The sequence below is a fragment of the Miscanthus floridulus genome, chromosome 6 (assembly GCF_019320115.1).
Source record: "Miscanthus floridulus cultivar M001 chromosome 6, ASM1932011v1, whole genome shotgun sequence".
NCBI lineage: Eukaryota > Viridiplantae > Streptophyta > Magnoliopsida > Poales > Poaceae > Miscanthus > Miscanthus floridulus.
In genome coordinates, this window is record NC_089585.1 from 5,841,336 (window position 1) to 5,913,424 (window position 72,089).

The 72,089-nt window shown below is 42.9% G+C and overlaps 2 protein-coding genes across 2 annotated transcripts; one reads left to right on the forward strand and one right to left on the reverse strand.

Moving 5' to 3' along the window:
• Window positions 1-33,395: 33,395 nt before the first annotated feature.
• Window positions 33,396-35,710, forward strand: LOC136457503 (uncharacterized). The gene is made up of 2 exons (XM_066457536.1): window positions 33,396-33,815; window positions 35,180-35,710. Exons 1-2 carry the CDS (start codon window positions 33,633-33,635, stop codon window positions 35,462-35,464), a joined length of 468 nt encoding a protein of 155 aa, XP_066313633.1. The 5' UTR covers window positions 33,396-33,632; the 3' UTR covers window positions 35,465-35,710.
• An 8,926-nt stretch (window positions 35,711-44,636) lies between these two features.
• Window positions 44,637-45,586, reverse strand: LOC136457504 (subtilisin-like protease SBT2.5). Its single transcript, XM_066457537.1, has 3 exons — window positions 45,364-45,586; window positions 45,105-45,252; window positions 44,637-44,952 (listed from the first exon to the last, which is right to left on the reverse strand). Exons 1-3 carry the CDS (start codon window positions 45,438-45,440, stop codon window positions 44,890-44,892), a joined length of 288 nt encoding a protein of 95 aa, XP_066313634.1. The 5' UTR covers window positions 45,441-45,586; the 3' UTR covers window positions 44,637-44,889.
• Window positions 45,587-72,089: the final 26,503 nt, after the last annotated feature.

The window sequence follows — 72,089 nt, forward strand, 5'->3', positions numbered from 1 at the left end:
CTGTTATATAAACTCGATATAATGATTTTGAATTAATAATCCTTTTTTCAAAAAAATGGCCAACCGCAAAACTTATGGTTGACCTGTATCACACTTGGTTTTTTAAGCGCTATTTTTTTTTCTCGAATACGCAAGAGCATTACGTATCATTGTATTAAGAAGATAGAAGTTTGAAATACAAGAGAGGCCATTCCCAGCGCGACGGTTACCTCAAAGAGACTACATTTTTAATTATGACAACCTTGGGATCCATTGGGATCAACCTAGACTACGATCTAGCTGAGGTACCAGACCGTGCTGCTCCACCAGTCATCGCCCTAGATGCTAGGAATAGCTCATCAAGCGCCTCGATGCTTGCTTCGGATAGGGTGACCTAGAAGTACGAATCGTACGAACGCTTGTCTGTAGAGGAAATCGGCGCTGAAGGTGCCAGGATCCCAATCCTCTTTATGAGCAGTACTTCGTCGTGTTTGGAAGCCGGGATGTGGTCCATCTGCTGAGCAGCAATCCGTCTGCTCCTAATGGGCAGAGTGGTCTGCTTTGGTGCCGACTTCTGCTTGGGCGGGGAGTTGATGAGAGGTGGCTGCCTCATTACCTGGACCTCCTCGATTAACCTAGCTAGTCACTTGGCGGCCTCCCTTGGTGTTGGCGTGCCCTCAATGGTCAGCTCATCGGTTGCCTAAATGACGCTCGTTGCCGTGACGTCGGCCGCCTCATCTTGCGGTCCAACATCCATGCACTGGGCCGAAGGCACAACTGTGGTGTGTGCCTTCGATGGTGAGGACGGTGGGACCTCTGTCCCCTCCTAGTCGCCAGTTGCGCCATCATGATTGGCTTGTCCTGCCATGGTTGACGCTGCATCACTGGCCGCCTCATGCCCCAGGGACGGACGACCATCCTTGCCGTTGCCTGGGACGCCGGAGGGTGGGGTTGTTGCGCCGCAGGGACCGCTGTGGGCAACAAGCTCGTCCAGCATCGGATCGACCGAGACGATCCAAGCGGGAGGCCCTGCGCCCTCGCGCATTGCCTCCGCCAGCGGATTTAGCTCGAGGAAGCAGCGTGTGGTAGTCGAAGCAGTGGCATCATCGGTGTAGTCGGCAGGCGTGCCCACGCTGATGTCTGGCGTTGGCTCACCCCGGCGCTGTCGGTGTCATCGGCGTCGTCTCCAACTCTGACGGATGCCGCCGGCGCTCCCCACGACACCCAACACGGTCCCATACGAGGTCGGTGGACTGTCGGGAGATGCGTGCGTGGGGGCCGACAGCGGGTTGTAGGCACGAGCTGAGCGGCGAGGCAGGCCACCGCCCTTCAGCGTTGACTTGGGCTGCTTGCAGTCCCTGGTGAGGTGGCAGAATCCGTGGCAACACAGACAACGTTGTGGCAACTGGCAGGTTGCTACTCGGTGCGAGTAGGAGAGGCAGTTGAAGCATCTGCCATGAAGCTGCGTGGGTATCTTCCGAGCCTGTGCGCGCAGACATGGGTCGCGGTGAGGCTCAACTGAGGCAGCTGCAGGTCCCACTTCCTACCGGGGTAGGATCTCCTATCACCCATCACCATTGGGGGTGGAGACCCACCTGCGTCCGCCGAGGCGTTGGCAAGTATGGACCTGACCATCCACTGGCCGAGTAGGCAAGCCGTGCACCAGCTGGGGGCGCCGCCACATGCGCTTCCTCTGCCTTTGCATGGGTAGGCATCTAGCGTCCGTTCCGCCGCGCCCCAGATACATAACCGAATGAGTATGGGCACGCACGGGGGACGCAGTAGCCAGCTTCACCGAACGACGAGCGGCCTATTGGGTGCATGGCGGGGAAGCAATTGGACGACTGACATCATCGAAGTAGGTTGTGGGATGATCGTCGTTAAACTCCTCGCCGTCATCGTCCGCCCTCTGATGGTGCTTCGTATGCCTCCCGAAGGTGGGTAGAACGGAGCCGTGGTCAGTGAGAGCGTGGATCCCGACATCGGCGGCGTTGGGGATGGGGAGGGGGTCTGCGGAGACGCTCCCACATGGGCGGGGTCGACACTGGTGTTGGCCGTGGCAGTGAGGGCCGGCGACGTTGCCGACGGGGACGGGGCGGTGGTAGAGCCCGACCTCAGCATTGGCTGTGGCGTTGATGGCCGCAGAGGGGCTGTAGCTCTGGATCCCACGGGGACGATCACAGGACTGTTGCTGCAGACGGTGGCAGTCACGGCGGCGGCTTTCGGCGTGGGCGTCTGAGGGTCCTGCGGAAGCGCTGGAGCACCGGATGCCACGGACCCCGCATGGGCGAGCCCGACACTGGTGGCGGCCGCAGGACCCAACGTGGGCGCTGTTGCTTTTTCATTTATTGAGACGAACTTTGACAACTAAAAAGAGTCATTTATTAGACCACAAATAAGTAGTACTGTTTAGTGTTTGGCCCAGAAATAATCATTTTTCTTCTTTTATTTTTGGTGAACTCCATTTTCTATTTATTTTGTCGCATTGATGTTACGTTAACCATTCAAAATAAAGGTATTGTTGGGGACCGTGTAGATAGTGTGACCACAAGATGATTCTTTTATTCCAATAGGAGGATCATTGATAGCTTTGCATATTTGGCTTTATTTGCTCCTTGACAAACAAGTGTGTGTTTTTATATGGATTGTATATATGGTCGCACTGATTGGAGTGGCTCAGATGACATTGTATATGTTGGATATATTATGGGCTTGGCCCATATAATATTTAATAAATCAAATAAAACTCTATGGTACGTAACATTAAGCGTTGTATGGTTTAATACCATACGAGATTTTGACTGAACGCTGACTCAGCTTATATGGTTGAAAATTATTCAACTTAATTGAGAAGCTGAGAAAATGACATTGGCGTGCCACACACGGGCGCGCGCGCCGCCACCGCCGCCGGCCGGACCGAGGGCGTGGGCGTGGCGAGGCGAGGCAGACAGGCAGGCGGCGAGCGGGCGGGCATGGCCAGTCTTTGGCCACTAAATCCACATAATTACAGGAGTTTTTCTCTCCTTTATGGTGGAGACGAGATGATTGCGCCGTTTCCGTCTCTTCTTGTCTCCGTCTCCTGGATTCCTCCACTGCCTCTCTTCCTCCCTGTCGTAGGCATAAAAGAGAACATCCTCCGTCAGTCCTCCCCCTCTTCCGCTACTGCTCCCGAGAGAAACCACATCTCAGCAGCCCTCTGGCTTCCTCGTCCTGTACTTCTGTGCGCACGGAGTAGCGGGAGAGCAGGTGCCTCCGGAACCCTCGTCCGCTTGAGAACCTTGCACGGGGTGAGCGGCGATTATGTTTTTGGGGAGCGATCCATGACTGCTCGTCCACGTACGTCTTCTTCCTGGTGACCGTTCGTGGGACTGCACTATGTATATCTTCCTGCATCGACTGCGGTCCACGACTTCAAGCAACGCACTATGTCGACTAGTGCGAATGGAGCCTCCGATGGTCTCGGCATGGGACCCTCCGCTTGGTACATTCTTATCTTTGTGATTACCGCATTTTGCATTCTTACTGTATCGATCTGCATGTCATGTCTGCATGTTGTAGTGTTCGTTAGTGATATACACATGCATATATATGTCGTCACAAACCTGTTGATGTTATATTTCTAGATTAAATTGACCATGAAAATGTCTAATTAACTAACAATCCAAAAACCTAATCTTAGGCAATTTTCTGTCAGTGGTTTTGCTGCTGCTTTGAAGCCAAATAATTTTGATGGCAAGAATTTCATGATATGGCGTGCCAAGATGGTATTATGGTTGACTGCGATGAACTGCTATCACGCCGCACAGGGGAAACCTGAACAGTTTACTCCTGAGGAGGAGCAAAAGTTCTTGGCTGCCGATAACCTGTTTTGAGGCGTCGTGATTAGTGTACTTCATCCTAAGTATGAGAAAAACTACATATCTTGCACATCAGGCAAAGAGTTATGGGATGCTCTTGAGGCAAAGTTTGGAATTTCTGATGCAGGTAGTGAGCTGTACCTTATGGAGCAGCTGTATGACTACAAAATGGTTGAAAACCGTTATGTAGTCGAACAGGCTCATGAGATACAGGTGCTAGCAAAGGAACTAGAATATTTCCCATATTTGTTGCCCGACAAGTTTGTGATCGGCGGTATAATCGCCAAGCTGCCACCTTCTTGGAGGGATTTTGCTACTTCTCTAAAACACAAGAGACAAGAGTTTAGTGTGGCTGAACTTATTGGATCTCTTGATGTTGAAGAGAGGGCGAGAGCAAAAGACAACTATAGAAAAGGAGTTGAGTCTTCCGCCGCCAATATGGTGCAGAAGAAAAACTCATTTGCATCCCGTAATAAAAAAAAAGAACATACAAGAGAACAACAATACAAAGCCTAAGCAAACTATACAGTTTAAGAAGAAAAATAACAAGAAAGGTGGAGGTTGCTTTGTTTACGGGAGTGATGAGCATTGGGCAAGTGCGTGCCCAGACCGCAAATATAAGCAAGGAAAGAAATCAGCAAACATGGTGATTAGCGAGACTGGAGTAGGAGCATCTGGGTATGATAATTCTTTACCTTTTGTTCTTTTAGTTTGTCTTTCACCTGAGTGGTGGATAGACAGCGGTGCTAATATTCATGTGTGTGCTGATGTTTCTTTGTTTACTTCCTATCAGACTGGCAGGACTAGAGCCTTGCTGATGGGAAACGGTTCACATGCGCGTGTTCTTGGTGCTGGTACGGTCGTTCTGAAGTTTACTTTGGGAAAGACGATGCTATTAAAGAACATGCAACATATCTCCTCCATCAAGAAAAATCTTGTTAGCAGTTCTCAGATGTGTTACGATGGCTTTAAAATTGTGTTTGAATCCAATAAGTATGTTGTGTCGAGACATGGAACATTTGTTGAAAAAGGTTATGATTGTGGAGGCTTGTTCCGCTTATCTTTGCTTGATGATGTGTGTAATAAAGTAGTGAACAATGTTAATGTTTCGGATAAGTCGAATATATGGCATTCACGACTTTGTCACATTAATTTTGGTTGTCTCACGTGGCTTGCAAATATGAATTTAATCCTGAAATTTAACTTAGTCAAAGATTCTAAGTGCTAGGTGTGTGTGTGTGCAATTGAAACAACTGCGCAAGCCTCACAAGGCTGCTGAGGCGAGGAACTTGGCACCATTAGAACTCGTTCATTCTGATTTATGCGAAATGAATGGTGAATTGACTAAAGGTGGTAGACGATATTTCATGACATTTATAGATGATTGTACTAAATTTTGCTACGTGTATTTATTAAAAACTAAAGATGAAGTGTTGCATTATTTTAAAGTCTATAAAGCTGAGGTAGAAAATCAACTTGAGAAGAAAATCAAGCATTTGTGGTCCGATCGCGGGGGAGAATATTTCTCAAATGAATTTTCTGAGTTTTGTGCGGTGCATGGAATTATTCATGAGAGGACACCACCATACTCACCATAGTCCAATGGGATTGCAGAGAGAAAGAACAACACTCTAACTGATTTGGTTAATGCCATGTTAGAGACCGCGGGACTATCTAAGGAATGGTGGGGTGAGGCTATATTGATAGCATGTCATGTCCTGATTAGAGTGCCCATAAAGAACAAAGAAATTACACCATTTGAGGAATGAGAGAAGAAGATATTAAATCTCTCTTACCTACGAACTTGGGGTTGTTTGGCAAAGGTGAATGTGCAAATAAACAAAAAGCGAAAGCTTGGACCAAAGACTGTTGATTGTGTTTTTCTTGGTTATGCTATTCACAGTGTGGGTTATAGATTTTTAATTATAAATTCTAGTGTTCTTGAGATGGTTGTTGATACAATCATGAAATCTAGAGACGCTATATTTTTTGAGAATGAGTTTCCCATAAAAAAATGCACCTATCACAACTGGTCATGAATTTATAATTCCCCATGAGCATGAAAATTTTACTCCGATAGAATAAATTGAGGAACCCTATATGCAAAATCCTGAGGAGGATGACACTATAGTCACTAGAAAAAGTAAGATATAGAGGACTGCAAAGTCTTTTGGTGATGACTATATTATGTACCTTGTGGATGGCACACCAACGACCATTGAAGAGGCATATTCCTCTCCTGATGCTGACTTATGGAAGGAAACAATACGGAGCGAGATGGATTCTGTTATGTCTAATGAAACTTGGAAAATTGTTGATTGTCCTTATGGGTGCAAGCCTATAGGGTGCAAATGGGTGTTCAAGAAAAAGCTTGGGCTTGATGGTACTATCGAGAGGTACAAGGCAAGACTTGTGACCAAGGGTTATACTCAAAAGGAATGTGAGGATTTCTTTGATACTTATTCACCAGTGGCCCGATTGACCACAATTCGAGTTTTGCTTTCCCTGGCTGCCTCTTATGGTCTTATCGTTCATCAAATGGACGTTAAAATAGCTTTCCTAAACGGAGAGTTGGAGGAGGAGATCTATATGGATCAGTCGGATGGATTTGTAGCAAATGGTCAAGAAGGCAATGTGTGTAAATTATTAAAGTCATTATATGGCCTAAAACAAGCTCCTAAGTAGTGGCATGAGAAGTTCGACAGAACTTTAACATCTGCTGGCTTTGTTGTGAATGAAGCTGACAAATGTATGTACTATCGGTATGGTGAGGGTGAAGGAGTCATTTTGTGCTTATATGTTGATGACATACTGATCTTTGGATCCAGCCTCAAAGTGATCGAGGATGTGAAGGAATTTTTATCTAAAAATTTTGAGATGAAAGATTTGGGAGAGGCTGATGTTATTCTTAATATCAAGCTTCTGAGAGAAGGTGATAGTGGAGTAACTCTGTTACAATCCCACTATGTGGAAAAGGTGCTGAGTCGCTTTGGGTTTAGTGATTGTGCATCTGCTCCTACACCTTATGACCCTAGTGTGCTATTGAGGAAAAATCGGAGAATAGCAAGGGATCAGTTGAGATATTCCCAGATCATTGGTTCGCTCATGTATCTTGCTAGCGCAATAGGGCCTGACATCTCATTTGCTGTGTGCAAGCTGAGCCGGTTTGTGTCAAACCTGGGAGATGATCACTAGCGTGCTCTTGAGAGAGTGATGTGCTATCTAAAAGGCATCATGAGCTATGGTATTCGTTATACCGGACATCCAAAAATGCTGGAAGGATATTGTGATGCCAACTAGATCTCTGATGCTGATGAACTTTATGCTACAAGTGGATATATGTTTTCGCTTGGAGGTGGTGGTGTTTCCTGGAAGTCTTGCAAGCAGACTATCTTAACGAAGTCTACAATGAAAACAGAACTCATAGCATTAGACACCGCTGGCTCTAAGGCCGAGTGGCTTCGTGATCTCGTTATGGATTTATCGGTTGTTGAAAAACACATACCAGCTATTTCTATGAACTACGATAACCAGACTGTGATTACTAAGGTTAACAGTTCTAAGGACAACATGAAGTCCACAAGGCATGTTAAGAGACGACTAAAATCTATTAGAAAATTGAGAAACTCTGGAGTAATAGCGTTGGACTATGTTCACACGTCTAACAATCTGGTAGATCAGTTCACTAAGGGTCTGTCACGTAATGTGATAGAAAGTGCATCGAGAGAGATGTGTTTGAGACCCACATGAAATTTACTATAGTGGTAACCTGTTCTATGTGATCGAAGATCCCGTGAAGTAGGACGGTGAAACAAGCTAGTAGTAAATTATGAGGAAAAATCCTTAGTAAGACTCATTTCTGATGCATATCTTTCCTTTGTATAAGATAGTTTGGTTTTTACCTTAATATGTTCCAGGTGGCTTGCTAAAACAAAGATGTCCTACAGAATATCTTTTGAGGAACACACCTATCTGAGTCAGACTGCTGGTCACAGTCTATGAGATTTGGGTGATCTCTAAATACTCATGAAAGGCACTGGAGTATGACTTATATGCTTCAAATAAAGGGGATGCCTTTTGCAACTAAGTATCAGCTAAGGACTTTAGTAACATTCACCTTACACAAAATTATCAATTCAAGGCTTAGTCCATTATTCAGTTATGACTGAGTGAAACTATTGCTCTAGATGGATGTTCAACTTAATAGTCTCCATCGAAACACTGGTATATAAAAGAAATATGGTTCTGAGACTACTTTGTTATAAACCCTAGAGTTTGGTGGGGATTGTTGGATATATTATGGGCTTGACCCGTATAATATTTAATAAATCAAATAAAACTCTATGGTACGTAACATTAAGCGTTATATGGTTTAATACCATACGGAATTTTGACTGAAGGTTGACTCAGCCTATATGGTTGAAAATTATTCATCTTAATTGAGAAGCTGAGAAAATAACATAGGTGTGCCACACGCGCGCGCCGCCGCCGCCGTCGGCCGGGCCGAGGCCGTGGCGAGGCAGGCAGGCGAGCGAGTGGGTGGGCGTGGCCAGTCTTTTACCACTTAATCCACATAATTACAGGAGTTTTTCTCTCCTTTATGGTGGAGGCGAGATGATTATGTCATTTCCATTTCCCATCTCTTCGTGTCTCCGTCTCCTGGATTCCTTCGCTGGCTCTCTTCCTCCCCGTCATAGGCATAAAACAGAACGTCCTCAGTCAGTCCTCCCCCCTCCCGCTATCACTCCCGAGAGAAACTACATCTCAGCAGCCCTCTGGCTTCTCCGCCCCGTACTTCTGCGCGCACGGAGTAGCAGGAGAGCAGGTGCCTCTGGAACTCTCGTCCGCCTGAGAACCTTACACGGGGTGAGCGGCGATTAGGTTTTTGGGTAGCGATCCGCGACTGCTCGTCCACGTACGTCTTCTTCTTGGTGATCGCTCTCGGAACCCGTCTTCTTTCCGGTGATTGCTTGCGGAACAGCAAGACGTCTTCTTCCTGGTGACCGTTCGTGAGACTGCACTGCGTACATCTTCCTGCATCGACTGCGGTCCACGACTTCGAGCAACGCACTATGTCGACTAGTGCGAATAGAGCATCTGATGCCCTCGGCATGGGACCCTCCGCTGAGTACATTCTTATCTTTGTAATTACCGCATTTTGCGTTCTTACTGTATCAATCTGTATGTCATGTCTGCATGCTGTAGCGTTCGTTAGTGATATACATATGCACATATATGTCGTCACAAACCTGCTGATGTTATATTTCTGGATTAAATTGACCATGAAAATGCCAAATTATCTAACAGTATATGTGATAGTGCTCTTGTGATTGTTCGTTTGCATGGAGCTAGTGTTTGCAAGTCTGAAATCATATGATCGCACTGATTGGAGTGGCTCGGATGACATTATGCGACTCTACAGTTTTTTTTCCTCTAGTACACATTGTATGGAACTATGACTACCTGAATGAAACATAAAATTGTGTCCTTGAAGCCATATTACATGTGGAGGAAGATCTTTGTTTTTACCTTTGGTCATGCTTGGTAGTCTTGTTTCTAGAATAAATTGTTCACATCTTTGTATCACAAGAAAGTTATTATGCAACGGCATTCCAATCTTTTACTTGCCTGGATAGAAGTTTTCTCGTTAGCGCAAAGTGCAATATTGAACATGACAAACAATTCATCAGTTCCAAGCGTGTTTATGTTTTTACTTTGCATTAAGAGCTACACTTCTCAGCCAGTAGGTCTTTTTTCAGACTAAAGGCCTAAACTTGGACCTGCTTGAAGCCTTGAACTGGAAGCTAACAAAATTAGTACGTGTTGCAGGCACCAGATTAGGTCTTATGAAGCTCATAACAGTACCCAAAAGCATTGTCCCACAGGACAATATATCATTTCAACTATGGTTCAACTAAACAGCAGAGGAGTTTAATTTCAATCCTCTAGTGCTACCCTTCAGTGCCATATACCAAAATTGTATATTGCTTTGAGTTAGGTACAGTTTAGTTATCTATTTCTTTAACAAATGTTTATGATATTGCACTTTCCTTGTAATTTTCTCTTTCTGCTAGGTTGCCAAAACCGACCAAAGTACTAGTTGTACTTTTGGGATTTTTGTCTGTAGGACACTGATTTTTTTTTTGGGGTTTGGATTTTTAATGTAGGAAACTAGTTAGTTCCCTGCTGACAAAGTTTTTTTTTAACAGCATTCTGCATACTAGTCACATTTAACTAGTGTCCTGCTGACTAATTTTCTTTACACTTTTCACTTTCAGTTGTGGTATCCTTTTCCACTTTGTGCTATGAGCTTTTTGTGGTGACTATTGCTTTGCTACAACATTTTCTAATTTAGATCGACATTTTTGTCAAATTTTAAGTATTGCTCCACAATTTGTGACGAGATTTTTGTTTATCGGTTATAGCATATACTGTATGTAGGTTTCTATCAACATTCCAAGATCAGCTGATTGTTTGTATGCACTATTATTTTAGTTTTGACAACATTGTTTGTTTTAGCTTGTGTATTGCACCTTGCAGATTTTAACAATCTGCATACTTGGGGGAGCACATTGTTCGATTGTAACAATCTAGCATGCGGATTGTTACAATCTGGAACCTGTTTGTTTCAGCTTGCAGGTTTTTGTTTTAGCAACCTGCACGCTGCGGTCCAGTCTGCAAGCTAATACAAACAGTGCCATAGCGCTATTACGGTGTGCTTGGATGCAGCCCTGGCCTAGGAACGCGTGCCTGGCAGGCGCATCCAATCCCAGGCGCTTGAAATTGAACACCTAGGAGTGATGCCTGGCGCAGGCAGCTTTTCTACGCTGCCATGCAAACAGACCATAGAGTTTCATGTTTCAAAACATGGAGTTTAGGCATTTATTGTGAGATCCGTAGTTGAGATTACCTTACAGCGTCTTGTGAAAATTAGAGAAAAAAGTGCTGTGCTGCATCAACCTCTAGACACCAGATTCTGTGGCTGTAACTCCAGTTTGTAGCTTGTATGCATCTGTGATGAGTTTCAGTATAAGAAGCCATTGTTGGGTCTTGGGTGTCAGTATTCTGAATTTGTTCTTGGTCCCTGTCAGATTTGTATAATGCAATCCTCGGTTGTCCTCTTGGTAACCTTAACTGCAATGATTGAGCCATTCTCGTTAAACACAATTTATATGATAGTAAGGCTGGAACTGGTTATTAGAAATGAAAATTACACTGTTATAACTTTAGAGAATGCAAGGCCCGAGTGCGTTTGGATTTGGCAAAGGATGCTCAATTTGTAACTGGGTTGCCTAGGAGCATAACTGTCCCCAAAAAAACAAAAAACAAATAGGTAACCAAAAGGCTTCTAAGAATCATCGGTGCTAATTTAAATAGAGTTTATTAGTGCTTATACTTCATCATGATTAATGAAAGTACTTTGTGATGATATGATTTACGAGCCAAAAAATGATTTAGCTGCTTCAAGGTGGACTTTGGACATTGCTATGGCTTTACCTGCATGGCGTGATTTATCAATTCCTCTTCTAAGGATTTGCCAAGCAGCAGAGCAGATGAAGTAGAATGGCTAAAGCTGCTTATAGGGTTAGGGGCATAATGGATGTTTTCGGTTACCATTGCCAAGCTAACTGTGAAAGCTTAAACCATTGCCAAGTTTTATTTGAACCTATTGCCTGGAGGACAAAAAAGTGATATATCTATACATAATTTTTTTTTGACCTGCTCTTGTGTATAGCTTGAGAACCTGCTCTTGTGTAGTTGTCTTAAAGATCGCTTCCCCACTTACAGGGCCAGCTTATGCAAATGACAATGATGGTTCCACCTTCGTTCCCGCAAGAACTCCACTATCTGAACAAGGAGGACAGGCTGCTTCGCTGGCTGGTTGTGAAGCACAGAGACGCTGTATACGGACCGGAGTTCATCAATGAGGATGACGGGAGGAACGAGCTGAGCGGTTTCAGCCAGGCTCATACGAAGGATGACCGCTGGGACGACGATCACTCGGACGATGACGAGTATGCAATCGAGGAGGAGGAGGAGAAGTAGAACTGCTTGGCCAGGTTTGTTCAGTCTCATCTGTATTGGCAGATGCGTTTTCTTTGAAATCAAATGTTGTCTTTGTAATATCTTTTACTTTTTATAACGTTGTAGGATAGGATGAGAGGCAGAACCTATCAACTTGATTGTAACACACTTTTGCATTGTCGAGCATGCTTGTCATTAGATGTTTCAGGCGTGCTCTGCTTCTTGGAAGCATGCTGTATAACGTTCTACTGCTGCTGACAGTTACTACCAGGTTCTATAGCAATTTGAATGTTTGATCCATTCATACAACAACACAGGTGTATCATTTATTTCACCATCAATATAATTTTGTACAAAGAGGTGTTGCTGCTACATATATATGATCTGCGCCAGACAAGGATCGAAGCATCGGAATATGTCTACCGGCGGCAGGTGTGGTGAGGATCGATCATAATTCGGAGTTCAGAAGAGGTGATCCGCCAGCCTCCAGAGCCACCGGAAGATGCCGCCTTCGTCCTCGTCGTCGGAGTCCGAGTCGGAATCGGAGTCGTACAGCCGCCTCTCGTCGTCCTCCGCCTTCCCCGACACGGCCGGCCAGCCCCAGCCCCACGCCTCCACGGTCGTCGTCACCTCGGAGCTGGGCCGGACCTCTAACGCTGACGCGCCACCACTGGTCGCCTCCACGCGGGCGGCGTCGCCATCCTCCTCGGGCACAGCAAGCGCGGTGGTGCCCTGCTCATCGGCTTCTGCCTCGGCACAGTCGGCGGCAGCCCTCACCGGCCTGGGCAGGGGCTCGGCGGCCGCCTCGCGGTCGACGAGGACGACGGCGTCGGCCGCCCGTGCTGCCGGAAGGTCCACGGGGCGGCGCGCCGGCGCGGTGGCCACGAGGAGGCAGCAGACTGCGATGGCGAGCACGACGGCGGCGCGGGCGCGGGCCATGTGGCTAAGCTAGCAGCTAGGAGTGACGACTAGAGCCAACGACGACGAGAGGGGGAGGGAGCAATGGACGGAGCCGGCGAGCATGAGAATGAGATTAGTATCAAATTTAATTTAATGGAGGATTTGACGCTGGATTAGTCGCTAAGGAAGCTTCCCTCGTCGTTTTCGTGTTACGAGAGGGGAGACGACTAAGAGCAAGGGAAGCTGGCTGTTGCTGACAGCACCATTGCTTGATGCACCAAATGGTTGCTATACGATCTATATTACTGGTTGGTTTTACGGTTGAGTTGGTTGCCCTTAGAGCAGATCCAGTGTTAGACGAAATTGAGCCGAGGAAAAGCAAAATTGAACCGAGAACACTGGAGGCATCGACGGTTTGTTAATTCCAAACTCGGTTCGACTTGAACGCTGCAGCTGATATATTTCTTTCCTAGCTGACAAATTTGTTTCCCACGTTTCTGACCACACGGTCTTGCAAGGAGAAAAAAAACCAAAAAGAAGTGATATGTAGCTGTTCGCTTGAACTTATTAGCCATGATACAACGTTTTTCTCTTACAACAAAACAGTATCAGCCGGCTTATCAGCTGCAGAAACCATCAGCCGAACAGCTATACTTCTTTAATAGTCTATGAACATACACATACTGCAAGCCACCGAACAATCAAAACACAAATTGAACCCTGTTCCCTTGGTTCGAATGCTACATTGGAAATTGCTCTTACACCTTCATCTAGTGAAGTGATTGTATATACGAGACATGACGAAGTGTGAACTCAAATAAATTAACATGACAATAGATTAGTGTCATCAAGTTGTATGTACAAACAGGGAGGAGTGTTGGAGTCAGCATGCTTCCTAGCCATACAGGATGAAGGCGAAGTAGTGGCATTTTATTATTCATCAACCACTTGATATATACATGATGGATATGAAGTAGTGGCATTTTATTATTTATCAACTACTTGATATATAGGTACCACTGCTTCCTAGCCATATAGTAAGATGGATGTGAAGTAGTTACATTTTATTATTTATGAACTACTTGATATGTAGGTACCATTTGTGGTCGTCTCTCTGGTAATTATTCATTTTAACTATACAAGGCACACACACATTTCAAGAATCAGACTTTGTAATCTTTAGCTAACAATTAGGCTTGCAATATGTAGGTTATTCAAAACAGGGTATGTGAAAAATGATTTGTTATCATTATGATCGACTCAGTGCTAACCAACATTTTTTTAAAAAAAATTCTAACCAACAATTTAGTCACTCTGTTCACAAGTCTGTGATATTTTGGACATGAACATGGTATTTAAATATCACTTTGATTAGTATTTTTGTATGAAATGTCTATATAATAATAAAACATAGCAAAAGTATACTTTTTATAAAACTAAATTTTGAGACAGATCGGTCTGCATTATTATTCAAACACCCACAAATCCACAATCAACACACCAAAAATAACACACTGCAAAAGTCTGACATGGTTGACTTAAGGTAACTCTAAAACACGCCACTTATTTGTGACCGTGGGAGTAATATGATAAAAATAATAATGGTTGAAGCTTGACTTTGGAGATCAAATAGACTGTCCGTGCGACCGTGCCTTTGTCCTTGCAGTTGCAGACGTAGGAGATGGGCCGGGCTTGGCATATTCTTACAGACTTTCAGAGCTTGGGGACATGGCAATGTCAATGACGTTGTTTTAATAGTATCTCCAGAACAGCTAGTTCCACGTATCTAATTGTCATTGGTTTCGGATTAGTTTGTCTTGTGTCATCGACTCCTCTACACAGCACTTGTTCGTTGTGGTTAACGTGTCGTCTGTACATAGGATAATTCAAAACATAGTAGGAAGTAGCATCTTAAAAGGTCGCATACAGGCAAAGCGGACACTTTGCAATGAGGGAAAATTCAATACCAACAAGAGGGGCTACAAATTTCTTAGGGCCGTTCCTTTGGGCAAGGATTGGTCCAGGAATCGTTCCAATTGCTGATAGCTTATGTAAATATGGCAAACAATCCGACCAGGAACGGTTCCATGGAGCGGTTCCGTGACAACCGAACGGACCCTTAGGGCACGTTCGTTTGTCGTGGATTGAGTGCCCTGAACGATTTCATATAAAATTGGTTTAGTAATTTGTATACTTTTGACGGGCTAGAATAGTTCTCGGACCAAATCCGGAATAACCGAACGCAACCTTAGGGAGAATCTTAATAAAGATGTACTGTACAGCAGGGATGATAGAACAGGGAATTGAATTTCTTCACGAAGTGACGTGAAAGGCCCAACGGATGCTAGACGTTAGCACTTAGCAGCCGGAAACGTAGAATAATAACAATGTTCCTCGCTAGAATGTCGTTTTGGTAAATTTACGTTCCCATAGTATATATATTTTTAAAGTATTGCTCAACGTTCATGTTTCATTTCTCATTCCTTTTCGAAAACATGGCTGCTAACACTAGTAAAAAAAGGGCTTCTATTTCCGACTGTCAACCCCCTTTATTCCCGGTTATACAGCCGGGAATAGGAGTTCGGGAATAAAGGGTTAGTAGCCGGGAATAGAAGTGGACCTTTAGTCCCGGTTGGTGATATCAACCGAGACTAAAAAGGTAGCCACGCTAGCGCCTGGGCTAGCCCCTTTATTCCCGGTTGGTATTACCAACCGAGACTAAAGGGTCTTTTTTTTTTCTTTTCCTGCTTATTTCAATTGATGATTCTTTTTTGTTTTAATTTGGTTTTAGAATACGCATTATTCGCTGCAAAGTAATATACGTATACACGCGCGTACTGTAAAATTTTCGCTCGATCAATGCACGCAAGCAACACAAGTAAAAGTAAACTAAAACATAATATTACATTTCATCGTCACATGTAAAGTTTGCATTAATTGTATATTTCATCATCACATGTTCTTTAGATCAATATGAAATTTGGCTTTCATCATCACATATTTGGGTCATAGTAAAACTCGCCGCCGGGAGTTAAGACCTGATCATTCAGAAATCCACCTATTGTCTTTTGGATTGCTTTGACATAGTGTGTGTCCAGGATTTTTTCCTTCAACCAACGAGTCTTCAATTTAAGATATGAGATAAAGAAAAAGTATATTAGTATGTATATATATATATGTGTATCAAGAATAATGATAAATAAATTGTATCTATCACGAATATATATATATATATATATATATATATATATATATATATATATATATATATATATATATATATATATATATATATATATATGTGTGTGTGTGTGTGTGTGTGTGTGTGTGTGTGTGTGTGTGTGTGTGTGTGTGTGTCTGTGTACACTTACCCTTTTTTCCTCTAGACTAGTTCTTTTTTAGCACACTCTCATGAACTCGCAAACATAGTATCCACAGAGATTGGTCCCCTGGGGCTGCAGCAGAACCCACTTTACGAGAAAAAGATTCGTCATCATCCGAGCATTGGGAAATTGAACTAAGGTAGGTATATAGTACTTACTTTGTATAGCACTACTTTTAGTGGCACTTTGCATTTCATATGGTGTTCCTGACAGACCTTTTCCCAACAGCTACCAAATAACATAAAAAATATTTGGACCATTAATTTGCATGCAGAGAGACTGGAATAGTTTTGCTAGTGAGACTTCAATTACCTCTGAATAATATCTATCATCTCTTGGAACTCTTTTTGCTCTTTTCTCATCGAGTCCCAGATGCCTAGATGACCTTTCTCCAGATCGAGTTCCATCAATATCCAGTGTTCACTGCCATGTCCATTAACACTCATTAATTTGCTAACAGGTACAGTGAACATATATATATATGGATACACGATCGTCGACATTATGAACACTTATCTGAAGTTGTAGGGGAAGAGTATACATTTCTTGTCACGTTGCTTCTCTAAGAACATCTTGATATTGGCCTCTGTTTCTGCTTTCCATGTTGGATGGTGTTTAGGGTTTTTGAATACGATATGTGGATCAATGAAACCAATATCAATACACCCTCTCTTTTTGCACTCTCCCATCTCAAACCTGCATCATATATATAGAGTGAGGATAATAAACACAGACATGTACGTACATAGCGACTTATTATTAATTAGTAGAAAGAATCACTTACAGACAATAGCAGCTGATGAGAGTCTTGTCGAGAGAGTTCAGGTGGACTAGTTGGTGTAATTCAGCAAACTTAATGTACATAACATCATCGCCACGGAACCAATGGTCGTCTGACAGAAATATAGAACTCTTTCTGGTGACACGCATCGAGGTACAAGGTGTTTAGCTTGAACAATTGTGTACCCAGTTCATTGATGGTCTTAGGATTCTATAGACTCCTGCCATGCTCATATTTCTGCCATTCATCTGCTACCGGTGCACTTTCGAAGAGGAAATTGCCAAGGTCGATACCTCTCATAGCATAAAAGTTAGCAAGTTCCGTCATATCCACTTCTTTATTAATAGGTATTTCCATCATATCTAGCATATCTATGTTTGAACCATATTCATTAGCAATAACTAGAGGAGGGACTGATTGCAATTCTTTTTCTTCGAATTGTGCAACAGTTTTCCCTACTTTAGCAGCTTTCTTGATTATCTTGCTAAGAGTGCGGTCAAAGTCTGATGGTGGCGAGGGCTTACGAGCTTGCCACCTCTTTTTCTGCTTAGCTTCCACCATCCGCCTTAGTTTAGCTAGAGGTAGGTGGAAGTGCTTCTGCTCCTGCTGCTTCCTCTTCCCTGTGCCTGAGAAGAATGCTTCGATGGTTTTTTAACCTCATCATCTAACTCCTCTTTACTCATTTCACCAGGCAATTTCTGTGGAATTGGCCTTGGTTTCACAGGGGCCTTCTTGGTCGTCTTCGCCGACGGGGCAGATGGCTTATTTGTTTGCAGCCGTCTTCCCTGGTTCATGGGAGGAGGTGGGGGAACAGGCGTTGGAGACCTTTGAGGCGGCGTTGGGGAACGCCTTGGAGCTAGGGAACAGGTGTTGGAGACCTTTGAGGCGGCGTTGGGGAATGCTTTGGAGGTGGGGGAACAGGCGTTGGAGACCTTCGAGATGGCATTGGGGAACACCTTGGAGGTGGGGGAACAGGCGTTGGAGACCTTTGAGGCGGCGTTGGGGAATGCCTTGGAGGCGGTGGCGGCGGTGGTGGAGACCGTCTTGGAGATGATGGGGATGCAGCTGTGTCTTCTACCCCATCGTAACCGCCGCCCGGAGCACTATGCTTGTCTGGTGATTGTACTATTGGACTTAGGTTGGGGGAGGCCCTGCTGTGTGCATACAGAAGACAATGAGTCAATTGTTATTTAAGAGGCAATATAAAATTAATAAAAAAATTATTTCGTTCACTTTCATCCGTACCTATTGTGTAGCAACGGCTTCCCGGGAATATTGATGTAGCGCTTGCGCCATTTAATGAATGACTTCTCTGCTTCTCCCACGATCTTCTCCCCGTCACCTCGCTAAAACTTTCAATAGCTTTATCCACCGAGACGGTAGCATATCCAGCTGGTACTACTGCCCCATGGATTCTTGGTGTCTTGGTACGGTCGATAGGGTTTACAACACCAATAGCCACCTTCACTGTGCCATTATCTTTTGGAATGTGCAGCTCACATGATGTAAAAGGTTCAGTGACATCATCCATGGGGAAGCGCAGCTCTACATCTTTTATGGCATCAGGCAGCTTCGTAGAAGCACAACTGCTTCTCAACTAATCGGGGGGGGGGGGGGGGGGGCTAATGTTGATTCCTAGAGCTATTGTAATCACGTGGGCACTCAATTGTATTTGCACTTTCCTTGCGACTTCCTCTTGCATTTTTGCTTGCATTTCTTTTTCTCGCCTTTGTGATTCAAGCACCGCTTCCCATGACTCAATAACATATTGCTGCAAGATGTGGATCCTCTCTTCCTCCTCATCCTTCCGTCTCTGGCGGCTTCTGTACAAATCGATCCATTCAGGGAAACCTTGCACCCACGAAACGGCCCCTTTGCCTCTAGTTCGTCCAAAATGCTCAGCGGTCCCGATGGAATATGTTAGTTCATCGTTCTCTCTGTTGGGCCGGAATAGTCTACTATCTCTAGCTTTTAGAATTTGAATCAACCTTTCTGTTGCTCTTTTGAGTTTTGTGCCATGGACGTGCTTCTCGGTGACTGGGTCCAATCCTCCCCCATGACCTAAAAACTAATGCTTTGTGCGTTCAGGCCACGGTGCTGATTCAGGTATGACCCCCTTGGCAATAAGGTTTGCTTCTATTTTTTGCCACTTGGGAATAGAAGTCGCGTAGCCACCTGATCCCATGTTATGGTGGTATTGCTTTTGCCTGGAATTCTCTTGGTTCCTTCTCGTCTGTTTCGCACTCTCTTCTGATGTCTTGTACTGTACAAATTCCTCCTAGTAGGTCCTTGCCTTTGCGATTGGGCCCTTATCGTTCCAATTTGGAGTCTTGTTCTTCTTGACATATGATTTGTATAGCTGCTTCTTCCAAGATTGGAATTGGGTGGCCATCTTCTTCATTGTCCAGTGCCTAACTCGCTCTATCAACCTTTCGTGGGTGATGTCTTCATGATAATCATCTGTTTGGAGTGTGAAATGTGCAAGAACATCTTGCCAAATCAGCTCCTTGTCCTTATCAGAGACATAACTAATATGAGGAGCATTGTTATTTTTTTCCATTCACGGGCATTGATTGGGAGCTTGTCCCTTACAAGGTACCCACAGTGGTACACGAATTTATGTGCATATTGTCCTAGTGGTTCGCTTGTAGCCACGTTGAATTCTGAGATGATGTAGCGGCCTTCCAACGGCTTTTTAGCCCCTCGAACATTCTTTGTGTTCCCCATCGTCGTCGTCGATCCAGACGGCTATGTACACATAGAAACACAAAAAGTATTATAAAACGAAGGTCGATCCAGTGGGCTACATGTATGCATAATAAATAAATGAGAGCTAGATATTGAGAAATATATACCTCGCCGGAATTATCTTCATGATCGAGATTCAAGTATTGACTCCCGTCGTCTTCATGCTGGTCATTATCAACATTGGCACAATGTTCAGTGCCGACGTTGATAATATCCATCATTTCCGCCTCTAGGTCATCGTCTCTTGGGTCAGCCATAGAGAGCCTAAACAATTATAAAACAATAATTATGCAATTAGGGTTTCATAGACATTTCATACACATTTCAGGGCGGTGGTGCCTGCGCGGGGCGGCCGGCTAGCATCGGTGGCCGGGGAGGGTTTAGGGTGGTTTAGGGTTTAAGGTATAGGCCACATGGTATCAGAATATAACACAATTGATTTTATCTTCTTTCTTTCTTTGGCCAGTATGCCATCTTTGATTGTATCAAAACTTTTACTTTGAAAGCCTACCATAAAGCATACTAAGCAATTCTATGTCTTTGTAAATGAAATCATCTTCAAGGATGGTAAACAATTAACAAGGTAGGCAATGCATCAAGTAGGTAATATTTGAATTAATCAACTTAATGCAATAGGTAACATAGGTGATAAACTTTTTAAAGTAAACAAGGAAATGGTTTAATGTATAAACCAGGGCTTGCCTTCGTTGACGATCTCGGGTTCTAGATCAGTACCACAATTATCAAATCCTAAGACAACCGGGGATTCTTCCACAACTTGCTCAACTAGAATCGGTTCACTCTCAGATTCTACATGAAATAATAACATATGCTTCAACATGATGATAATGTAAACATGATGCTTTCATGGTGCATGAAATATGACCAAAACAAGATCAAACCCTAAACCTAACACTTAGGGTTTGCTTTTATCCATTTTTGAATTAATTTGGAAATATGCTCAAAACAAACTTGTTCCAAATGACCTCAAAATCTTATGTAAGCTTTCTCATGACAAATTAGTGTACCAAAACAAATTTCATAATTTTTGGAGTTATACAGTGGCCTACAAAAATCATGGAAATTACATTTATCAATTAATTGACTGAATTTTTGAACATTAAAAATTTATTCAAATTTCAAGTTTCATATTTTTAAACCATAATAGAACATGTATAGAAGCTACACACAAATTTTCAGAATTTTTGGAGCTATAATTATTTTCCTATGAATTTCCAAAGTTGTTGCATTATTCAAAATCCAGAAAATAAGAAATCTCCCTGTTCTCTCTCCCTCTCTCTCACTGACGACCTGGCCCCGCATGTCAGCGACCCAAATAGAGCGCACAGCGGTGCTGCCGACTCTGGCCAACCAAACTCGCCGGCGATGAGGCTCCGGTGAGGCGGACCGCACCAGCATGACCAACACCACCTCGCGAACTTACCCCGACACCCAGTACAGCAGCAGATGCACCGGAGGAAGCTCTACGTCAACCATGGCGGCCACGGTGGTGAGACACACTTCGACATGACTGGGCTATGACTGGGAAACGATCGAGCTTACGAGCAACAGGATGTCATGGGAAGGCACGGCATCGAGGGCATCGGGACGATGTCCTCCGGCGAGGAAGAGGGCGCGGCGTCGGGGGTGGCGTGGCACGCGCGCGGCGTTGGGGGCGGCTGGGGGCTCCTCGGTGATGGGTGCGGCGTCGGGGCTACTCCGGCGAGGTGGGCGAGCCTCAGGGTGCCCTCCGGTGAGGAAGGCGGCGTCAGGGGTGGCCGGGGAGGCGAATCGGCGGCGGCGAAGCTCTGGGGACGCGCTGAAGACGAAGATGATCGATGAGGAGGAAGAAAGAAGGGAGACAGCGGTTTATACGAGAGGGACCTTTAGTCCCGGCTCCATCCATCGCCCGGGACTAAAGCACCTTTAGTCCCGGCTCCTGCCACCAGCCGGGACTAAAGGGGGGACCTTTAGTCGTGGCTCCATCCACCGCCCGGGACTAAAGCACCTTTAGTCCTGGCTCCATCCACCGCCCGGGACTAAAGGGGGACCTTTAGTCCCGGCTGTTAAAGAGCCGGGACTAAAGGATTTTTTGGCGAACTGCCAAATGCAGCCCACCTTTAGTCCCAGCTGGTGGCAGGAGCCGAGACTAAAGGTGGGCTACATTTTCATTTCCCGCCAACTTTTAAGCAGATCAGTTTATTTTATATAAGTTTTGTATTTAAATGTTTAAGTCTTATTATTTGCACAGTAAATTCAATACTAGGCATACATTTTTTTAGAAAAAGTAATAAACTTTATTTTCATTTACTGCACACAAAAAAAATATGTGACCTAAACTATTGTGTTTTTTATTATAAATGTTGAAAATAATGCAACTAATACTCACTATTTTCGTTAATGCAAAAATGTAGACTTTAATTGAAATTATTAAATTTATTAGTTTTCGACAGGAAATTAGTTTTCACGTAATTGTAACGTAAATCTTTAGGTTCTTCATTAATCATTGTATAATTAATCGGTGAGTTCGGGCGCAAATTCAATTAAAGTTACAAAAGTACCAAACCACCTTAGAAAAATATCAAACTTGGTGGTGGCTACACACAGGGCATTTGTAGTCTTGAGAAAAAGTTTGAGACCAATCCGGCACTGGAAAGCAAATGGACTTCAGAGTCCCAGAGAACCTAGATGTATAGATAGGATTCGACGAAAGATTCTATATACCTCTGTGAAGCACGTTGACTCTGCCTATGTCGAAATGGCTTGAAATTTTTTTGACAGGCATTTACACCCAAAATATGGCCCCACACAAGATCTTAGATTTTTTTGATAATTATTTTTATTATTACATTTTTCTTTGTGTCGCGTGAGACGAAATATGGTGAATTACATATTGAAAACTATATAATTTTGCATCAACCTCCACAAATATTTGTCTCCTAGGGCACAATAGACCATTTGGCAAAGTTTGGCACCATTCTGGATCATTTAGGGGGTGGACCCAGTTCAACATATAATTAATCGGTGAATTCACGCAGAAATTCAATAAAAGTGCAAAAAGCACCAAACCAGCTCAGAAAAATCTCGAACTTGGTGGTGGCTATACATAAGGCATTTGAAGTCTTGAGAAAAAGTTTCAGCCCAATCCGACACTAGAAAGCACATGAACCTCAGAATCCCATAGAACATAGGTGTATAGATAGGGTTCGACGAAAGGTTCTATATACCTCTGTGAAGCACGTTGACTCCGCCTATGTCGAAATGGCTTAAAATTTTTTGGCAGTCTTTTACACCCAAAATATGGCTCCACACAAGATCTTAGATTTTTCTGATAATTATTTTTATTATTACATTTTTCTTTATGCCGCGTGAAACGAAATACGGCGAATTACATATTCAAAACAATATAATTTTGCATCAACCTCCACAAATATTTGTCTCCTAGGGCACAAGAGACCATTTGGCAAAGTTTGGCACCATTCTGGATCATTTAGGGGGTGGACCCAGTTCAACGTATAATTAATTAGTGAATTCGAGCGGAAATTCAATTAAAATGCAAAAAGCACCAAACCAGCTCAGAAAAATCTCAAACTTGGTGGTGGCTATACATAAGGCATTTGAAGTCTTGAGAAAAAGTTTCAGCCCAATCCGGCACTAGAAAGCACATGGACCTCAGAATCCCAGAGAACCTAGGTGTATAGATAGGGTTCGACGAAAGGTTCTATATACATCTATGAAGCACGTCGACTCTGCCTATGTCAAAATGGCTTAAAATTTTTTTGGCAGTCATTTACACCCAAAATATGGCCCCACACAAGATCTTAGGTTTTTCTGATAATTATTTTTATTATTACATTTTTCTTTGTGCCGCGTGAGATGAAATACGGCGAATTACATATTAAAAACAATATAAATTTGCATCAACCTCCACAAATATTTGTCTCCTAGGGCACAAGAGACCATTTGGCAAAGTTTGGCACCATTTCGGATCTTTTCGGGGGTGGACTCAGTTCAACGTATAATTAATTGGTGAATTCGCGAGGAAATTCAATTAAAGTGCAAAAAGCACCAAACCAGCTCAGAAAAATCCAAAACTTGGTGGTGGCTTCACACAGGGCATTTGCAGTCTTGAGAAAAAGTTTGAGACCAATCTGACACTAGAAAGCACATGGACCTTAGAATTCTATAGAATTTAGGTGTATAGATAGGGTTCGACGAAAGGTTCTATATATCTCTTTGAAGCACGTCGACTCCGCCTATGTCGAAATAGCTTGAAATTTTTTTGGCAGTTATTTACCCCCAAAATATGGGCCCACACAAGATGTTAGGTTTTTTTAATAATTATTTTTATTACTACATTTTTCTTTGTGCCGCGTGAGACGAAATACGATGAATTATAGATTGAAAACACTAGAATTTTACGTCGAAATACGGTAAAATAAAACTTAAAAACTTATGTGTGAAAATTATATTTTTCCCCTAAAATCTAAAACTATTTTTTCAACAAAAGACTCTAAAAATCAAAGTATACTTAAGAAAAGAATATAAATGAAACTAATAAACTAAAACTATTTGTTTTTTTAATGACTACTGGCGAAAGCTTTATTCCCGGTTAGAGGTTATAACCAGGAACAAAGAGCAATATTTATTCCCGTCTAAAGCCTCCAGCCGGGACTAAACATTTAGTCTCGGTTAGTGGCTCTAGCCGAGACTAAATGTCGATCTTTAGTCCCGATTATAGCCTCTAACCAGGACTAAAGGTTTGCCTACCGAGCCAGCAGCGTTGGGCAGCGACCTTTACTCCCGGCTCGAGGGTATAGCCAGGATTAAATCTCCTTCACTCCCGGGTTCAAAAAATGTCGGGAGTAACTCCGAAAATGGTGCCTAGATAAAAGGTTTGTTTTCTACTAGTGTAAGTGCCGCACTGTTTTCTCTTGAATCTTGAGCTGCTTAGCCACAAATGGGTTGCCAGGCCAGGAGAAAACAACCTATTATTACTTCATCTCATCTGGTCAGAAATTTAAAGTTTTAGTCTATTATAAATCGACATACCATCAATATGAAACTTGCATTTTGACTAGTAATAAATGTTTAAAAATATTATATATATTATCAAGAATACTTTTCATATTGCATTGAATCCACTAATACCAATGTATCCTATATATGTTGTCAACCTATATAAAACTTTATATACATTTTTTAATGAACTTCGAACATTGATATCTTTTAGCGACCGTGTCGTAGCATGTTTTTCATTAAAAGGGGAAGAAATAAAGTAAATTACCCTTGAAGCTAAGGACTATATGTAAACAACTGTTTGCGATTGGAGGTTTACAAGGTCTAGAGTGTGAACTCTTGCAACTCCTTGATCCCTAATCAAACTAGCAATCAGGTCTCAAGATGTTTGTAACCCGCTAGGATCCATTATATAGCCTCATCAAAATCTTCCTGACCAAGTGGGAAGTGAGGACCAGGGAATGAACCATTTAGTCGCACGACGTTGGAGGACTCTATTGTTTCTTTCTTTCCACAACATCCAAGCAGCCAGGAGTTAGATATTGGCATCAATTAGAATCCAAATCCAGATGTACTTATATTTGTGATCGGAAGTGAGGTAATTGATACTGATGATCAAATTCTGAAAATCAGGTGGGGAAGCTCTCCCTCTCCCACCGCCCCCAACTTTTCAAAAAAAATATGATCTAATTCTGAAATGCCAATGGGCCTAATATGCATTTATTATGTTGACATCAATTAGAGTCCAGCACACTACCGGAGATGGCTTCTTTGCCGAGTGTCCCAGACTTTACCGAGTGTTTTTTATCGGACACTCGGTACAGATGCTGTTTGCCGAGTGCCAGATAGAAAGCACTCAGCAAACAAATGGCACTCGACAAAAAGGTGGTTTGCCAAATGCCGAACACTCGGCAAAGAATAACACTCGGCAAAGACCAGGTTTGCTGAGTGTCAAACAATAACACTCGGCAAAGGGCCGCTGCCGTTAACGGCCGGCAGTCGCCGTTAATCCTTTACCGAGTGTCTTCTCCTGACACTCGGTAAACCATTTTTTTTTATTTTTGACCTCCAAACTTTTTCTACAGTCCTTAGACAATACCTGGTACTCCATGTTCTAATGTGGCACATTTCTCGGACTTTTTCTATATTTCTTTAATTTATTTCATTTAATTGAATTTTCTTGGATAATTCAAATTATAACTGCTAGTCATTCGAATAATGAAAAAATGAATGGAAAAAATGATATTCATGTTATTTAGTATAATGTGAGGCCGTATCTAGGAATAGACCACCAATTTCGAATATCTTGTTCATGAAACATGACAATGAACTTGCGGTCGAGTTGTTTTTAAATTCTATAAAAATCAAACGAAGTCTGAAAATCATGAAACTTGTCAAGATGTCAAGATATCATATGTGGAGGTTGTGATAAAAATTGAGGAGGTTTCGCGCAAGTTGTCATGTACGATGCTTGCAAACCGAAGTTGGCCTCTTCACGAAATCGAGTGCCAGGAGAAGACACTCGGCAAAGGAGTCTCTTTGGCGAGTGTTAGAACCTATGGCACTCGGCAAAGATTTTTTTAAAAAAATTAAAAAAAACCCTCTTTTTTCGAGTGCCTGGCCAGGTGGCACTCAGCAAAGAATTAAAAAAAATAAAAAAAACTTTGCCGAGTGCCAGATCGGGGGCACTCGGCAAAGAGGGGATTTAACCTCCTGGCCTAGCCGACCCACACACCGCACGCACGCACACACGCACGCCTGCGCTAGCGCCGCCGCCCGCGCCCGCGCCAGCGTCGCTGCCGCCCTGGCCCACGCCGCCGCGCCAGCCCCGCCCCCACCCACGCCGCCCCCGTGCCGCGCCGCGCCGCTGGAGGAGGAGGAGAAAGAGAGGAGGAGGAGGAGAGGAGGAGAGGAGGAAGAAGGAGGAAGAGAAGGAGGAGGAGGAGGAAGGAGGAAGGAGGAAGGAGGAAGAAGAAGGAGGCGCCAGCCCCACCACCGCCCCCGCCTGCGCCAGCGCCGCCATCACCCCTGCCCACGCCGCCACCGTCCCCAGCGCTTCCCCAGCCATCGCCTTGTCCATCGGCGCCCTGGCCCCTTCACCACTGCTGCCCTACGACACCCACTAGGTATGCCCTACCATCATTGTCGTCGTTGTATTACTAGTAGTTGCGGTAGTAGTAGTGGTAGAGTAGCAGTGGTGGCAGTCGTAGGAGTGGTTGTGACATTGTTATATATGTGGTTGGATATAATCTTATGCATGTCGGCCATCGTGCCGTTCATATATATGTGCATGTTGGTGATCATGCCGTTAGTTTTCTTGCAGGTTTTGGAAACCTCACCGTGCAGGGGAGGTGCTGCTGAAATTTTGTATTGACAGTTTTATGTTTCTTTTCTTGTAGAGAAGAGCCCATCGGAGCGGAGCCGTAGTACCTCGACGACCCCGATCGCCTTCCTCGCTGCTGCGGGTCTGCCTGCACTGTGTCGCCTCACCACTACACCGACCCGCCATGGCCCCGCTAGCCTGACTCTACCACCACCCTAGGTATAACCCCTCTTTCTGTATCATGGTCGTAGATCACGTAACCCAGTTAGGCGTCTCCCGTTCGAAAGAGATACGGTTGGAAGTATGCAGATATTTCCATATCTAAAACCGTATCTGTTTCGAATTGTCCACGTTTTTTGGACAGCCCACGGATGCGTAGGTGGGGTTAGTTTCCATGGTTTGCTCCGATTCAAGACAGAGTTTCGGCATCATCTCCCTGTTGTTCTCTGGATACACACTCTCCCTGGCAGGACATGTATTTGGAGAATAGCGAGGAGGTGCTGCTGAAATTCTGTCTCAGATAGGAGTAGAGCATGGAAACTAACCCCACATACGCATCCTCATGTGGGATTATGACCTATCCTCACCTATTACATAGTAGGAATGTCGTGTAGATGCAATTGATGTTTGTATTACTCATCGCTATATATGTTAGAGGATGGAGGACCGTGAGTGGTGTACACGGGCTGCGTAAGTCAGGGTCAGGTCACCAATGAATAGATCAACAAGACCGATGCTTTCTTGGAACAGGCATTTAGCATGGCTGCTAAAGGAGTGAGTAAAATTTGCTGTCCCTACAGCAAATGTGCAAACAGGAAAAGACAAACGAAGAAGGTCATGGGGGAACATCTTTGGAAGAATGGATTTACGGTAGACTATACCCGATGGGTCTACCATGGTGAAGCCGATCGTATGAGAGAGGAGGTGGTGAGACCATGCGTCGAGGATTATGATGATGATGCCGGGGTAGCAGACATGTTAAATGACTATCACGAGGCACAGTTTGCTGAAGGATGTACGGAGGAGCCAGAGGCAACCGCAAAGGCGTTCTACGACATGTTTACCGCAGCACAGAAATCCCTTCACGACCAGACAAAGGTTTCTCAACTAGATGCCACTGGACGCATAATGGCATTAAAGTCCCAGTATAGCCTGAGTCGAGACACCTTCGATGGTATGTTGATAGTTATTGGTAGCCTGCTTCCGGAGGGTCACCTTCTGCCAAAGAGCATGCATGAGTCACAGAAACTCCTTCGTGCACTTAAGATGCCGTATGAGCAGATACATGCTTGCCCGAAGGGGTGCGTCCTATTTAGGAAAGAGTACATGGAAGCAAAGTACTGTCCAAAGTGTAAATCCTCTAGGTTCCTGGGGGTAGATTCTGGTGATGGCCAGAAGAGGCAGCTTGACATTCCCGTGATAATCCTATGGCACCTTCTGTTCATACCAAGGATCTAATGGCTATACATGACCGAGGAATCTGCAAAACAGATGACATGGCACAAAAATGGTAAACGATACAATCCTGACAGGATGGTACATGCATTCAATGGTGAAGCATGGACCCACTTTGATGGCATTCATCATGAGAAAGCTAAAGAGGCTCGTAATGTACATGTTGCACTAGCAACAGATGGGTTCAATCCTTATGGAATGATGGCCGCCCCATACACATGTTGGCCCGTGTTCGTTATCCCCCTCAATCTCCCCCGGCGTATGCTTTCAACGACATAACATATTCTTGTCATTGATAATTCTTGGACACCCGGGGAATAATATGGGTGTGTTCATGGAGCCTGTGATTGATTAATTGGTCCGTGCTTGGGAGGAAGGGGTATGGACATATGACCGAGCTACAAAGAAAAACTTCAAAATACATGTTTGGTACCACTACTCCCTGCATGATTTCCTAGCGTATGGGATATTCTGCGCCTGGTGTGTTCACGAGAAGTTTCCATGTCTAGTATGCAAGGAAGGTCTGAGGTTCATTTGGTTGCAGAAGGGTGGTAAGTATTCATCATTCGACAAACATCGGCAATTCCTCCCTCTTGACCATGCATTCAGATGAGACATCAAGAACTTTACGAAAGGTGTCGTAGTGACAGACCCTGCATCACCGATAATGACTGGTGCCGCGGTTCGTGAATAGATAGATGGTCTCATGGTCAATCCAGAAGGTGGTTTTGTGGGATATGGAGAGCAACATATGTGGACTCATAAGTCGAGCTTGACTTGACTCCCCTATTTTGATGACCTTCTCCTTCTACATAACATTGATGTAATGCACACTGAAAAGAATATCGCCAAGGCACTTTAGGCAACAATCATGGACATTCCTGACAAGTTAAAGGACACCGTTAAGGCTAGAGTGGATCTAGCAACATTATGCGATAAACCAAACCAACATATGAAGCCTCCTAGTCGTGGCAAGACATGGAGAAGGCCTAAGGCCGATTTTGTCTTGAGCAAGCCCCAAAGGAGGGAAAGTACTAGAATGGATGCAGACATTAATGTTCCTTGATGGGTATGCAGCTGATCTGAGGAGGGGAGTGAACTTATCTACTATGCGAGTCTTAGGGATGAAGAGTCATGACTACCACATATGGATTGAGCGGCTTCTTCCGGCGATGGTTTGTGGCTATGTCCCTAAGCATGTTTGACTAATGTTAGCAGAGTTGAGCTATTTCTTTCGTCAGCTTTGTGCTAAGAAGTTATCTCGGACCGTGATTGCTGACTTGGAAAGAATGGCACCTGTGTTGCTCTATAAGTTGGAGAAGATCTTTCCACTCGGCTTCTTCAATCCGATGCAGCATTTGATTTGCACCTCCCGTATAAGGCATGAATGGAGGACACTTCACACTACCGGGTGGAGGCACTCGAGGTTATTTCTGGTTTATTCGTTGTTCATTGGTTTTTTTATACCTTCCTTTGCATTATTGTAACATTGGGGTGAATATATTGTAGGCCTAGCTGGAACAAGAGAGGAGGATACGGGAACAGATGTAGGCGAAGATGGAGAGGGTGGAGGCCGAGCAGCGGAGGATGGCGGAGATTCTTCAGTACATGCAAAGTCTTGGCGCCGCTACGGGTGTAGCTCCACCACCTTCGCTATTTGCTCCACCTCCACCTCCACTTCCACCTCCTCACTATTCTACTCCTGTGAGTATAAATATTTTAGTTTATATGTTCATGCTTATGGTCAAACCTAGTGGAGTATGAAAGTTTATTCATGTATGGTATATATTTATCTTGTCTCACACATGCAATCTCTTCTCCTTTGTGCAGAATCAAACGTGCGACATCGAACGATCCTCATGCTTCAGCGAATCCTTCACCAAATTAGTGATCATACTTGTGGTTGTTAATGATACTTCTATTTGCAATTGTGGTTGACGATGATGGAGCACTTGGATTGCTTGTGAACTTATTTGTGATATATTGTGAGACATGTGACGTTGGTGATATATGTGACGTTTGTGATATATATGTGGTGTTGGTGATATATATGTGATGTTGATGATATATATGTGATGTTGGTGATGTTTGTTATATATATCTTCTGTTTGTTTGGATGGGATGTAAAAAACAAATAAAAAATGTTGTTTTTCAGTCACTTTGGCAGAGTGCAATGGCCATGACACTCGGTAAAGTGGACCATCTGGGAACCACCTGGGAACATGCTTTGCCGAGTGCAATGTCAGTGCACTCAGGCAAACATCACAGATTTGCTGAGTGCCACGGTCCAGGCACTCGGCAAAGGTCGCCACTTTGCTAAGTGTCCTTGTCGGCGACACTCGGCAAAGTGGCCACCTTTGCTGAGTGTCTAAGTCAATGGGCGCTCGCAAGTCAGGTAACCTTTGCCGAGTGCTTGACCTTGACACTCGGCAAAGCCGCCCGTCACGGTGGCGCTCGCTGTCATGGCCACTTTTCTTTGCCGAGTGTCGGATTGGCACTCGGTAAAGCCTTTGTTGAGTGCCCGATAAAATTGCACTCAGCAAAGAGGTCTTGCCGATAAACTGTTTACCGAGCGCCCTTTGCCGAGTGTAACACTCGGCAAAGGCTTTGCCGAGTGTATATCGGCCTTTGCCGAGTGCCTCAGGCACTCGGCAAAGAGGCCGCCTCCGGTATAGTGGCAGAAGGTAACAAAAAATAAAATAAGAGTTGCTATATTTCAGGTGCTTGAATTTCCAGGCAACAATCTTACATAGACAACTAATAGTACAACTAAAAACAACTCACAAGGGACAATTTACAATTTTTCTATAGACAAACAATAATAAAAATTATATATATGTTGTAAAAATCAAACACCCAAGATATAGGGTACTCCCTTTGTTTTTTTAGGAAACTGGAGGGGTTTGCACCCCTACATAGTACTCCCTTGTTTCAAATTATAAATTGGTTTTAGCTTTGTAAGATACATAGCTTTTATTATACGCTTAGATACATAGCAAAAAACTATAGTACCAATACAAACCAAAACGACTTATAATTTGGAACGGAGGGAGTATATAGCTAGGAGAAGTGAGAAAATAAGCATATATCGTGTTGATTGCCTTGTCACCGTCTAGGCGCCTAACGTGTCGATCATTAGCAGTGTGATGGACTGTGCTTGGTCTCTATTCATCCAGGAACCCTGTGTCGGCTACAGCTCCGGCAGTTGGCATATCGCATATGTCCATGCATCTACATTGTACTACTGTTTCCTAATCAGACATTGTACATTATTGGCGTATTGTGATCTAGGGCCTATCTACACGCATTCAAAGTAATTTTTGATCGACTATGTGTCTTGTATGTAGCTGTATAGGTATGTAGCAGGTCAGTATATGTATTATACACGGGTGACAGTTTGTAAAGCAGGTGTCATACGTACTAGTTCCATCATCATCGTATAGCTCCATCTTATATCCTCCCCAGACAGACACACAACTTTGCATGCATGACGAAGAGATGTGCTTTTCCATGCACGCTAGCTAGCTAGCTAGGTTTTTCGTTCTAGGCTTCTAGCTCATCAGTCCAATGCAAAGCCGGCATTTTTTCTAATGCGCTTAACGACTCCACGTTGTTCCCGGATCACACAACACACAAGCAAGGTTAGCACATCTAGAGCTTGCAAACAACACTATCTATAGCTGATCGTTCTTTCAACGGTAAGCGAGGCGTATGCGTTTTAACGTTTATTACACGGGTGAATGTACGTGCCCATACATGAGCCGTATTGTGTTTTTTGAATTTGAAAGAAGACAAAACCACAAACATTCACCAGGACGGCTGGACCTATCTGGGATTAACTGGACACACACAGCCCAGGCAGCCAACCCAAGAAACAATCTCAATCCTCCAGTCTTTCGGAAAAAATCCACGTTACCTTACTCAACTTTCGCGAATGTCCGTTTTTCCTTCCTGAACTTTAAAACCGGGCAAAACACCTCTCTCAACATTTAAAACCGTTCATCTTACCTCATTGGCCCAGTTATAAGTAGTTTTGAAGGCAGGTTTTGTCTTTTTCTTTTTTATTTATTTCGGCTAAATCTTTGAAAAATCATAGTAAATCATAGAAAAATCATAAAATAGGAAAATCTATTTTTGTTGGACTCCACATGAGTAGATCTACACAGTGAATATATAATATGGTATGCTTTAGTATAAAGTTTTTGCTGTGGATTTAGATCTATTCTTTTCTGTAATTAATTGGAATAATTCATAACTGCAATTTCTATGGTACAATTATGATGAAAGTTTCATGGTGGGCTACTTATTGTATGATTGAACTTTAGTAAAAATTTCATACTCATTGGATCATGTATAGCTTAGTTATAGATTTATTTATATTTAATAAGCATAAACCTAAATAAAATCTATAACTAAGTTATACATGATCTAATGAGTATAAAATTTTTACTACAGTTTAAGCATACAATAATTAGCCAACCATAAAAAATTCACCATAATTGGACCATAGAACTGCAGCTATGAATTATTCCATTTAATTACGAAAAATCATAAATCTAAAGCTACAACATAAACTTTGTACTAAAGCATACTATATTATATGTTCATTGTGTAGATCTACTTATGTGGAGTCCAACAAAATTGAATTTTCTATTTTACAATTTTTCTATGATTTACTATGATTTTTTCAAAGATTCAACCAAAATAAATAAAAAAGAAAAAGATAAAACTGTCTTCAAAACCGTTTATAACCGGGCTAGGGAGGTAAGATGAACTGTTTTAAAAGTTGAGGGAGGTGTTTTGCCTGATTTTGAAGTTAAGAGAGAAAAAAAGAACTTTTACAAAAAAATTGAGGAGGTAACGTGGACTTTTTTTTTTCCTCATAGAATCCCAGATCGGTCGACAGGCACACCCCAGTCCAGTTAGGCCCATCAACGCCCCAAGGGCCGACAGGCAAACCCCCAATCAAACCTCCGTCCGTTCCCCGACGCCTCCGCAGCCCAGCCCCCACCAGTTCGGGATCGTCGGACACAGACACAAGCTGTGCGGCGGCGGCAGAGCGGAGCGATCGCGAGGCGCCGGGCAGCATAGAGCGGGAGGAGGGAGAACACCTCGGCTCCTCCCCAACGCCTCCTCCACCCCTTTCCGACAAGCGAAGCGAGATGCCGCTGTACGACTGCATGCTGCTGGTGAAGCCGACGGTGACCAGGGAGGTCATAGCGGACCTGGTGACGCGGGTGGCGCGCCGCGCCTGCCAGCGCAACGGGGTCGTCACCGATGTCAAGTCCTTCGGCAAGGTCAACCTCGGCTACGGCGTCAAGAAGCTCGACGGCCGCCTCTACCAGGTCCGCCCGCCCGCTCGACTCGTCCTCCCTTTTGCTCTGCCGCTCCGCTTGTCCGATTCGCCGCCGTCGGGGAGCGGCCCCGCGTCCGCGTGCTCGTGTTCCTGGCTAGGTGCATGTTTTAATTGAATGGTGTTCGATGGAAATGCCTGAAGGAACCGTGAGTTCGGGGGTCCGGACTTGTGACTTGGCTGTGGATGGTGCCTGCGGCGTGCTTGACGAAATGCCCAAGTAGATTTTTCCGTAGGATTGGCCATAGCGCTATTATGGTGTGTTTAGGATGCGGCCCTGGCCTAGGAACGCGTGCCTGGCAGGCGCATCCAATCCCAGGCGCTTGAAATTGAACACCTAGAAGTGATGCCTGGCGCAGGCAGCTTTTCTACGCTGCCATGCAAACAGACCATAGAGTTTCATGTTTCAAAACATGGAGTTTAGGCATTTATTGTGAGATCAGTAGTTGAGATTACCTTACAGTGTCTTGTGAAAATTAGAGAAAAAAGTGCTGTGCTACATCAACCTCTAGACACCAGATTCTGTGGCTGTAACTCCAGTTTGTAGCTTGTATGCATCTGTGATGAGTTTCAGTATAAGAAGCCATTGTTGGGTCTTGGGTGTCAGTATTCTGAATTTATTCTTGGTCCCTGTCAGATTTGTATAATGCAATCCTCGGTTGTCCTCTTGGTAACCTTAACTGCAACGATTGAGCCATTCTCGTTAAACACAATATATATGATAGTAAGGCTGGAACTGGTTATTAGAAATGAAAATTACACTGTTATAACTTTAGAGAATGCAAGGCCCGAGTGCGTTTGGATTTGGCAAAGGATGCTCAATTTGTAACTGGGTTGCCTAGGAGCATAACTGTCCCAAAAAAAAAAAAAACAAAAAACAAATAGGTAACCAAAAGGCTTCTAAGAATCATCGGTGCTAATTTACGCAGAGTTTGACATGTAAATAGAGTTTATTAGTGCTTATACTTCATCATGATTAATGAAAGTACTTTGTGATGATATGATTTACGAGCCAAAAAATGATTTAGCTGCTTCAAGGTGGACTTTGGACATTGCTATGGCTTTACCTACATGGTGTGATTTATCAATTCCTCTTCTAAGGATTTGCCAAGCAGCAGAGCAGATGAAGTAGAATGGCTAAAGCTGCTTATAGGGTTAGGGGCATAATGGATGTTTTCGGTTACCATTGCCAAGCTAACTGTGAAGCTTAAACCATTGCCAAGTTTTGTTTGAACCTATTGCCTGGAGGACAAAAAAGTGATATATCTCTACATAATTTTTTTTGACCTGCTCTTGTGTATAGCTTGAGAACCTGCTCTTGTGTAGTTGTCTTAAAGATCGCTTCCCCACTTACAGGGCCAGCTTATGCAAATGACAATGATGGTTCCACCTTCGTTCCAGCAAGAACTCCACTATCTGAACAAGGAGGACAGGCTGCTTCGCTGGCTGGTTGTGAAGCACAGAGACGCTGTATATGGACTGGAGTTCATCAATGAGGATGACGGGAGGAATGAGCTGAGCGGTTTCAGCCAGGCTCATACGAAGGATGACTACGATATCGAATATGACTCCGATGATGACCGCTGGGACGACAATGACTCGGACGATGACGAGTATGCAATCGAGGAGGAGGAGAAGTAGAACTGCTTGGCCAGGTTTCTGCAGTCTCATCTGTATTGGTAGATGCGTTTTCTTTGAAATCAGATGTTGTCTTTGTAATATCTCTTGACTTTTTATAACGTTGTAGGATAGGATGAGAGGCAGAACCTATCAACTTGATTGTAACACACTTTTGCATTGTCGAGCATGCTTGTCATTAGATGTTTCAGGCGTGCTCTGCTTCTAGGAAGCATGCTGTATAACGTTCTTCTGCTGCTGACAGTTACTACCAGGTTCTATAGCAGTTTGAATGTTTGATCCATTCATACAACACAGGTGTATCATTTATTTCATCATCAATATAATTTTGTACAAAGAGGTGTTGCTGCTACATATATATGATCTGCGCCAGACAAGGATCGAAGCATCGGAATATGTCTACTGGCGGCAGGTGTGGTGAGGATCGATCATAATTCGGAGTTCAGAAGAGGTGATCCGCCAGCCTCCAGAGCCACCGGAAGATGCCGCCTTCGTCCTCGTCGTCGGAGTCCGAGTCGGAATCGGAGTCGTACAGCCGCCTCTCGTCGTCCTCCGCCTTCCCCGACACGGCCGGCCAGCCCCAGCCCCACCCTTCCACGGTCGTCGTCTCCTCGGAGCTGGGCCGGACCTCTAACGCTGACGCGCCACCACTGGTCGCCTCCACGCGGGCGGCGTCGCCATCCTCCTCGGGCACAGCAAGCGCGGTGGTGAACTGCTCATCGGCTTCTGCCTCGGCACAGTCGGCGGCAGCCCTCACCGGCCTGGGCAGGGGCTCGGCGGCCGCCTCGCGGTCGACGAGGACGACGGCGTCGGCCGCCCGTGCTGCCGGAAGGTCCACGGGGCGGCGCGCCGGCGCGGTGGCCACGAGGAGGCAGCAGACTGCGATGGCGAGCACGACGGCGGCGCGGGCGCGGGCCATGTGGCTAAGCTAGCAGCTAGGAGTGACGACTAGAGCCAACGACGACGAGAGGGGGAGGGAGCAATGGACGGAGCCGGCGAGCATGAGAATGAGATTAGTATCAAATTTAATTTAATGGAGGATTTGACGCTGGATTAGTCGCTAAGGTTGCTATACGATCTATATTAATGGTTGGTTTTACGGTTGAGTTGGTTACCCTTAGAGCAGATCCAGTGTTAGACGAAATTGAGCCGAGGAAAAGCAAAATTGAACCGAGAACACTGGAGGCATCGACGGTTTGTTCATTCCAAACTCGGTTCGACTTGAACGCTGCAGCTGATATATTTCTTTCCTAGCTGACAAATTTGTTTCCCACGTTTCTGACCACACGGTCTTGCAAGGAGAAAAAAACCAAAAAGAAGTGATATGTACCTGTTCACTTGAACTTATCGGCCATGATACAGTGTTTTCTCTTACAACAAAACAACATCAGCCGGCTTATCAGCTGCAGAAACCATCAGCCGAACAGCTATACTTCTTTAATAGTCTATGAACATACACATACTGCAAGCCACCGAACAATCAAAACACAAATTGAACCCTGTTCCCTTGGTTCGAATGCTACATTGGAAATTGCTCTTACACCTTCATCTAGTGAAGTGATTGTATATACGAGACATGACGAATTGTGAACTCAAATAAATTAACATGACAATAGAATAGTGTCATCAAGTTGTATGTACAAACAGGGAGGAGTGTTGGAGTCAGCATGCTTCCTAGCCATACAGGATGAAGGCGAAGTAGTGGCATTTTATTATTCATCAACCACTTGATATATACATGATGGATATGAAGTAGTGGCATTTTATTATTTATCAACTACTTGATATATAGGTACCACTGCTTCCTAGCCATATAGTAAGATGGATGTGAAGTAGTTACATTTTATTATTTATGAACTACTTGATATGTAGGTACCATTTGTGGTCGTCTCTCTGGTAATTATTCATTTTAACTATACAAGGCACACACACATTTCAAGAATCAAACTTTGTAATCTTTAGCTAACAATTAGGCTTGCAATATGTAGGTTATTCAAAACAGGGTATGTGAAAAATGATTTGTTATCATTATGATCGACTCAGTGCTAACCAACATTTTTTTAAAAAAAAATTCTAACCAACAATTTAGTCACTCTGTTCACAAGTCTGTGATATTTTGCACATGAACATGGTATTTAAATATCACTTTGATTAGTATTTTTGTATGAAATGTCTATATAATAATAAAACATAGCAAAAGTATACTTTTTATAAAACTAAATTTTGAGACAGATCGGTCTGTATTATTATTCAAACACCCACAAATCCACAATCAACACACCAAAAATAACACACTGCAAAAGTCTGACATGGTTGACTTAAGGTAACTCTAAGACACGCCACTTATTTGTGACCGTGGGAGTAATATGATAAAAATAATAATGGTTGAAGCTTGATCAAATGGACTGTCCGTGCGACCGTGCCTTTGTCCTTGCAGTTGCAGACGTAGGAGATGGGCCGGGCTTGGCATATTCTTACAGACTTTCAGAGCTTGGGGACATGGCAATGTCAATGACGTTGTTTTAATAGTATCTCCAGAACAGCTAGTTCCACGTATCTAATTGTCATTGGTTTCGGATTAGTTTGTCTTGTGTCATCGACTCCTCTACACAGCACTTGTTCGTTGTGGTTAACGTGTAGTCTGTACATAGGATAATTCAAAACTTCGCCTCGCTCTGAGGAAAGTTGCTGGTTATTTATTAGTAGGAAGTAGCATCTTAAAAGGTCGCATACAGGAAAAGCGGACACTTAGCAATGAGGGAAAATTCAATACCAACATGAGGGGCTACAAATTTCTTAGGGCCGTTCGTTTAGGCAAGGATTGGTCCAGGAATTGTTCCAGCTGCTGATAGCTTATGTAAATATGGCAAACAATCCAACCAAGAACAGTTCCAGAGAGCGGTTCTGTGACAACCGAACGGACCCTTTAGGGCATGTTCGTTTGTCATGGATTGAGTGCCTAGAACGATTTCATGTGAAATTGGTTCGGTAATTTGTATATACTTTTGACGGTCTAGAATAGTTCCCGGGCCAAATCCGGAATAACCGAACCCAACCTTAGGGAGAATCTTAATAAAGATGTACTGTACAGCAGGGATGATAGAACAGGGAATTGAATTTCTTCACGAGGTGACGTGAAAGGCCCAACGGATGCTAGACGTTAGCACTTAGCAGCCTTCCTCACTAGAATGTCGTTTTGGTAAATTTACGTTCCCATAGTATAATTTTTTTTAAAGTATTGCTCAACGTTCATGTTTCATTTCTCATTCCTTTTCGAAAACATGGCTGCTAAGTGCTGCACTGTTTTCTCTTGAATCTTGAGTTGCTTAGCCACAAATGGGTTGCGAGGCCAGGAGAAAACAACCTATTATTACTTCATCTCATCTGGTCAGAAATTTAAAGTTTTAGTCTATTATAAATCGACATACCATCAATATGAAACTTGCATTTTGACTAGTAATAAATGTTTAAAAATATTATATATATTATCAAGAATACTTTTCATATTGCATTGAATCCACTAATACCAATGTATCCTATATATGTTGTCAACCTATATAAAACTTTATATACATTTTTTAATGAATTTCGAACATTGATATCTTTTAGCGACCGTGTCGTAGCATGTTTTTCATTAAATGGGGAAGAAATAAAGTAAATTACCCTTGAAGCTAAGGACTATATGTAAACAACTGTTTGTGATTGGAGGTTTACAAGTTCTAGAGTCACTAGTACAAAAACAGGCTTTACTCCCGGTTGAGAAACCCCTTCAGTCCCGGTTTCCCAACCAGGGAGCACGAATCCGGAACTAAAGGGCCCCTCCTTTAGTTCCGGTTTCTCGCCCGTGACTAAAGGTCTATCTTTAGTCCTGGTTGGTAATACCAACCGGGACTAAAGAGGCCTCCCAGCCTGGCCACGTGGGCCGGCCCTTTAGTCCCGGTTGGTATTACCAACCGGGACTAAAGGTTTTTTTTTTCTTTATTTTTTGTTTCTATTTTCAATTGATGATTCGTTTTGGTTTTTGAATAGGTTTTTGAATACGCATTCTACGCTGCTAATAATATACGTATTCTACATGCTTATAATGTTCGAACATTTTGTACAAACTAAAGTATGAAACTAACGTATATATTACATGCATATACATATATTGTACGTTATTTTATGTACACATATTATGTATATATATTACAAATAAAGCTTGTATTGTATATTCTATTATATCCTTGGGATAACAAATTCACTCCATCTGGTTTGGCTTCCATGTTTTGTTCACGTCATTGTAGAACTCACCGGTGGGGTTTAAGACCTGGTCATTAAGAAATCCTGCTATGGTCTCTTGAATTGCTTTCAATTGGTCACGTCGTATGACTTTTTCCTTCAACCATAGAGTCTTCAATAAAAGTTAAAGAAAAAGTATTAATATATATATATATATATATATATATATACTTATATATATGAGCAATAAAAGAAATTGTGAATATATGAATATATTTATATAACGTACTTTGAGGGTCTCTTCAGAAGTTCTTTTTGCGTACGCCATGATGAACTCGCAAACATAGTATCTGTAGTAGTTGTTCTCCTGTTCTTGCCTCAGAACCCACTTTTACTAGAAAAAAAATCTGGTGAATTGAAAGCATGTATGGTGTTAATTGAATTATATATATATATATATAATATATATATAAATACAGATAGTACTTTGTGTGCGATTACATCCAGTGGCGCTTTGCAATGTTTCATATGGTGTTTCTCAATGAAACTTTTTCAAACACTGCGCCCAATAAAATAAAAAATTAATTTGGCCTTTAATAATTGTTGCAGTTAAGAGATCAGGGTATATATAGTTGCTAGAGAGACAAAATTATCCTTGGATAATATCTATCATGTCTTGGTACTCTGTTTGCTCTTTTCTTAACGAGTCTAAGATGCTCAATCAACTATTGGCCATATCGATGACTATCAATATCTAGTGATTGCTGCATATATTTTTATACACAAATATGATCGACATTAACTAGAGTCAACATATATATATGGGAGATAGCTTAGCTAGTAAGCAAATAATTGAACAAATGTCCATATGATCGACATTAATTATTTAACACTCACTTGAAGTTGTAGGGGAAGAGTATGTCCTTGTTTTGTTAGTTCACTAAGAACCTCATGAGATTTTTTTTCGAGTTCATCTTTCCATTGAGGCGGGGGATTAGGGTGTTTGAATACGACATTTGGATCAACGAAACCAACATCATTATCCTTTCTCTTTCTGAGTTCTGTCATCTCATATCTGCATATATAAAAATATAGTGTGAGGATATATAATTTATATATATACATGCAGCTTTATATATATACACTTTAATAGTAGAAAATAATCACACTTATAGACAATAGCAGCTATTGAGACTTTTGTCGAGAGAGTCCAAGTGGCATAGTTGGTGTAATTCTAAAAACTCGACATATATAACGTTATCGCCACGGAAGTAATGTTGGTTTCTAACTCTGACAAAAACAATGTTCTCTCCCCGTTCACACGCTGCCATGTACCACTCTTTGCCTTCCATTCTTTGCCTTCTATTACATCAATTCCAGTGTGGTACCCAACTTTTTCTGCCCCGCATCACAAGTTGGGTATAACAATTTCTTGTGATCCTCTAGCATGCGCTCGAACTTGATCTTCTCCTTTTCACTTTTGCATTCTCTTTGTGCGTCACGAATGGCCTGACCAAGATCATCAGCAGGCTCATCTTCTGCCCCTACCTCTTCTTTAGCTTCCCCCATTGCAGTATCATTGAAGGGACCATATTCAGCAATAATGTCATCATCGTCCCACTATTCTTCTTCATCTTCTTCCATTATAACCCCGGTTTCTCCATGCTTCGTCCAACAAATATAGTTTAGCATGAAACCCGACTTCAACAAGCATGAATAAAGACTCCTTGAGCTAGCATATTCCTTCAAATTCTTACATATGGCACATGGGCAGCACATGAAACCATCGCGTTTGTTTGCCTCGGCCACATGTAAGAAAGAATGCATGCCTTCAATGAACTCTTAGGAGCGGCGATCGGCATTGTACATCCAATGCCGGCTCATCTGCATTACATGACATACATACCATATTAAAACCTAGAACATAATTAGTTAATTATACGATAAGCATGCCACCACACAAGGTATTAATTTATGAAAGTCTCGCTACAATGTAGACAATCCCAACTACCACTAAAAAAACTAAAGCTAAAATACACTTCAGCAACATAAGGATTTCACGACCAATCCCAACTAAAACAAACAGATCATGCGTTTGTTCAACATCTATGGGCTTCTTCCGCAGGATCACTGCCTCATCAGCCGCCGTAGCCAGCCTGTGCAAGAGAGTTTTGCACGTGTTCAACATACTCTTCCTCCCAGTACCAGCCTGAACATCCAGTGCCATCCCACTGAAATTAAAACAAAAAATTAGAACTCTAATCACAATCATCATGAAAATAAGTATAAATTAACCATAATCATCAAATGCGATAAAATAACTCACATTGCGATCCGGACACTTGTAGAAGATACGGCCCTTGTTGGGAACACTCCTTCCTCACCCGGTACTACATCACAATCTTCTCCTCACACTTGCCTGCATGCAATGAGAGGGAGGTCCGGCCTCAGTCGCTCTGAGGACCCGGAAGCAGTTGCCATCTACTCTCTATACTCATTTTTAATATAATATAAATTTCTCATTTTATAAACAAATAAAATTAAAAAAACTCTAAAATTCTCTATATCTCTAAACCATGAAGTGTGTTATGCATGCTAGAAATGAAAATTGAATACTAGTTTTGAATAACTACTTTAACCTTCCTTCATCCAAATATGCAAACTTTAAAGTGATTTTGATCTTAAATGGCTTATAAATAAAAAAAAATCCACCATAAAAAACCACATATATCTAGTCCATAAAATGAGATATGCTACTGATGAAACATGAGAGTATAAAGTTGGTAACCTTTAGAACCGAAGAATCGATGGTGGAATCGAAGAAATCTTGTGATTACCGGCGATGAGGAAAGAAGAGAGGCCGGCGATGAAGCAAGAACACTGAGCTTGAAGTGGCTCGGGCTCGGGGAGGAAGAAGGGGTATATAGGAGGGGACCTTTAGTCCCGGTTGGATACAGCAACCGGGACTAAAGGTCCCTTTCTAGTTCCGGACGAAGCCTCCAGTCGAGAGTAGACTTTTACTCCTGATTGTAGGTACGAACCGAGAGTAAAAGTTAATCTTTAGTCCCAGTTGGTAGCTCCAACCGGGACTAAAGGTCCCCTACAGCAAAAGCCTGCCACAGTAGCCGTTGGGCAGGGACCTTTAGTCCTGGTTGGAGCTACCAACCGGGACTAAAGGTTCCTCTAGTCCCGAGCGCGAAAAATACCGGGACTAAAGCCAAATTTCAAAGTGGATCAAATGTCATTTCTCTACTAGTGAGTGTGAACTCTTGCAACTCCTTGATCCCTAATCAAACTAGCAATCAGGTCTCAAGATGTTTGTCTCCCATTATATAGCCTCACCAAAATCTTCCTGACCAAGTGGGAAGTGAGGACCAGGGAATATATGAACCATTTAGTTGCACCACGTTGGAGGACTCTATTGTTTCTTTCTTTCCACAACATCCAAGCAGCCAGGAGTTAGATATTGGCATCAATTAGAATCCAAATTCAGATGTACTTATATTTGTGATCGGAAGTGAGGTAATTGATACTGATGATCAAATTCTGAAAATCAGGTGGGGAAGCTCTCCCTCTCCCACCACCCCAACTTTAAAAAAAATGATCTAATTCTGAAATGCCAATGGGCCTAATATGCATTTATTATGTTGACATCAATTAGAGTCCAGCAGAAGGTAACAAAAAATAAAAGAAGAGTTGCTATATTTCAGGTGCTTGAATTTCCAGGCAACAATCTTACGTAGACAACTAATAGTACAACTAAAAACAACTCACAAGAGACAATTTACAATTTTTCTATAGACAAACAATAATAAAATTATATATATGTTGTCTGAACAACAATAAAAAAAATCAAACACCTGAGATATAGAGTACTCCCTTTGTTTTTTAGGGAAACTGGAGGGGTTTGCACCCCTACAGAGTACTCCCTTTGTTTCAAATTATAAATTGTTTTAGCTTTGTAAGATATATAGCTTTTATTATACACTTAGATACATAGCAAAAACTATATACCATACAAACCAAATCGACTTATAATTTGAAACGGAGGGAGTATATAGCTAGGAGAAGTGAAAAAATAAGCATATATCGTGTTGATTGCCTTGTCACCGTCTAGGCGACTAACGTGTCGATCATTAGTAGTGTGATGGACTGTGCTTGGTCTCTATTCATCCAGGAACCCTGTGTCGGCTACAGCTCCGGCAGTTGGCATATCACATATGTCCATGCATCTACATTGTACTACTGTTTCCTAATCGGACATTGTACATTATTGGCGTATTGTGATCTAGGGCCTATCTACACGCATTCAAAGTAATTTTTTGATCGACTATGTCTTGTTTGTGGCTGTATAGGTATGTAGCAGGTCAGTATATGTATTATACACGGGTGACAGTTTGTAAAGCAGGTGTCATACGTACTAGTTCCATCATCATCGTCTAGCTCCATCTTATATCCTCCCCGGACAGACACACAACTTTGCATGCATGACGAAGAGATGTGCTTTTCCATGCACGCTAGCTAGCTAGCTAGGTTTTTCGTTCTAGGCTTCTAGCTCATCAGTCCAATGCAAAGGCCGGCATCGAGTTGTGTTGAGTGTTGACGCTTAATGGCGCCATGCATGCCTCAAATAAAGGACACGCCATCACATTCTGCCATGCATATGTACCTACATATATGTGTAGGCACCCAAAGTATCCATATAGTTAATACACATGCATATTATACATTCTATACATATGTACAGAGAAGTAACACCCAAAATCACACAGTACGTGAGTTGACATTGATGCACATTAATTTGTGGATAGTGATTGCTGAAGCCACATGCGTGACTGAAGATAGTTACACAGTTATAAGTTTACTTAATACAGTACATATATATAGCTTTTGAACAAATCACAGCCATTACAGTTATAGATCGATCATAGAGTTGAATATAATCGTCTGGAAGTCGTTGATGCTCTGATGATGATCATTAGGCCCTAGCTAGCGAAGAACTATATTATATATTAGGGTAGTACTTAGTACTACTAGCAGCAGCTAAGTTGGACTAGGGGAGTCAACAAAGCCATATGCATGCATGAGAGTTCACACTCACGCACAACGTACGCTTATATATATATATATGATGCGCTCCAGAGCATCTATACATAAAACTAGTCCCGTCCGGCCGTTTGACTGAGATAGCTAGCAGAGAGATCATGTCATGCGAGCTCCTGGTTCTTCTCCACCACCCTCACCTCCTTGGCCGATCTCAGAACGCTTGCCTGTCGTCATCATGACGTAATAATAAGTTCACAAACACACACATGGCTGATCACAGAATGAAGGTGAAGAGGATCCATAATGCTTTGTAATATAAGGGCTAGTTTTGATACACCCATACATTCTCCAAGAGTATTAAAGGAGCGGCCATCACCTGATCCTCAGTTATCTCGACTGCGAAGCCGTCGACGATGGCGAGGGACGACCTCTTGTGGTAGGAGTCGGGCTGGAGGATCTTGGCGAGCAGCTTGTCGTGCTTCTGACTCAGGTATGCATACAGCGTGGCCGACCCCTCCTTGGACCTTGAAGATGAACCAGCATATATATATACACACACACACATATATATAACAGTGTATATATGCAGCAGTGTGTGAAGAAACAAAAACAACGAAAGAAAGTAGACTAGTTACCGATCAGCTCTGAGGCGTTCGTACACGGGGTCAAAGTTCATGAACACGAAGTAAACCTCCTGCTGCTGCTTCGCCATTGCTGCTCTCGAGCTAGCTCGAAATGTGGCCTTCTTCTACCTTGTCTCTGCAGCTTATACTAGCTAGCTACTGCAGTTATAGTGGAGAGAGCTAGCTAGCCAGTTGCTGGTACTCCTAGGGATGGAGAGCTCGCAACTAGTTGTGCTTGTATTGCTCGCTTGGTTCCATATCATTGCAATGGGCCGCTATTTATAGCGGGCTGCCGGCAGTGGAAGTGTGTGAGAGCTGAGGTTTGTTAACTGTACCCAGATTAGCCTAGATCTAGCTAAGCTAGAGTGATGAGTTAACTAATAAGCACAACACAACAAAAGCAACTGATTTGGTCAAGGACGCGCCGCGCGGGAAGGAGGGCATCTCGCACAGAATAAGCACACTAGCACATGTGTCCCCAGTCGTCATCTCTATCGATCACTTGTGCCGGCAACGGCATCAGGCAGACGCAGCAGCTGGCCCCTGGCCCCTGGCCCTGGCTGCATCATGCCAGCAGGGCCCGGACGCACGCATGCGATCCGGCGCAAGGAACGACACGGGGATCTCTGCGTCTCTCTGCGACCGATATGCCGTGTCGTGCGTGCGTGCATGCGGCGCGGCGGCCTTCATCACATCCGTCCCTCCGCTACACTGTGTGTACCTGCGCGAGAGTACTTGCTCTCCTTGGTTCATTTCACTCCATTCCATGCATGCATGCATGACTGCAGCATGTGTCCTTACCTTCTTCTCTAGCGCGGTAACGTACGATTCCATGTGCATTCAGTAGTATATATATGTGCTAGTGCTGTGTTCGACATGTGAATATTCACAGCATGCATGTGCTGCCACACGGTACAAAGTGTTGTGACCGCGCACAGTTAACTGAATGCACGGTTTTCTGAGACGGGACTATAGTAGAGAACCAAAACACTGCGCATATATGCATGTCACGACGCCAGCCATGCATGCATGTCTCTCTGGCTCTGCTTCCGCTTCCGCTTCCGCTTCTGCCTTCTGGAGAGGTTTTGGATGTACGCGCGTGTAGACCGGCCGAGTGGATAGACGTGTATTATGCATGAATGCCACTGTGTCTCTCCATGCATGCATTGATACATATCTTTACTAATATATATGAGTAGCTAGCGATAAACGACTCTGGAACTTACGTAGCGTGTTGCTTGTCTCTTTGTTACCTGCCGTGTTCAGTGGCGGAGCCAGAGCAAAATTAAGGGGTCCGCTAGCCTCCTAGGTATATACAATTTTATAGTGCGGATGCATATATGGTGAAAAATTAAACATAATCAGTCTGTGCACATATTTTGCCAGCACAATGCAAGTGCAGCAAGCGTTGCGTGCTATTTTTTAATTCCTTCTTTTGTTGTATAGCGTGCTAGACGGAGACATATGCAATCAAATTAGTATTTGTGATGTGACACTTGTAACTGTTCTTGACGCTGATTATTGTGGAGCCAAAATGAGGATAGATATGGATACAAGCACAGCTATAGATTCATACATGAGCGGTCAATCAATTCATTATGGATAATCGTCGCAAAAAAAAAAACTACATACATGTTTAAGAAATTAAACATGCTTACATATATGTTTAAGAAAACATGTTTAGATTTTTTTGATGAAATTTACCCGCATAAGTTCAAATCTTTTATAGCTACATAATTATTCTTTCACTGATAGATGATATTGATGCACTACCCTAGATCTGGACATCACTGCCGGTTCAAAAACCCACTTCACTGCCGGATTTTGAGCCGACAGTGGCATACCGGCAGTGATGGGGGGTTGACATCACTGTTGGTCCTTAAAAACCGACACTGATCTACAGGAAATAGTGTCGGTTCCTGGCTCCACCCGGCAGTGTCTAGTTGAACAACACTGCCGGTTTATAGTGCCAACCGACAGTGACGGTTGCTTCAAGAGTGTCGATTCTTGGCTCAAGCCAGCATTGTTGAGCAAGCCTACACTGTCGGTTCATAGATCAAACCGACAGTGTTGTAGTAAATATCAGTGTTGGTTCATGGATCAAACCGGCAGTGTTGTCGTAATCATCAGTGTCGGTTCATGGTTCAAGCCGGTAGTGTTGAGCAAGCCAACATTGTTGGTTTGTTTCTAACCGGCAGTGATGGTTACGACAACACTGCCGGTTTGTTGCTAACCGACAGTGCCCGTTCGTATTTTATTATTTTATAATTTATTTTAATTTATATTTTTTCATGGAATTGGGTTTTAGTTTATATACGCTACGTAGACGACATGTCCATCAATATTAAACATTACAAATATCACGGTTACGGTTCAAATGTTCTTATCAAGATCTCGATAACTCAAAACAAAAAAGAAATGTTCTCGGACTTCACAGATTGTGCAATGTTTCTCGGACTTCTTACAATAATCTGGCGAGCTGCTCCGGGCCATACTGGTCCTTGTACTTCACGGATTGTGCAATGGAAAATACTCCATCTTTTTCCAATACCTCGGCTAAGATGAATTTTTCCAGCTCCAATTGTAGTGCGACGATCTCCATGTCTAGCAGCCTTTCGTGCTTATATTTCTTGCGCTGTCGTTCAAAAAAGATGATATCCAAAGAGAAACAGTAAATCATTTTGTTGAATTATTAATAGACATAAATGAAATGGAGATTATACACACCAACTTATCGGCTTCTTCCGATTTCCCGCCGATGTAGCAAAGCATTGCCTACATTACATAAAACCCGCATTCATTGTTTCACGTCGGCTGTGATAGGTACTTCCCCTCTATTTCGACAATCTTGAATGTGACCGGCGTCCCACCGATATGTCTTCTTCGGACACTGAGCAACATTAAAAGGAGAAACATTAGAAAGCGGTGTGTGTGATTAGAAAATAATATGTTATTAGGATCGCTTACTAATTCAGCACTGCCACTAGTGCATCCAGATGATGAAATAGTTTTTTCTTCGAGTCCCACACCTCGAGCAGATTTTTGACAAGATTAACACAAATAAAGACGAAATGGTTTCTGCAATCACAGAATCCTAATTATCGAATAATCATAACGAAAAAGAAAGCATAAAATTAAAAGCCGAGAACACATACTCGCAGTTGTAGGCTAGAAGTATGTGTATTTTCTTCTTCATCGTGAATTCATCGAAAACAACAATCAATCTCTATTTCAGGTCTTCCACATCACATCTATAGAGGCCTATACATGTCCTCTCATTGACTCGCATGGGTCCAAAGAAGCCTATGTAATCCCATTTGCTTTTTAAAATGCAAAATTTTGCTATACAACTACATAAAATCATAGGAAGTGCTCAAAAGTTAATAATTTATGTCTCGAGAGAGTAGTTAATTATAATATCGTGCTTGTAGGGTACTTACATAGTCCACAACGTCAACATTTGAACACCGAGAGAGTGTTTCTGGTATAGCTAGAATAAGCACTCCTAGTCGACATCGAACTTCTCTTCTTCAGGATAATGGAAAACATGTGACGAACAGATAATAACTTCAAAACCAAAGTCGTCCATCTCTGTTGCTTGAGCCATGTAATATTCATGTAATTGGCGCATATATGTTGTTAGATTGTTATACTCATGATCGGGAACCAAAAGATTGCCCCTTTCATACTTTATTGCCGGTGTTGCCGTCCCTTGTACATCATAATAGATGGTTGCGGCCTCTTCCATGGTTAATCCTAGGTTGTCTTTGACGTACTTCTGTACGTTCCTTAAATCTTTATTGTGTATTTCTTCGTCTCTGGTTGTAGCGTATTTATTTTGTGTTTGCCTTTCGAATTTGGACTTCAACAAAAATGAAGGCAGTGAGGCACAGAGATTGAAGAAACTAACACAATCTTCCTTCGAGATGTGTGCTGTAAATTTTTCTTTCATCAAGGTGGTAACGCTGCCACTGAACGACCTTTTTCTTTTCTGTTGGTCCACTTTGGGAGCATTAGCGACCGAATCCAAGGACCTTTTCTGCGACTTCAAGGATGTCCTTGATCTTATTTTGGGCTGAGGTGGTGGAGGAGGATGACGATGAGAATTCTGTTTTCCTAGCGCTGATAAGATGGAGGAGGAGGAGGAGTCTCTTTTCTCAGGGCTGATGAAGATGGAGTCGGACGAGGAGGAATAGAAGGAGACCTCTGTCTTCTCAGGGGTGATAGCTCCAGATGAGGAGGGGAGTGATCTCTGTTGGGAGATGGTGAGTGATCATCGTGGGTGGGCGAAGACTCGCAGTCGTCCTCATCATCAGAGGACAATTGATGGTCAAGATTAATGAAGCGCTTGCGCCAGGCCACTTGAGAGCCCTTGTTTTGACCAAGTTTTAGCCTGTCTTCCGCTATGGGGTACTCAATGGGTATCTTGTTATACTTCTTATCAAGTATTCTATCAATGATGATGCGAGCGTACCCTAGTGGAATTGGGTGGCCATTAATTATCCCGTCTCCCGTAGGCCAGGCCTGGCCGAGCGCCACCTTGTCCTTTGTCCATTCCTGATGGATGTACAACCTGACATTGATGGTTCAGTGATGTCGTCCACTGTATGAGGCACATTCGCCTCTTCTTCGTCGAGCGGGGTCGATCCGCAGCTGCTGTGACCCCTAAACTATGGGCTAAAGGCAGTAGGAGTAGGGTTTTGTGGTACTACTGACCCCTTAGACAGCAAAATTTGCTCGACTCATGCTTCAATGGTCGCCTCAATCCGTGCTTCCGTTCTGTCTTCCATCTCTTTTAGTCTCCTCAAATACTCTGCCTCCTATTCTGCTCTACCTCTCGAGCGGCTCCGGTAAGTGTCAGATTCTTGAGGGAATGCTAGTTTTCAAGGAACAACACCAGTTCCTTTAGTGCGACCAGGGTGCTCCTTGGTTCCGAGTGCTTGGGTGAGCACACCTTTCTCCCTATTAGAAGTGCAAGTCCCTTGCCTCACCTCCTCAGTTACCTGGGAGATCCTCTGGATGAGTTCGCTCATGGGTTGATTTGAGGAGCTAAAGCTCTCGTCCTCGGTGTGCCGTACATTTCTCCCCATACAGTATAATACCGATCTAGGCTCCCAATCGGCGGTCTCAACCTGAATGCCTTCCTCAGTAAGGCGATCCATCTTTTGAAGTTCTGCTTCAAATTCTGGCATCTTTTTGGCGTAGCCATGAGAGCCGAGATGATGAGGATTCGTCGCTTTCTGCGAACTCTCCTTATTCTTTTTGCTCAGTTCTAAGTACTCCTTGGATAACTTGTATTCCTTGAAATCCTGCTAGAAGTCCTTCTGCTTGCGAACTCTCCTTATGCTTGCGAAATCTGGCTCTTTATTTTGGAGGACAAAATTCTTGTACAATGTCCCCTTGAAATTCTTGAAGCATGTCCCCAAAATTTCTTTTGCTTTTTTCTTGACTAACTTCCTGTCATACTCGGCTGGGAAAGTGAAATACTCTGGGATCTTGATATCCCATATGTAATCCTTCTCGCTTTCGGGAACCCTCCACCGGTCATCATCTTTCCCAATCCACTTCCTATACTTAATCAGGATGAAGTCCCTAACAAGTAATCCGATGATAGTCTTGTATTTGGTTAAAGCTATAGGCGGTGAGAGTGGATCCCCGAATTCATCAAACTCAGTAATGTGCTAGTGTGCATTCCTGCCAATAGAAATCTTTGACACGCCTCGCTTGGATCTAGCCTTCCTGCTACCCGAACCCTCTGGCTCCTCGACCGATGGAGGCTCTTGCTAGAGATGCCAAGTAAGCTATGACCCTCTCAATTGATTAGCGTGTGTGGCTACATAGTCATATGATACTAAAGTTACCTAGCCATCTTGGTCATTTTGACCCATATCGAGTAGGCCAGACGGGGTCCATGGCTGCTCGTTCTCACCGACCTGATTGACATCGTCACCGTTTGTCGGATTATGCTGCTCTCCCATCCCAGCGATATCAGCCGCTTCTTGTTGCCGATCTGTTCTTCAGTGATGGGGTAACAGGCGACGATGAGTCATGGCTGTGACACGATCGTGGTTAGTTTTGGCCGTGGACAACTACTAATAGCATATGTTCATATATATATATAATATGTTTAATGCAAAGTCTAATAATAAGTCCACATACAACAAAGTCAAATAATAACATATGTTCACCTAGAACAAATTTGTTGTTTGATTGACCACATACAACAAAGTCCACCTACTGTTCTACGAAACTAAGCCTACATCAACTTCCAAATAAGAAAAACGATGACCATAGCCATAAATAAAAGCATGACATCTTTCCAAGACCAAGGAGCAATTCTCCTAATTTTCACATCTCTGGCAGGTGGCTTCTCTTCGATCTCCAATTCCAGCGGATGGCCATGGTTTGCATTCATTGGACCATAGTAGGCTGGTTGCCCATGGTTTACAAGGTAGGTAGGATGACTATAGCAGGCCCTCAAAGCTCCAGCTTCTGTGTTGTATTTTTTATGCAAATTACTAGGGTAGCGATTGACTTGAGCATAGCAATCTTCCTAGGTTCAATAAATCCCAGGCATGTGACCAACATGCACTACATACCATGCCATGGTTGCCTATACATTTAAGTAAATTAGGCATTTGGTAAGTGGTAATGGTAACTCACTGAACAAGAGTTATTATTCAAGTTATATGGCCAAACTAAATCTATTTAATGTTCTTTATCCTTGACATCATAAAAAAATACCTCAATAATTGGACTATTTATTATTCGAAGATCAATGTGGTTTAGTAATCATACTTGCTGCTGCTGCTAAGCCAATTTTAAAAGTTGTTTTTAACTTTTTTTTTCTGGAACAAACATCTATAGATGCCTTTTTTAAGCATGCTATACATTCCATCAAAATCAATTGACACTCTACCTATAGCGATTATACCTGTACACATTTGACAAGAATCCATCATTGCTTAAGCAAGAGCAGAAATTCTTATCTAACTCTTACACAAACAGAACACTCCCTACCGTCATAAATAAGACGTCCACAGTCATTAACGTGTACCTTTGACTGCTAGTTTCCATTGCTTGCAATAATTACAAAGTACAGAGATATCATAACATTATGCAACTACTATTCGAGACAGATATGCTCATATCATTGTCACATATTCAATCTAACTATGTCAAGAGGTGTTGATGATCAATGTTTAAATACTTAGACTGCACACAACGCAAAAGGTCACTTAGCTATGACTCGAGGGAATAACTTGTTGCGACAACATGCAAATAACACCAATGGTTCTTAAATAGTTTACTGGCCATGATTACTAGGTCCTCAACAAATCAGTAGGTAGCATAATCTCTTTAGGGAAAAACTAACTGCTTTATGTAACAACATGTATATACAAGGATAGCCAAACCAAGGAGTAACAGCATATAACTTAATCGAATAGGAATTGGCTGCTATTGGGAAGACAACAACCGTGGAGCATTTCATCAAACACTTAGCGGGTAGTGAGCCACGTACTCACCGTGGGGGTGGAAAAGCAGCTGTCCACGCGCTCCTGAAGGCCTCGGCGGTGCTCCGGCGTGGGGTGGTGGATGACATTGTGAGTGCTTCCGGCATGGGGTGGTGCACTGGGCGTCGGTGTCGAAGAAGAGGAGCGTAGGGCTGGGAACGGTGGTGCGAGGGCGGTGGACGGGTTCTTCGATGTGGGGCGGTGCACGGGCGTCGGCGTCGAAGAAGAGGAGCGCGGGGTTGAAATTTGGATAATTTCAACCCACGCTGGGCTTTTATACCAGACCTCATCACTACTGGTTCTAATTATAAACCGATAGTGATGGTGGTACATCACTACCGGTTGTAAGTCTAAACCAACAGTGATGTAGAAATATCACTATCGGGTCATTCTTTAAACCGGCAGTGATTGCCGTGTAGCGGTTACAGCATAAGTAAGTTATCTTTTCCACTTCTTTCGAATACCTCCTACTGGCTCAATGGTTAAGACCCTGCAACTTGGCCCTCGATGCCCGTGTTCGAATCCCGGGCGGCCCAATTTTTTTGTTTAATTTTATAATTTATTAAGCGGTCTAACGATCAAAAAGAAAAATAAATAAACCTTGACACACATCCTATACTAGCGCAACGGTTAAGTCTCTGAACTCTGTAGCCCGAGACCTGAGCTCAAACCCGAGGACTGGCACAATTTTTTTTAAATTTTTTATATATCACTGCCGGTTTACGAAAAACCGACAGTGATAACCAGCATTACTGTCGGTTTCTTCTCATCATTGCCGGTTTTTTGAAACCGACAGTGATGTTTATATATATTAAAAAAATTCTTTTATATACTAAATAAATAGAAGCATATGTATTTCTATGTCGAAATGGTTTGAAATTTTTTTAGAAAGCTTGTACATCCAAATTAAGATCCCACACAGGATCTTAGGTTTTTCTAATCATTTTTTATTTATTATATTTTTCTATGTGTTGAATGAGATAAAAGAGGGTGAATTTTATCTTGGACCTAATAGATTTTTTCATCCACCTCTACAAAATTCTTATCCCTAGGGCACATTAGAGTCTGTGTAAAAGTTTGGCACCATTTCCAGATCTTTTCGTGGGTAGACTCAGTTCAACCTATAATTAATAGGTGTCGTCGCGTGGAAATTCAATTAAACCTCAAAAAGTAGCAAACCATCTCCAAAAAATTCCAAACTTGGTGTTTCCTTTACACGTGGCACGTGCAAGCCTGAGAATAATTTTGAGACCAATACGACACCGGAATGCCTATGAACCACAGAAACCTTGATAACCGAAGTGTATAGTCATGGTTCGATGAAAAGACAAATATACCTTTGTGAAGCATGTATATTCCGCCTATGTCAAAATGGCTTAAATTTTTTTTTGGCAAGCATGTACACCCAAATTAAGACCCCACACAGGATCTTAGGTTTTTTTGATCATTTTTTATTTATTACATTTTTCTCTGTGCCAAATGAGACAAAAGAGGGTGAATTTCATCTTGGACCCAATAGATTTTTTTCATCCACCGTCACAAAATTCTTATCCCTAGGGACACATTAGAGCCTGTGTAAAGATTTGGCACCATTCCTGGATCTTTTCGTGGGTAGACTCAGTTCAACCTATAATTAATAGTTGTCGTCGTGTAGAAATTCAATTAAACCTCAGAAAGTAGCAAACCATCTTCGGAAAATCCCAAACTTAATGTTTCCTTCACACGTGGCACATGCAAGCCTAAGAATAATTTTAAGACCAATACAACACCGGAATGTATATTTCTAGTTGCCCGACAAATATTACACGAATTACATGCATGACAATAATTAAACACACAAAGCCATACATATTAAAATTAGAACCCAATTAAACTACGACCTTGAAAACCTAGCTAAATAAACATTAATTACTATCGGAATCACTACCGGGATCGATCGGGACCACGCACACTAACATGCCTCTATAGCCATATATGGTAATTGATGTCACATATTATGTATCCGCTTGTATCGAAGTCCAATGCCCGTATGAGTGCACTCTCTCGTGCCTCACAATACTGAAAGAATGGTCGGCCATAGATGTAACCTACTAAACGACCGCTGCCCCTATTAGTAATCCTTATGCAGTACTAGCATCCTTTTATAGTAAGCTGGCCGAGGTTTCCATTATAGAAGTCCCAATCATACCCGAGTTGCTCCGTAGCTTAGGTCTAGAACGACCCACAAGCCACATGCAGCATAGGTAAGGTCCTGTAGCGCAATCTACATGCGAAGAAAAAGAAAAAAATTAGAGAATATTATTACAATAATAAACAACAAATAACCATGACTCTGGTATAAGTGACCATTTTACCACATCTACATGGTTGTAGCTCGCAAACCATTCGCTTACTTGCGGGACGGGGATATCACCAACATTCGAAGCAAGTGCCTTGAAGTGCGAGAAATCAGGCACATCATAGCAAATACGTCGATGTGCTTCTAAATAGATGCGCACAACACTAAATTGGGCACTTATCACGTCCGGGCTCTGTATTCCCATCCCATGGATATGGTTCCGATGATTTGAACCCATCATAGGGTTGAAAAAACTAAGTTCACAAGTCCATAGCCGACCACTTGCATTAGATGCCGTGTTCTTGCCAATGTCCGAGATAAAGAACTAGCTAGTGTTGTTCGTAGCAAATCTATTGGGGATATAGTCTGCGACATATATGCATGCAACAATGATATTAAACTAATTACACTTATTTGTTAGCATAAAAAAACAAAAGATGTTGGAAAATATTTCATACAATAACTGGAACAGGGAACCATGGAATGGCCACATTAGGAGCGAATAGCTCATCGCCAGGGTGGAAACCTTGTTCTTGTGGTGGGAGAGGTCCGTTGTTCATACCACCTGATCGATAAAATGCAAAAAAATATGAACATAAAATATATGCACAAAAAAATTCTTCTAAGGAAAAATGTGGCAACATAATTAAATATAGATCAAATGCAAGGAATAAGAATATATATAAATGTAGAATGCAAAGAAACATGAATATAAATAAAGATCAAATGAATATAGATAGAATATTGAAGAAGACAACATATCAATACCATTGAAAAATACAGGAGCCAAGACCAAATCGCGTAAAGAGAGACTGGATGTCTTGAGAAGTGAGAGTGAAACAGTGAGAAATGAGACTGAGAGAGTTCGTGGGTGGGTAGGATCGATGTATGTGGCCGGTAGTTTGTTTTATATAGGAGGGCATGGACATCACTGCTGGTTTATTGTGAGAGAAAAACATTGTATCATGACTGATAAGGTGAAAGGTCCTAATGGCTAGGGGGGGGGTGAATAGCCTAATAAAATTTCGACAACAACACTTAACAAAATAGTTAGACAATTATGAGGCGAAGCAAGTGTTGCGCTAGCCTACTCAAAGTGCAAGCCACCTACCACAATTCTAGTTTAGATAGTGTCGATTCACACAAGAGGTATGACACTACCCTATGTTAGTGTGCTCTCAATGGCTAACTAAAGAGCCACACCAACCAAGCAAGCAAGCTCTCACAACTAGTTACACTAAAGAGCTTGTCAACTAGTTTACGATAATGTAAAGAGAGTGATCAAGATAGTTATACCACCATATAGAGGAGTGAACCAATCAATCACAAGGATGAATAACAATAAAGACCAATCACCTCGGAATCAAAAGATGAATACAATGATTTTTACCGAGGTTCACTTGCTTGCCGGCAAGCTACTCCTCGTTGTGGCGATTCACTCACTTGGAGGTTCACGCGCTAATTGGCTTCACACGCCAAACCCTCAATAGGGTGCCGCACAACCAACACAAGATGAGGATCACACAAGCCATGAGTAATCCACTAGAGTACCTTTTGGTGCTCCACCGGGGAAAGGTCAAGAACCCCTCACAATCACCACGATCAGAGCCGGAGACAATCACCACCCTCCGCTCAACGATCCTTGCTGCTCCAAGCCATCTAGGTGGCGGCAACCACCAAGAGTAACAAGCGAAATCCACAGCAAAACATGAACACTAAGTGCCTCTAGATGCAATCACTCAAGCAATGCACTTGGATTCACTCCCAATCTCACAATGATGATGAATCAATGATGGAGATGAGTGGGAGGACTTTGGCTAGGCTCACAAGATTGCTATGTCAATGAAAATGGCCAAAGATATGAGCCACAGCTGGCCATGGGGCTTAAATAGAAGCCCCCACAAAATAGAGTCATTGTCCCCCTTCACTGGGCACACTACGCTCTGACCGGACGCTTCGGTCCAACTGATCGGACCCTGGACTCAGTGTTCGGTCCACTGATGGATGCCACGTGTCACTTGGCTCCAAATGCTGTTCATCAGATTTTAATGGCTATGAAGCTGGCCGGACGCTCCGGCAAAACTGACTGGACGCTGAAGCCCTAGCGTCTGGTTGTTTCTAGTAAGCTCCCTGAGGCGTATTTCTTCGACTGGACACATCCGGTCCACCTTGACTAGACACAGACCAGTGTCCAGTGCAATACCCTAGGTACTGTGCTGACCAACCAGTTCGACCAGACAAAAGCTGCCAGCGTCCGGTGCTTTCAGACCCAGCGTTCGGTCAGTTGACCGACGCCAGCGTCTTCGCGACCAACTCGTTTTCACTTCGAACTTCTTCACCCTTGCTCCAATGTGCCAACCACCAAGTGTATCACCTTGTGCACATATGTTAGCATATTTTCACAAACATTTTCAAGGGTGTTAGCACTCCACTAGATCCTAAATGCATATGCAATGAGTTAGAGCATCTAGTGGCACTTTGATAACTGTATTCCGATACGAGTTTCACCCCTCTTAATAGTATGGCTATCAAACCTAAATGTGATCACACTCTCTAAGTGTCTTGATCACCAAAACAAAATAGCTTCCTACAAATTATACCTTTACCTTGAGCTTTTTGTTTTTCTCTTCCTTCTTTTCAAGTTTAAGCCCTTGATCACCGCCATGCCATCACCATTGTCATGTTATGATCTTCATTAGCTTCTCCACTTCAGGTGTGCTACCTATCTCATGATCACTTGATAAACTAGGTTAGCACTTAGGGTTTCATCAATTCACCAAAACCAAACTAGAGCTTTCAATCTCCCCCTTTTTGGTAATTGATGACAACCCTTATACAAAGATATGAATTAAAATTCAATTGAATCTATGTTGCATTGCCCAAGCATATTTACCATGTGTAAAAGGAATATGGACAAGTTTTATGAACCCCAATTGGTAGCAATTGCTCCCCCTACATATGTGCTAAGAGTTTGGATTGTAGCTTGCACATATGCTTTGATAGGAAATATAGGAGTCAATGTCTACTACATGATGCTAAGGTATAAAAGATGGACCTTTGAAGCATGATACCAATCGGAGTGCACCAATATACCATCCTTAGCACCATGGTTAGCTCAATACCATTTGGAAACATACTTAGAAGGATACCACTTGTAAAGGCTTACTTGAAAAGATGAAAATTATCTAGTGATGTCATTTCATCATTCAATCTTACAACTAACATTCATCACACAAGCATGGATGTGTAAATTTAATACTTGTGCCATGCAAGCAAACATATGAAATGCACATTCAAATGTACCATACAAGTTCATGAGCTTGCTCCCCCTACTTGTGTGTTCAAAATTTTAGTTGATCCCTTTCCTTTTTCATATCTCTCCCCCTATGTCATATGTCAAGATATCTTTATGTTTCTTTCCCTTTTTCACTATCTTTGTTTCTCTACTCTTTGTTTCTCTCCCCCTTATCTTTGTTTTTCTCCCCCTTTGTCATCAATGACCATAAAGGTTTGAAATATAGATAGTATTACTTGTAGGGTCGAGATTATCAATGTCAATCAATGGGGTGATGATCATTTTTCCAAATTTAGTCTAGTCTAGATCATTTACTAAAGATATTTAACTCGGTTTGATCCAAGGACAAGCTTCTTCACACCTCCAAATAAGGGTTATCTTGTACCATGTTGAGTTAAACACTTATAGCTCATTTTCTAGATTAAACACTAGGTTTACAAGCCCATAAACATGTCATATGCTATCACTAGATCAAGTCAAGCATAGAAGCAATAGTGATATCATATAAACATCAAAATCATTTGATTTTCATGAATGAGCCTAATAAAATAGAACCACTTGAAAGGTCCTAATTAGATTGAAAATATGACTAGATGCACTAAACATGTCCTTAGCAAGGATGTATGTCATGCTAATCAACTTTTACCTTGGATTGCTCGAAGGAGAGGCATGTCATATGAGTGGGGAGGTGCATCAACACATATTTGAGAAATCTAATATGTTCAACTCATTCCTTAGCTTGCAAAACCTTTTCTCATCCAATGGCTTGGTGAATATATCGGCAAGTTGATCTTCGGTGCCTACACTCTCAATGCAAATGTCCCCTTTTTGTTGGTGATCTCTTATGAAATGGTGGCGGACATCAATGTGCTTTGTTCTTGCATGTTGCACTAGATTGTTGGTTAGCTTGATTGCACTCTCATTGTCACATAGCAATGGCACTTTCTTGAACTTGATTCCAAAGTCACACAAAGTGGCCTTCATCCAAAGTATTTGTGCACAATAAATACCAACGGATATGTATTCGGCTTCAGCGGTTGATAATGCAACACTATTTTGCTTCTTTGATGACCATGAAACAAGTGATCTTCCCAACAATTGACATGTGCTCGAGGTGCTCTTCCTTTCAACCTTGCATCCTGCATAATCCAAGTCGGAGTAACCAACTAGCTCAAACTTTGCTCCTTTGGGATACCACAAACCAACATTTGGTGTATGCTTCAAGTACCTCAAAATTCTCTTTGTAGCCTTCAAATGACTTTCTCTTGGTGAGGCTTGAAATCTTGCACACATGCATACACTAAACATGACATCCAGCCTTGATGCGGTCACATAGAGTAGGCTGCCAATCATAGACCGATACAACTTTTGATCCACCATATTTCCACTTGCATCACTATCAAAGTTGCCATTGGTTCCCATTGGTGTGCTAATGACTTTGCTATCAATCATTCCAAACTTCTTGATCATATCCTTGATGTACTTGCCTTGACTCACAAATGTACCATTCTTTAATTGCTTGATTTGAAGACCAAGGAAGTAACTCAATTCTCCAATCATAGACATTTCAAACTCATTTGCCATTATCTTTCCAAACTCATCACAAAATTCTTGATTGGTTGATCCAAATATGATATCATCAACATAGATTTGCAAAACAAATAGATCTTTTCCAATCTTCTTGATGAAAAGAGTGGTGTCAACTTTCCCCATTGTGAACCCTTTAGAGAGGAGGAAGTCCCTCAATCTCTCATACCATGCTCTAGGTGCTTGCTTCAAGCCATACAATGCCTTCTTCAACTTGTACACATGGTTGGGCTTCTTGTCATCTTCAAAACCGAGAGGTTGCTCAACATATACTTCTTCATTGATGTAGCCATTGAGAAATGCACTCTTGACATCCATTTGATAAAGTTTAATGTTGTGGGCATAAGCATAGGCTAGCAAGATTCTTATTGCTTCCAATCTAGCAACCGAGGCATATGTTTATCCAAAGTCAAGACCTTCAACTTGTGTATAGCCTTGTGCTACCAATCTTGCTTTGTTTCTTATTACTATCCCATCTTGACCTTCCTTGTTTCTAAAGACCCATTTAGTTCCAATCACATTGTGTCCCTTTGGTCTTTCTACCAACTCCCATACTTGATTTCTTGTGAAGTTATTCAATTCTTCATGCATAGCATTCACCCAATCAACATCCTTCAAAGCTTCATCTATCTTCTTTGGTTCAATGGATGACACAAATGAGAAGTGTTCACAAAATGATGCCAATCTTGATCTTGTTTGTACACCTCTTGAAATATCACCAATGATTGTATCCAAAGGATGATCTCTTACAATACTTGTTGGTTGGAGTATTGGAACTTGATTGCTTGCACTTGTTTGATCATTTGGTTGAGATGATGTACTAGCCACTTGATCTTGTTCATAGTCATGAGAGTCACTTGCACTAACTTGATTTGTATCATCTTGTATATTTGAGTTAGAGAGCACTTGCACTTGATCATCTTCATCATCAATCACTTACCTAGGCCTCAATTCACCAATATCCATGTTCTTCATGGCATTTGAAAGTTGAATGCCTCTAACATCTTCCAAGTTCTCATTCTCTACTTGTGAACCCTTGGTTTCATCAAATTCAACATCATGAACTTCCTCAAGAGTACCACTATCCAAATTCCAAACTCTATATGCTTTGCTTGTAGTGGAATAACCAAGTAGGAATCCTTCATCACATTTCTTATCAAACTTGCCCAATCTAGTGCCTTTCTTCAAGATATAGCATTTGCAACCAAAGACCCGAAAATATGCAATGTTGGGCTTTCTACCATTCAAGAGCTCATAGGATGTCTTTTCTTTCAATCGGTGACAATAGAGGTGGTTGCTATAATAGCAAGCCGTGTTGATAGCTTTGGCCCAAAAAGATTGACTCACATTGTACTCACTAAGCATAGACCTTGCCATATCAATAAGTGTTTTATTCTTCCTCTCAACAAGGCCATTTGATTGGGGTGTGTACTTGGCCGAGAATTGATAGTCTAATTCCAAATTCATCACATAACTCATCAATTCTAGTATTTTTGAACTCACTACCATTGTCACTTCTAACTCTCTTGATGGTTGTTTCAAACTCATTGTGAATGCCCTTGACAAATGATTTGAATGTTGCAAATACATCACTTTTGTCCACTAGAAAGAATACCCATGTGTATCTAGTGTAGTCATCCACTATTACAAATCTATACTTGTTACCACCGATACTAGTGTATTATGTTGGCCCAAACAAATCTATGTGCAATAACTCAAATGCTTTGCTAGTGCTCATCATGCTTTTCTTAGGGTGGGTGTTTCCAACTTGTTTGCCAGCTTAACAAGAGCTACAAAGCTTATCCTTTTCAAACACAACATCTTTCAAGCCTTTAACTAAGTCATGCTTAACCAATCTATTCAATTGTTTCATTCCAACATGACCAAGCCTTCTATGCCATAACCAACCCATGCTAGACTTTGTGAACAAGCATGTAGATAATCTAGTTTCACTAGCATTGAAATCAACCAAGTATAGATTCTCATATCTAAAACCTTTGAAGATCAAGTTAGAGCCATCTACACTTATGATTTCTACATCATCTACCCCAAATATGTATTTGAATCCAAGATCACATAATTGAGCCATGGATAGCAAGTTGAAATTCAAGCTCTCTTCTAGCAACACATTGGATATGCTCAAGTCATTAGGATATTGCAATCTTACCAAGCCCTTTACATTGCCTTTGCCATTGTCACCAAATGTGATACTATCATAACCATCATTACCATTGGTGTTGATTGAGTTGAACATTCTTGCATCTCTGGTCATGTGTTGAGTGCACCCACTATCAAGAACCCAATACCTTCCTTCGGCTTTGTAATTGACCTACAAAAGAAGATCAATTCTTTTTAGGTACCCAAACTTGCTTGGGTCCTTGAAGGTTAGTAACCAAGCTCTTTGGCACCCAAATAGCTTTCTTCTTTGAGCCCATCCATGGTTTGCCAATGAACTTAGGCTTTACACCATTTGTACCCTTAGTGAGCATATAGCATAAATCAAGCTTTATGAAGGATACATTAGCATTTTTGCTCTTGTTTTTGCATTCTTGCTCTTTATGACCAACTTGCTTGCAACTAGTGCAAAACCGACCATTGTTCTTCACAAAACTAGTCTTGTGAGGAGCAAAGGCCGCCTTGCCTTTCTTGGGGGTATAGCCTAATCCCTCTTTGTAGAGAGAAGCTCTTTGGCTACCCAAGGCCATAAGCAAGCGGTTCTCACCACCATAAGCCTTAGCTAAGGTGTGAGTGAGCTTAGTGACCTCCTTCTTGAGGTTCTCATTCTCAACCACTAGTGAGGCATCACAAGTGAGACCATCACTACTAGAAGAGGTAGAAGTGGAAGTGCTACAAGAAGGGTTAATAGGAGCAACAATGATAGGCATAGATAGTGGTTCATCAATTATGTCACAAGTTAAACCTACATTGCAAGTTTCAACATGCTTCCTTTTATTTTGCTCATTAAGCAAAGTGGAATGAGCCTTTTCAATCTTTTTGTGAGCTTTGCCAAGCTTCTCATTGGCTTCCTCTAGCCTCTTATGAGATGCATTGAGCTCATCAAAGGCTTGCTTAAGGGCTTTTAGTTCCTTACGCAAGCTTTTGCATTCCCTTCTCTTGATATCAAAGTGTTCTCTAGAATCTTCTAGCATGTCAATTAATTCATCCTTAGTAGGTTCATCATCATCACTATCACTATCATTTTCATTTTTATGTTCATTATCATCAACTGTTCTTCATCACTTTTATCACCACAAGATTGTACCTTAGTGGCCTTAGCCATGAAGCATGATGAAGATTCGAAGAGAGAAGGCTTCTCATTGATGGCAATGCTTGCAAGAACCTTCTTCTTGGTGGTCTTGTGATCATCACTATCATCATCATCATCATCACTTGAGGAAGCTTCACTATCCCAAGTGACTACATATGAACCACCCTTCTTCTTCTTGAAGGCCATCTTGTCCTTCTTCTCTTTCTTTTCCTTCTTGTCCTTCTTCTTATTCTTCTTGTTGTCATCATCATTGTCACTATTGTATGGGCATTGAGCAACAAGATGATCTTTGCTTCCACACTTGAAGCACCTTCTTGACTCTTCTTTGTTCTTGGATGAAGACTTCTTTCTTCTAGCATGGTAGCCCTTCTTCACCATAAACTTGCCAAATCTCTTGACAAATAGAGCCATCTTATCATCATCATCATCACATGATTCATCTTCTTCACTTGATGTTTCTTGCTTTGCTTTGCCCTTGGATGATGTGGCTTTGAATGCCATGCTCTTCTTCTTCTCATCTTTCTTCTCATCTTTCTTGTCCTTCTTTTCTTCCTTCTCATCATCATCTCTATAGGTATCATCAGTCATTATATCTCCCAATACTTGGTTTGGTGTCATGGTATCCAAACCGCTTCTCACTAGAATGGTGACCAATGTACCAAATCTTGAAGGCAAGCATCTCAAGAACTTGTGGGAGGAGTCCTTGTCCTTCACCTCTTCTCCAAGTGCTTTGAGATCATTGATAAGCACTTGAAGTCTATGGAACATCTCCGGCACACTCTCATCATCCTTCATCTTGAAGCTTGCAAACTTCTCTTTGAGAATGTATGCCTTTGCATCCTTCATGGCTTGAGTGCCCTCAAATAATTCTTCCAACTTCTTCCATGCCTCATGTGCCATCTCAATATTTTTGACTTGCTCAAATGTTCTTTCATCAATTGCATCATGAATAGCACTTAGAGCAATGTCATTGTTTTGGAGAAGTACTTCTTCGGCCGTGGTGGGATTCTCTGGATCTTCATCTCAATTTTTGTTTCTACCACCTTCCAAACCTTCCTATTGATTGACTTGATATAAGTTGTCATCTTGGCCTTCCAATAGGGATAGTTAGAGCCATCAAATTAGGGTGGCTTCTTGGTGTTGTTGATTTGAGCCATTTTAACACCGAAGGTTGTTAAGCCTCAAATAATGGTGACCTCGGCTCTGATACCACTTGAAAGGTTCTAATAGCTAGAGGGGGGGGGGTGAATAGCCTAATAAAATTTCTACAACAACACTTAACAAAATAGTTAGACAATTATGAGGTGAAACAAGTATTGCGCTAGCCTACTCAAAATGCAAGCCACCTACCACAATTCTAGTTTAGATAGTGTCGATTCACACAAGAGGTATGACACTACCCTATGTTAGTGTGCTCTCAATGGCTAACTAAAGAGCCACACCAACCAAGCAAGCAAGCTCTCACAACTAGTTACACTAAAGAGCTTGTCAACTAGTTTACGATAATGTAAAGAGAGTGATCAAGATAGTTATACCGTCGTGTAGAGGAGTGAACCAATCAATCACAAGGATGAATAATAATGAAGAATAATCACCTCAGAATCAAAGGATGAATACAATAATTTTTACCGAGGTTCACTTGCTTGCCGGCAAGCTACTCCTCGTTGTGGCGATTCACTCACTTGGAGGTTCACGTGCTAATTAGCTTCACACGCCAAACCCTCAATAGGGTGCCACACAACCAACACAAGATGAGGATCACATAAGCCACGAGCAATCCACTAGAGTACCTTTTGGCGCTCCATCGAGAAAAGGTCAAGAACCCCTCACAATCACTACGATCGGGAGCCAGAGACAATCACCACCCTCCGCTCAACGATCCTTGCTGCTCCAAGCCATCTAGGTGGTGGCAACCACCAAGAGTAACAAATGAAATCCATAGCAAAACATAAACACCAAGTGCCTCTAGATGCAATCACTCAAGCAATGCACTTGGATTCACTCCCAATCTCACTATGATGATGAATCAATGATGGAGATGAGTGGGAGGACTTTGGCTAGGCTCACAAGGTTGCTATGTCAATGAAAATTGCCAAAGATATGAGACAGCTAACCATGGGGCTTAAATAGAAGCCCCCATGAAATAGAGCCGTTGTCCCCCTTCACTGGGCACACTACGCTCTGACCGGATGCTCCGGTCCAACTGACCGGACCTTGGACTCAACATCCGGTCCACTGATGGACGGCACGTTTCACTAGCTTCAAATGCTATTCATCAGATTTCAACTGGCTATGAAGCTGACCGGACGCTCTGGCAAAACTGACTGGACACTGAAGCCCCAGCGTCTGGTCGTTTCTAGTAAGCTCCCAGAGGCGTATTTCTTCGACCGAACGCGTCCGGTCCACCTTGACCGAACACAGACCAGTGTCTGATGCAATACCCTAGTTACTGTGCTGATCGACCAGTTCGACCGGACGCAAGCTGCCAGCAGTCCGGTCAATTGACCGACGCCAGCGTCTTCACGACCAACTCATTTTCACTTCTAACTTCTTCACCCTTGCTCCAATGTGCCAACTACCAAGTGTATCACCTTGTGCACATATGTTAGCATATTTTCACAAACATTTTCAAGGGTGTTAGCACTCCACTAGATCCTAAATGCATACGCAATGAGTTAGAGCATCTAGTGGCACTTTGATAACCGTATTCCGATACGAGTTTCACCCCTCTTAATAGTACGGCTATCAAACCTAAATGTGATCACACTCTCTAAGTGTCTTGATCACCAAAACAAAATAGCTTCTACAAATTATACCTTTGCCTTGAGCTTTTTGTTTTTCTCTTTCTTCTTTTCAAGTTTAAGCCCTTGATCACCGCCATGCCATCACCATTGTCATGTTATGATCTTCATTAGCTTCTCCACTTGAGGTGTGCTACCTATCTCATGACCACTTGATAAACTAGGTTAGCACTTAGGGTTTCATCAATTCACCAAAACCAAACTAGAGCTTTCATAAGGCCTGGCTGAAATCAACATGCATGGAGAGGGAGAGGCCAGCTCTTGGCCGAGGGCCATTTTATAGGGTTTAGCAGTCGTGGTACATTTTTATTTTTGAACTAAAGTTGTCGGGGTAGGTGAGAGCAGTGTTTCCACTATTGTGGTCATAGGAGCACTGTTGGCATGTGAGGAGCATCTACACATTACTATCGGTTTTAGTTTAAAAACTGACAGTGAATTGGGCCTTCTATGTCGGTTTGAGCAACCAACTGTGATAGAAGCTATCACTGCCGGTTTTAAAACTAAAACCAGCAGTGAAGGGCCCTACTGCCATCTTTTAGTAAAAATATATATAAAAAACAATGTCGGTTTGGAGCCTACCATTGTAGCATTTTTGTAAAAAATATAAAAAAGTTTGGCCCGCTTAAGATTCGAGCGCAAGTCACGGGGTCGAGAGTGCGTGGCCTTAACCACTGAGTTAGGATAGAGAGTTCGGTTAGAATGGTTTTATTTTTTCTTTTATCTCATTATAATGCACTACTAAATAATAAATGCAAAATCAAAAAAGTTTGGCCCGCCTAGGATTCGAGAGCGGGTCTCAAAGTACAGAGTGCGTGGCCTCAATCGCTGAGCTAGGATAGGGAGTTCGCTTAGTTTGCTTTTCTTTATTTATTTATTAATATAAATAATGCAGTTAGTTTATATTCTAAAATAACACAAAAAATTATGTCTTGATTATTTAATTCTATGATAATTAGTATATGGTCTATAATTATCAAATAATATTGTTTATGAACATCATCTTAATATTTGATTACATAGTCAATAATTAAATTGTAGAGATACGCATAAAATATAAATTAAATATTCAGTGTGAATTACTGATACAACGTCTGCATAATGATTACATAGTTAACAATAATCTAACTATCTTTAGGTGCATCAACAATGAGGGCCTCATTGTGATCAATTCATATGTAAGCAGGTTTGTCATCCTCTTGAAGGATAGATAGGGGCACGTTCGCCCCAAATGGAGGCATTTCCTGATAGCCCCTGCAGTCTTCTTCGTCCGTCACTCCATCGACACTGACAATCTTCATTTTCCCTTCTAGGACTACTTTTAGCCTTCCTTTTGTCTTGTTGTCCCTTGCATAGAAGACTTACATAACATCTCTTGCAAGGACAAAGGGGTCGTCTCTATATACAGTCTTAGTGAGATCAACCGTAGTCAACCCTTCGCTGCCAGTGTTGATTTCCTCGAGCCGGACCCACTGGCAAAGAAAAAGAGCTTCCTTCAACAGACCGTAGGCTAGCTCCCATATCTCCTCTATGAAACCATAGTATGTCGCCTGCATGTTGCCATTTTCGTCGTGAGCATCAAAATGAACACCACAATTTTGGCATGTGCTCTTTCCATCTTGCTTTTTTGTGTAAAATATGAATCCATTGATCTCATACCCTTGGTACTTAAGATATGTACACGAAGGTTCCTTAGCTAAGGCATCCAATTGATTACTCAACTTTATTCCAAGCAAGCGATGTCGCAGCCAGCTGACAAATTCCTCCTTATGTTTTTTATACAGCCAAGCCTGTGACCTGCTTGGATACATAGTTTGCAGTGATTGCCTATACTCATCAATGTATGGCATCACACCCTTGGCTTGCTGGAGAACAGTGAACTGTGCCTGTCTAAAAGAAACAGGGTCATCTATTGTAACGAATTTCTCCCCGATCGTTCCTTTGCCACGTAGTCTTCCCTCATGACGAGATTCTACAACTCTGACCCTTTTGATGTGCAGATAATATGTGCAGAACTCAATGGCCTCCTCCATTGACCATCCTTCAACCATGCCCCCTTCTGACATGAATCTGTTCCTAACATACCTCCTAAAAATTTTCATTAATCTTTCGAAAGGGAACATCTAATGCAGGTACATTGGGCCAAGGGCTCTAATTTGGTCAACAAGATGAATGAGCAGATGCAATGAGATATCATAGTAAGTTGGCGGGAAATGCATCTCAAGCCTAACGAGAGTTTCGGTTATGTCCCGCTGTAGCAGCTCTAGCGTGGACACATCAATGACCTTTTTTGAGATCGCGTTGAAGAACGAGCAAAGCTTTATGATTGGGGCATGGACCTTTGGGGGGAGGATACCATGCAGGGCAACAGGGAGCAGCTGAGTCATAATGACATGACAGTCATGGGCCTTCATAGGGCCAAAGTTGAACTTAAGTTCTCTCATGTTCACTAGCCTCTTCAGGTTCGCACAGTAGCCTATCAGGACTTTGAGTTCATTGAAGAAAGAAATAAGCGCACGCTTTTCTTCCTTCTTCAATGTCCATGACGCAACTGGAAGTTCAAACTGACCATTCTCTAGCTCCACGAGATGCATCTCCTTCCTGATTCCCAAGTGTTGCATGTCCAGGCATGTGGCTAGTGAATCCTTTGATGTCCCCCGGTGTCCATCAAGGTGTTAAGAGTGTTAGCGCACATGTTTTGGTGATGTGCATGGGATCAAGACAGTGGCATACACTCAGAAATAGCTAGTAAGGTAGTTTCCAGAAAACCAATTTTTTCTTCCAAATGCTCCCATCAGGCGCTGCTACTGCATTGTCCCCCTTCCCAAGGACAACCTCCAGTTTGTTGAGTTCTCGAAGTATCGCTGTCTCGTCTCAATATTTTGGAGCTAAGCGTTTCTCAATAGTACCATTGAATTCTTTTCTATTCCTGCGATAAGGGTGATCCTTAGGTAGGAACCTACGGTGTCCCATATAAACTATCTTTGAGTTATTTGGCAAATTTACCGCATCGGTGTCGTCTAAGTACTCGACACATTCAATATAGCCTTTTGTCTTCTCTTCGGACAACGAACCTCGACCTGGCAGGTCGATGATTGTAGCGATAAGTACTTTCTCGATCGTGACATGTTTCTTTTTGTACTCGTCCCAAACATCTGGCACACCCTTTTTAAACATCTCCACTAGTTCATCGATCACTGGTTCTAGAAACACATCGATGTCATTCCCAGGTTGTCTTGGCCCTTGGATCAGTAGTGACATCTGGATGTACAACCGCTTCATACAGACCCAAGGTGGAAGGTTGTATATACAGAGCGTCACTGGCCAGGTGTTATGATTGCTTCTAACCTGGTCGAAAGGATTCATCCCATCTGTGCTCAAAGCAAACCAAAGGAGCCTTACCTCTCCACCGATGTCCTTATAGAACATAGTATTGACAGTCCTCCAGTCATGCCCATCGGCGGGGTGCCTCATCATTGTTTCTTTCTTACGCTCTTCGCCATGCCAGCGCAACAGCTTGGCTGACTTTGCACATGCAAACAACCTATGCACCCAGGGAGCTATAGGGAAATACCAAACGACTTTTATGGGACCTCCTCTGGTCTTGGTACCCTCATCTAACGGTCCTTCCTTGTACCATGGAGCTTCACACTTGGGGCACTTGTCCAAGTCTTTGTATTTTTCTCCATGGTACAATATACAATCATTGGAACACGCGTGGATTTTCTCAACCTCGAGGCCGACAGTGATGTGCAAATCTGGCGTAGTGATGCTTGACAACAACAACGATATGATGCTCGCTTCTTTGGTGATTACTTCAATCTGAAGATATGTTAATCCTTCCTCCGCTGCTTGGAGGTGGTCATGCATAGTTGTAGGAGTGCGTGCGCTTGTCACCTAGAGTGAGTTTAGTGTATAATGATCTTATGTGATGAACATATGTGTTGTAATGTGTTCTAATAACGCATGACATAAACTGCGTACACGTACAAAAGAAGCAAGCAAATAAACGAACTGATTATGTTTTCTTTTCTTTTTCAAAGCAGGATTAGTTTGCTTTATTTTGTGTAGCTATAGGTTCCTTTTGGCCGTTTTTTAGGCTCAAATTAAAAGTATGGGGGGCCGTCCCGGAGGCTGAGACCAGGGTCACATGCATGTTGGACACCACAGCAGCCATGCAATGTGAGAGCGTCGTCGGAGATGTGGGGGCCTGGTTTCCTCCCGGGGAATCACACATGCTTGCTGCTACACCTTCCATTTGGCTGGCCTCCCCCGTTCCAAACTTTAGGGTCATTTCCAGGGTCCCAACGACAAGATAGGGTTGCATGGCTCTTCTTTCTTCGGCTCTTAGCTCCATGTATTATGCATGCGTCCAACCCAACAAAATCTGAGTGGCCATGCATGCAGCAGGGACATATATACGTGCATTATGTTATCTTCTTCTAGATCAGCATGCAAAGAAATCTCAAGTGTCCTTTTTTTTTCAGGATGTGTGCTTCAGGTTTGGAAGTGAGTTCAAGACTGTTATATAAACTCGATATAATGATTTTGAATTAATAATCCTTTTTTTTTTCAAAAAAATTGGCGAACCACAAAACTTATGGTTGACCTGTATCACACTTGGTTTTTTAAGCGCTGTTTTTTTTTCTCTCGAATACGCAAGAGCATTACATATCATTGTATTAAGAAGATAGAAGTTTGAAATACAAGAGAGGCCATTCCCAGCCTGACGGTTACCTCAAAAAGACTACATTTTTAATTATGACAACCTTGGGATCCATTGGGATCAACCTAGACTACGATCTAGCTGAGGTACCAGACCGTGCTGCTCCACCAGTCATCGCCCTGGATGCTGGGAATAGCTCATCAAGCGCCTCGATGCTTGCTTCGGACAGGGTGACCTGGAAGTACGAATCGTACAAACGCTTGTCTGTAGAGGAAATCGGCGCTGAAGGTGCCAGGATCCCAATCCTCTTCATGAGCGGTACTTCGCTGCGTTTGGAAGCCGGGATGTGGTCCATCTGCTGAGCAGCAATCCGTCTGCTCCTAATGGGCAGAGTGGTCCGCTTTGGTGCCGGCTTCTGCTTGGGCGGGGAGTTGATGAGAGGTGGCTGCCTCATTACCTGGACCTCCTCGATGAACCTAGCTAGTCGCTTGGTGGCCTCCCTTGGTGTTGGCGTGCCCTCAACGGTCAGCTCATCGGTTGCCTAAATGACGCTCGTTGCCGTGACGTCAGCCGCCTCACCTTGCGGTCCGACATCCATGCACTGGGCCGAAGGCACAGCTGTGGTGTGTGCCTTCGATGGTGAGGATGGTGGGACCTCTATCCCCTCCTGGTCGCCAGTTGTGCCCGCATGATCGGCCTATCCCGCCATGGTTGACGCTGCATCACTGGCTGCCTCATGCCCCTAGGACGGACGGCCATCCTTGCCGTTACCTGGGACACCGGAGGGTGGGGTTGTTGCGCCGCGGGGACCGCTGTGGGCAACAAGCTCGTCCAGCATCGGATCGACCGAGACAGTCCAAGCAGGAGGCCCTGCGCCCTCGCGCATTGCCTTCGCCAGCAGATTTGGCTCGAGGAAGCAGCGTGCGGTAGTCGAAGCAGTGGAATCATCGGTGTAGTCGGCAGGCGTGCCCACGCTGATGTCCGGCGTTGGCTCACCCTGGCGCCGCCGGTGTCATCGGCGTCGTCTCCGGCTCTGACGGATGCCTCCGGCGCTCCCCACGGCACCCAGCACGGTCCCATCCGAGGTCGGTGGACTGTCGAGAGGTGCGTGCGTGGAGGCCGATAGCGGGTTCTCGGCACGAGCTGAGTGGCGAGGCAGGCCACCGCCCTTCAGTGCTGACTAGGGCTGCTTGCAGTCCCTAGCGAGGTGGCAGAATCCGCGGCAACACAGACAACGTTGTGGCAACCAGCAGGTTGCTACTCGGTGCGAGT

What these genes read in the sequence shown, in the direction of transcription:
- LOC136457504 (XM_066457537.1), bottom strand. Translation starts at nt 45,440, where the DNA reads ATGGCGAAGCAGCAGCAGGAGGTTTACTTCGTGTTCATGAACTTTGAC. An exon ending in GAACGCCTCAGAGCTGATCG is followed by an intron (nt 45,253 to 45,363) that starts GTAACTAGTCTA and finishes TTCATCTTCAAG; the next exon opens with GTCCAAGGAGGGGTCGGCCA. An exon ending in TCGAGATAACTGAGGATCAG is followed by an intron (nt 44,953 to 45,104) that starts GTGATGGCCGCT and finishes TGATGACGACAG; the next exon opens with GCAAGCGTTCTGAGATCGGC.
- LOC136457503 (XM_066457536.1), top strand. Translation starts at nt 33,633, where the DNA reads ATGCCGCTGTACGACTGCATGCTGCTGGTGAAGCCGACGGTGACCAGG. An exon ending in TCGACGGCCGCCTCTACCAG is followed by an intron (nt 33,816 to 35,179) that starts GTCCGCCCGCCC and finishes CCCCACTTACAG; the next exon opens with GGCCAGCTTATGCAAATGAC.